This window comes from Pecten maximus, chromosome 2, assembly GCF_902652985.1.
Source record: "Pecten maximus chromosome 2, xPecMax1.1, whole genome shotgun sequence".
Taxonomy (NCBI): Eukaryota; Metazoa; Mollusca; class Bivalvia; order Pectinida; family Pectinidae; genus Pecten; species Pecten maximus.
Genome location: NC_047016.1, coordinates 12,345,242 through 12,414,334, shown reverse-complemented (window position 1 = coordinate 12,414,334; position 69,093 = coordinate 12,345,242). Strand labels below are relative to the sequence as shown.

At 35.6% G+C, this 69,093-nt stretch overlaps 2 protein-coding genes and 2 long non-coding RNA genes across 4 annotated transcripts; 3 read left to right on the top strand and 1 right to left on the bottom strand.

Moving 5' to 3' along the window:
- The first annotated feature begins 21,523 nt into the window (after positions 1 to 21,523).
- Positions 21,524 to 24,922, top strand: LOC117317868. The gene is made up of 4 exons (XR_004530265.1): positions 21,524 to 21,611; positions 22,364 to 22,479; positions 23,050 to 23,561; positions 24,805 to 24,922. It is a non-coding gene; the product is annotated as an uncharacterized LOC117317868 (long non-coding RNA).
- Positions 24,923 to 26,749: 1,827 nt separating this feature from the next.
- LOC117317858 (sulfhydryl oxidase 2-like) lies at positions 26,750 to 41,957 on the top strand. Its single transcript, XM_033872820.1, has 10 exons — positions 26,750 to 27,192; positions 29,577 to 29,677; positions 31,045 to 31,187; positions 33,143 to 33,233; positions 33,848 to 33,984; positions 34,602 to 34,757; positions 35,788 to 35,917; positions 36,350 to 36,466; positions 37,831 to 37,969; positions 38,207 to 41,957. The coding sequence occupies exons 1-10, from the start codon at positions 26,952 to 26,954 to the stop codon at positions 38,941 to 38,943; spliced, it is 1,992 nt and encodes a 663-aa protein (XP_033728711.1). The 5' UTR covers positions 26,750 to 26,951; the 3' UTR covers positions 38,944 to 41,957.
- A 525-nt stretch (positions 41,958 to 42,482) lies between these two features.
- LOC117317852 lies at positions 42,483 to 47,169 on the top strand. Its single transcript, XR_004530263.1, has 2 exons — positions 42,483 to 46,805; positions 46,884 to 47,169. It is a non-coding gene; the product is annotated as an uncharacterized LOC117317852 (long non-coding RNA).
- A 3,681-nt stretch (positions 47,170 to 50,850) lies between these two features.
- On the bottom strand, positions 50,851 to 63,734 carry LOC117317842 (nuclear receptor subfamily 2 group E member 1-like). The gene is made up of 7 exons (XM_033872803.1): positions 63,603 to 63,734; positions 55,684 to 55,926; positions 53,632 to 53,746; positions 53,060 to 53,418; positions 51,690 to 52,082; positions 51,313 to 51,483; positions 50,851 to 51,167 (listed from the first exon to the last, which is right to left on the bottom strand). Exons 1-7 carry the CDS (start codon positions 63,634 to 63,636, stop codon positions 50,926 to 50,928), a joined length of 1,557 nt encoding a protein of 518 aa, XP_033728694.1. The 5' UTR covers positions 63,637 to 63,734; the 3' UTR covers positions 50,851 to 50,925.
- Between the last annotated feature and the right edge of the window lie 5,359 nt (positions 63,735 to 69,093).

Here is a 69,093-nt window from a genome sequence, read left to right as displayed (position 1 = left end):
TGAATGTAAGACAGTTAGTAAACTGTGAAGGTGATTGTAAGACAGTTAGTAAACTGTGAAGGTGAATGTAAGACAGTTAGTAAACTGTGAAGGTGAATGTAAGACAGTTAGTAAACTGTGAAGGTGAATGTAAGACAGTAAGTAAACTGTGAAGGTGATTGTAAGGCAGTTAGTAAACTGTGAAGGTGAATGTAAGACAGTTAGTAAACTGTGAAGGTGAATGTAAGACAGTTAGTAAACTGTGAAGGTGAATGTAAGGCAGTTAGTAAACTGTGAAGATGAATGTAAGACAGTTAGTAAACTGTGGAGGTGAATGTAAGGCAGTTAGTAAACTGTGAAGGTGAATGTAAGACAGTTAGTAAACTGTGAAGATGAATGTAAGACAGTTAGTAAACTGTGGAGGTGAATGTAAGGCAGTTAGTAAACTGTGAAGGTGAATGTAAGACAGTTAGTAAACTGTGAAGGTGAATGTAAGACAGTTAGTAAACTGTGAAGGTGGATGTAAGACAGTTAGTAAACTGTGAAGGTGAATGTAAGACAGTTAGTAAACTGTGAAGGTGAATGTAAGACAGTTAGTAAACTGTGAAGGTGAATGTAAGACAGTTAGTAAACTGTGAATGTGAAGATGTGGTTTTTATTGCTTAATAAGTTTGCATTGAAATTGCTGGTTATATACGGTACTGCAGTGTTTAAAGTAAGTTCGACACAATGAGAAATGTGTTCCCGAGAAGAAACATGTTCATCAAGAGGCCTATAGAAAGTCCCACATAAGATTACTTTTCCAGATATTTTTGATATTGATAAAATCGTTCTTTTTTCCGACCTCACTGCTATCAAGTCGTACTTAAGAAATAGTCATACAGTAAACAAATCTGACATTTCACATGAATGACATTGGCAGTGTATATATAAGTACATATTTTGTTTTCCACACATCCAGGATTGCATCGTGAGTATGATCAATAATATATATATATATATATATATATATATATGCATGTATACTTATACAATATATATTGTTCGCGAAATATCCGGTTGCGTCTGATGAAAGATTTATACTGTTGACTCGACAGTAGTTCAAAAACTTAACATCAATACATCTTATAATCAATAAAGAAAGGAATACGGAGGGGACAAACAAACAACTAAATCTGTCGTGATCTGTGATATATATTCCGTATGCTTGGTTGTGTCCATATAGGGATGTTATCAGGGGGCGGTAAATCCATCGTTATTCCCGGGATTAACACAGACCTGGCCAGTGCGACCGGTTTTTCCCTCCATTTTTCTTCCTTGGTTTATTTTATCCCTAGGTTATCTGAGGTTAACGTTAAGACGATATTTTAAAATCAACTCGCTGTAGATTTATCAATTCCCCGATTTTATCGCCTACTTGGCGTGTAAGGTCGGAACAACCATATTCGGAAGTAAACAGACAATGGCGTGACAAACATCATACCTAAACGCATAATGCATTTTCCCGATCCAACCAACCACAAGAATGAAGGTATTGACACATAAACATTGTTACTACGCGTTTACGATATACTAACACGTGCTTAGTGTAATCTATGGAGAAACCCCTAGCAGGACGCGATTTTAAATAAGCGATCGAAGAGATCTGACATCAATACGAGTATCTGTTAAATATTGGCACATCCATGTTCTAAGCTATAAGCTTTTTTTCAACATCGCTTCTTTTCTCCATATCCTTCGCAGGCAGGGCGTAAGACTTGTATTATTGACGTCACATTAGATTTCTTACTGGTACGGCCAATAATAAACGCTTCAAGTTGCATTAAACTAGCAACATATAAAAAAAGTTAAAGGGAGTAATTCACTTGATAACAAGGCGATTTTGTGGTAAAAGCATACATTTTATTTCAAACTTATTGAAAATGGCATTGTCAAAATATTCACTATATATACATATATTTGTTTTAACTGATGTATTCATTTAAGCTGGTTGCGTCTAATGACAGATTTTAACAATTGCCTCGACAGTAGTTCAACAGTGAGTGAGTGAGTGAGTGAGTGAGTGAGTGAGTGAGTGAGTGAGTGAGTGAGTGAGTGAGTGAGTGAGTGAGTGAGTGAGTGAGTGAGTGAGTGAGTGAGTGAGTGAGTGAGTGAGTGAGTGAGTGAGTGAGTGAGTGAGTGAGTGAGTGAGTGAGTGAGTGAGTGAGTGAGTGAGTGAGTGAGTGAGTGAGTGAGTGAGTGGGTGGGTGGGTGGGTGGGTGAGTGAGTGAGTGAGTGAGTGAGTGAGTGAGTGAGTGAGTGAGTGAGTGAGTGCAACACAAAATGGGACAGTATTTGCTTATAATTTTTAAACCACATTGACAATAACGCAATGATCATTATTTGTTCAAACATTTTCTCACTTAAAACTAGCGAAAAAAAAGAAAACGCAATTTATTTTCGATTGTTATAATTATACATAATTGTTTGATGATGTGTTTATGATGTTGGTTTATTGTTAATTCATCATTACTGCATACATTTTGATGATTTTTGTTGTCCAATCACAGACGGATGCGTGAATACATATAAAATAAGGGTATCCTACACCATTTCCTGATCTTAATCGAAAGCGGGTGTCCATTCCTGACATCAGTCTTTGCTCTAACCCTCCTTAACATTGACCCCGTCAACATGTTTGTTGTCCTTTGAGAGATAGTATTCCACCCCTAAATAAGGTCCTGCGTGAGTTGAGCGACGTTATATGGGTCGTTGACGCGTTTTCTAATCCTCCTGTCTAGATCGTCCTACGAATGCTCGATTGAGAACATATCTAGACTACATGGAGGCCAATCAAGAGCTGGAACGTTGTTTTGAAAGTTACGACACACCCTAGCGTTGTCCTACTACAACATAAGGTTACGTTGATAGATAAAAGGAAGAACGTGTGGTCTGAAGACCAGATCCCGATGTCTTACTGCTGTTAAATTACCATAGGTAACCACGGGCGTAGTTTTTCTTATTCCTTGAGATATCCTGGCTAATACCATTACAAATCCGCCCCTAAATCTGTGTCGTTCCGTACGCAAGCCAATGGCCAAACAGAAAACGATTAGGTACAAGTACATGTGGAAGCAGTCGCTGCATGAAACATTGACGTCGCATCTGAGTAAGTGGCGGGCCAACATAGGGACGTTGTCGTGGCCTTTAATGAAACTTCTGCAACCGATTTCTAACTGTTTTTGACACACAATCCGACCACGAGTGCTAACAACTTGACGTCACATCTTTTATATAGGTTACGGAAATGCGGCAGAGGTATGCCCCTATCCTGACGTCGCGACGTCATCCAATCTCCCTGAGACCGCGGTGGCCGAGTGGTTAAGGTGTACCGACACTTTACCACTAGCCCTCCACCACTGGGTTGAAAGCTTGAAACCTACGTGGGGCAGTTGCCAGGTACTGACCGTAGGCCGGTGGTTTTTCTCCGGGTACTCCGGCTTTCCTCCACCTCCAAAACCTGGTAGTCATTAAATGACACTGCCTGATAATAGGACGTTAAACATAAAAAAAAAAACCTGTGGCTCTGAGACGTTCAACTTAACAGGTTATTGTTATCTAATGTATCTACACATTATTGCTGGGCAACATGACGTTGCGCATGCCCTGTATTATCAGCGCAATGCCCCTAACCCTATCGACCCTATCCCCTATTCAATTGTAGCATATTACTGCACAATTGCTTCAAAAGAAATGCTATATAACAAATTTGTATGGTTCAAATATTTGATTTGTAAATTTTTACAAGGACATTTGGTGCAAGAGAATAACCTGAATGCGCGCTTTGTTTATTGAACTTAGACCATATGTCTAAAGGTTATACATTGTATTGGAAACAATTGAACTTGCTTTTCTTTTTTTCGCTAGTATATAAAAGAACAAACTATAGAGAGGGAAATAGTTGTACATATTATAAAGAATATTCTTCTTTTTAATATTTAATCGACTGGAGTGTGCATTGACGACGTGACACAGATTTATCTCATCTAACGACATGATATAGTACTGTTACTGCAACTGATCATTCAACATTGCTCTGATTAATAACTGCCAGTTTAGGTAGTTAATGGTAAACTTTTTCATAAGATGACTATTCATACTGCTTGTAAGGTGTGCAGTCTTATAGATCTTTCATTACTTTTCCGACATCGTTGGTACCCACATGATCTGTTCTCGCATCCGTGGGGGCGACAATGGGTTTCCGAGAGAGCCAACTAACTGTTTGAAAATATCGTGTCTAGTTGTTAATGATATGAACCATCCTAGTCGTAAATGCGCTCTAATTTCCCTCATGTTTACGTCACTTTGGCTTAGGTTGTCAATGTTTATTATTTCAGTTGTTTTATCAGAGTTCCAGGCTGTCATGAATTCTAGTCGCATCCAAACTGACCGCTCTTTACAGTAATTTTCAGACAAAATGCATAAAAACGTCCTCGCTTGTTGTACCGCATTTTTGATCTCTTGTTCCCGAATTTGCCGACAGACATATCTCTACAGGGAACGTATGTTGTATAATTCTTCTTTCCCAATATTCTGAGAAGGTAGTCCATCACAAATCTTCGGGAATCCTCATCCGCGTCATCAAATGAAACAAACACATCATACTTATATTTACATAAATTATCTTTAATCATTTTTCTCTTCAATGTTCGCAACAGAAGCTTGATTTCAAAATCAAAAAAATCCGCAATAAAACGATTACTGCTAGTGCTATAAACACTAAACAAAGACATATCGACAAGCTTAAAATTATCATTGAGTGTTGTGTTTCATCACAATCCTCAAAAAGTGACTTAGAAAGTTCCACAAGCGTTTTGGTGCTTCCATTTTGAATGTTTTCACAGAACAAAGGATTTAAGGAATCTACAAAACCTCTCTCTCGCCATTCCCCTATCCACGTATTATCGCATGTACATATTATTCCTTTATTTCCAAAATATAAAATGTTTGGATGCAAGAATCGAAATGACTTCGGTAGATCGTTCAGATTATGATTTTCTAAATCTAATTTTAATAGCGATCCAAGAGATTCTGCTACGTTGTTGTCAATGGTATTTACGCCATTGTCCGATAAATCCAGAATACGAAGCCTGTTAAAATAGTCCCTTTTCTCTAAATGTTGTATTTTGTTGTTTGACACCAGCAGTTCGACTAAAAACATGCTAAACGGAAGTACCGTGGGCAACCGCTGCATCTGTGTAAAGGAACAATTAACAACGATCCGCCATCGTGTAGGCTTCTCAATACACGTACAATATCGTTGGCAATCGACATGGATATTACAAATCATTCGATCAAAAGTATTTGGATCGTTCATATCTAATGTTGAATTACCTTGATCAACACATGTCAATCCGTTCAAGTTTTTCTCTAATGTCAGGAGTCGCCAGTGATCAGCGATATAAAGTGCGACGGAACAATCACACTTAACAGACGCGTTTTCAAAGTTATAGTCACCTCTAAACATCAATGGAAAATGGGATATAAGAGAAGGATCATGTCGTAAGATTACAGAGAACATGTCCTGTCCCATTGAACATCCAGCGAATGACATATCTCCAGAATTATACAGTTTATCGGACTCCACTGTGATGTTGTGTACGTTAGTTAAATGTCCATGTATGGCGTTTTCAAAGTTCACTTTACAGAACAGATACTTTTCTCTGAGAACATTTGAAAGATCAACACTTTCGAAAATATTATTTGAAAAGTCAACGTAAAAAATATTAGTCATATTGCCAGCGAATGTATTAGCATCCAAAGTTTTGAGGAGATTGTATGACAAATCTAACACGCGTAAAGCAGGCATTTCCATAAATGTTGTATTGGAGATGTGATTTATTCTGTTTCCAGCTAAACTCAAAGTATCTAAAAGCTCTGGACAATTTATGACACCAATCGTCTCGATCATATTGTTGGCGAAATTGATTTTCACAAGGTTTTTGAAATCGCACGTGTTTCTGGGGAGTGAGCGCAGTCGTCCAAGTGTATGTATGGCTTGAAGATGACTATTCTCAATAAGGTTGGACACCAAGACAAGGTCAGCGGATATATTTCCTAAGCCGATGTACTCCACATATAGATTCCCTAACGGCTCTAGACCGAGTTCCCATTTAGGTTTGGAATAACAGCTACAACAGTTGTCATCTGTACAAAAGGTGCTACACATCAGATCCTTGGCCGGTACGATACCTGGAGTCCAGTCTTTGTATGGTAAACACATCACCATCGGTATTACAAGCAGAAGTACTATGCTGTTTCTACACATACTTGCACTGAGCGATATCCGTTAAATGATACTGTTACACTGACGAAGAGAAAGTCGATGAAATTGGTTCAGGTATACCAGTCATGCACTATTGTGCCTTATAGGATATCAATCACCCTGATGGCTAATACACTGTAAGTGAGAAGGTATATAGAAAGTGAAGAGACTTGTTGGGATATATCTCACTCTTGATTGTTTCAATGGTATGCTCTTATGTAGCAGTTGGTTATTTTGTTTTACTGTAATAAATGTATTATTGTATATGAATTGCCAAAGTGGCATATATATTAAAAGATGGTGTGAGTATTGTATGTGTGAATTTTAATTGTCATTTTAGATATTAGGTATACTTAATGTGCATCAGGTCTGGTTTGTAAAAGTTTTGTATTCCCGCGTCTTGTGCTTACATTTACGTAATGTTCAGTTTCCCGCGTCTTGTACATGTACCTTGTGTTGCCCGTGTATATCATGTATATGTTGTCACGTGACTGAGTGTACCCGACCTGTAGGACCGCGCCACCCGTGGACTATCACATCTACATGCACGGCTTGACTGTTGACTATCTGCCAGATTATTGTTAAAGGATAAAGTAAGTTTAAAGTATAAATTTCTAATTATAATAGAGAAGTTGTATAACTGTATTTCTATTTTCTATTATTGTTGAATATAAATATATATCTAGTGGGGTCCTCCGTTGTGCTTTTTACAACGAGAGGCCGTATTCTATCTTTAAAATAAAGTAAGTTCTGGTAATTTTAAATGGTTTTATTTATTATATTTAGTAAAATGGATAACGTTAACTTGAAGCGGGTTATGTATTTTTGGCTTTCTTTTCCTTAACAGAACGCTTGTGTGCTCGTAATTCATCATACTTTGTCTACTAGTCCCGTAATATTATCGGGAGAGGAACCCCTGTCCAAGGGATAGGGTATGTATGTTATTTCTAGTGTAGGGTAATTGTAATGTAATATGTAACATGTATAATATAGCCGTTATGGACTTTTACGTAGTTTAATTGTCTAGAATTGTATATTCTCTGAAAATATGTATAAATTGTAAAAAGAGGCTGTAAATATATCGTAATGTAAAGCGCATTAGGTATTGTGAATTGTAATTTTAAAATTGTGTATTTGTATGTTTTTACAGGGTTTTTACCTGGAGAATAAAGTGTAAACCAAACTATGGCTTTTTGGATTCTCTATAACCCGTGGCAGGCATGAGCACCCTGTTACACTTATACACAATAATACTGTGTTGAACGAGAGAAAGATTTACAATATATCACTTGAGTTTTTATGACACGGACGCGTTATATATAGGGGATACAGTCAAAGTTTATAGGGAAGTGCCATCACTGTGGCTTTAGGGAACAACCAACCAATTGAAAAAATAGATTTTTGAAAAACAGCCCCTGTGTATAGAAAGTTGAGCCAAGGATAAAATATCTGGCAGCCACTGATTGGCCAGTATGTTATGAAGCGAGAAAATAGATATGTAGGCTGATAGGTAACTATCAATTAGAAATGTTGATATTAATTTCGTAAGTCCGATTGATTTTTTTTCCCAAAAGTTCAGGTTATAAAAATTAACAGGTAAACATTTAAGATTTTTGAGAATTTTTACTGCTAAATTCACCCATTTTTAAAATGGCTACCCTGGAGAAAATTTGAGCTGAAGGACCCAACTCTTTTTTTTTTATCAGGTGTTATATCAGACCCTAAACTTTTGTTATTAACCATAATTGTCATATTGAATTCAAGAATTTGAATGACATACTCCAAACCGTTAACACTTAAGTCTATGGGAAAACAATTGGTTGGTTGGTCTCTATAATGATAGGGGATTACCCTGCTGTTTTGCGGTCTGCTGTGGTATATATCCTAATGAACGAAACACAGAAGCGTAGACGTCTTACAGTTAACTTCGGAATACTAGTTTTTGGTCGGATAGACCATAGCTGTCGTGCAGACATGGTCACATGGTTTCAGTGTTTCCGTTGGAGGGGTCACTACTCTTTGTCAAAAACTTCCGATCTAAGAAATAGTCCATGTAAAATGATATTCGAAATTTTGATACTTGCTTGTAACACGAATCATTGAAGATTAAGTAAATTGGCTATTGTTTGTTTGTTGTACTTACAATGAAACAAACGCGAATAAATACAAGCAAAACAAGCCAAATTTACATATTAATACACCATTCATGACTTCCGGCTGGTGCAGCTGTGTACCACTACGTGTGTGTCTTCTGCTACAAATTGTCCTGTTGTCTTTGTATATTATGCGTGTACTTGTGAGTTTGGTAGGAAGTTGATAATGTTGGTCATAAATGATCTGTGGTAAAGTTAGAATTAGATAATTTAGTTTAATAAGGTATATTGGTATTAATAATTAAGAGTTAGTAATCATGTCTGGGTCTGAAGTGAGAATCTGATGTGCTTACTTTTACATTGTATACACGTGTCACAGTATACGTATACGTATTAGGCTAGCTAGTGTAACACTGTGGGTTTGCTAGAGTGCGTGAACCTGCCTTATTACCTCGAAAAAAAAAACATTAATTTCTATTAGGAATACTGTCCCCGAATAGCATTCCAGGCTACTGGTGTCAGGATACATTAAATCAAAAATATGTACTATGTAACTAAATTGAATCAAGGCTACAATTGCACAGTGTATACGTATGAAACTTTTACTTCAGCGACATTAATAATATATATAATTATTGATAAACTATTTGTCAATTTACGAAATCGGTGAATTGCTAATATTGTATTTATTAAATTTTGTATTATTGATCAGTTAATAAGTAGAGTATAATGTAATAATACAACTACATATACACAACCTTGTACATGTATTTTGGTGAAGTTTGCTAGGTACATGTATTTGAACCGCATGAAAAGCATGTCCTCCAATTCAAATAAAGGTAACAATTTATGAAATTGACATGTGTTTATAAAGATTAATAACTCGGATATATATACCGCATTCTTGATTGTCAATTCAATGCAAAAAGGCATGGTGAAGCAAAGCATATTTGGAACTGGTTGAATATTATAAACATCTATATAGATTGTCAAGGCTGTATTGGATCTTTGAACTTTTAAGGATAATTACATTGTAGTATATGTATGTATAATAATCCGTTTTGAAGTATCTCTCTTTTAATCAATATATCAATAGATAATGTTGTTGAATCTAATGTCTTGATTATCTATATTTCTCTCATATCTCGCCATGTTGGATAGAGTTTGCCCATGTAAGATAGCTATGTAAGATAAATCTATCTTACATAGCATTTCACGCGCGCGGATTAATCTGCGTTCAAGGGGGACAACTCTCACAACGTCGTCTGCTTGTGTTCACATCCGACAGTCCTTATCGTCGGTGTCGGTTTTGAAACGTTGGACTTAACTATAAAAATACATACATTCTTAGATAAATATATATCATATCAGCAGTAAATCAATAGGGCTACACGGTTAAACGATTAGACATTTCATCTGAGCGAACATATAACTCCGTTACTGTAACAAACAGTTAGACTACGCCTACAGGCCTGTTGTAACAGTTACAGTACAATACAGACTTGCCTACCCGACAGATTTGTCATTTGTCATTAAAAACATGTAAACACACACAATCGCCTGGCAATGACAGGAAGTAAAATAAAAGCCATACATAAAAAAAATATAAAAAAGACAAGAGATCCCAGAGGGATCTTGGCGCCCACCATTGAATGATCTTTATAGGTTCCATGTCAGATTGATCTTTTCTCTACTTTTCCCTTCTTCTAAGTCTTACTAATCTGTGTAAATTCAGAAACAGCCCTCTAGATCTAGTACTTTTCAAACAAGGGGAACCTTTATATAAAATTTAAGATTTAGCGATAATGGCTGTCTGTCGGCCATGTTGTTTTCCTATTGGTCCCAAAATGCAATACCAGGGACCAAGGGGAACCTACATATGAAATTTGAGAAAAAATCCCTTCAGTACCTTCTGTACAATAGCGATAACAAACTTCAATTTTCAAAATACAAGATGGCTGCCTGTCAGCCAGGTTGTTTTCTGACTGGTCTCAAAATCCAATATGTATAACTAGGCACAGAGGGCAACCTACAAATGAAATTCAGAAAGATCCTTTCAGCAATTTCTGATAAATAGCGATAACAATCTTCAATTGTCAAAATCCAAGATGGCTGCCTGTCGGCCATGTTGTTTTTCGATTGGTCTCAAAATGCAATATGCATAACTACGTACTGAGGGAAACCTACATATGAAATTTGAGAAAGATCCCTTCAGTACTTTCTGAGAAATAGCGATAACAAACTTCAATTGTCAAAATCCAAGATGACTGCCTGTCGGCCATGTTGTTTTCCGAAAAGTCTCAAAATGCAACTTGAATAACTAGGCACAGAGGGGAACCTACATATGAAATTTCAGAAAGATCCCTTCAGTACTTTCTCAGAAATAGCGATAACAAACTTCAATTGTCAAAATCCAAGATGGCTGCCTGTCGGCCATGTTGTTTTCAGATTAGTCTCAAAATGCAATATGCATAACTAGAAACCGAGGGAAACCTACATATGAAATTTCAGAAAGATCCCTTCATAAGTATCTCAGGGATAGCGATAACAAACTTCAATTGTCAAGTCCAAGATGGCTGCCTGTCGGCCATGTTGTTTTCCAATTGGTCTCAAAACGCAATATGCATAACTAGGCACCAAGAGGAACCTTTATATGAAATTTCAGAAAGATCCCTTCATAAGTTTCTGAGAAATAGCGATAACAAACTTCAATTGTCAAAATCCAAGATGGCTGCCTGTCGGCCATGTTGTTTTCCGATTGGTCTCAAAATGCAATATGCATAACTAGGCACCAAGGGGAATCTACATATGAAATTTGAGAAAGATCCCTTCAGTACTTTCTCAGAAATAGCGATAACAAACTTCAATTGTCAAAATCCAAGATGGCTGCCTGTCGGCCATGTTGTTTTCCGATTGGTCTCAAAATGCTATATGCATAACTAGGCACCAAGGGAAACCTACATATGAAATTTGAGAAAGATCCCTTCAGTACTTTCTCAGAAATAGCGATAACAAACTTCAATTATCAAAATCCAAGATGGCTGCCTGTCGGCCATGTTGTTTTCCGATTGGTCTCAAAATGCAATATGCATAACTAGGCACCAAGGGGAGCCTACATATGAAATTTGAGAAAGATCCCTTCAGTACTTTCTCAGAAATAGTGATAACAAACTTCAATTATCAAAATCCAAGATGGCTGCCTGTCGGCCATGTTGTTTTTCGATTGGTCTCAAAATGCGATATGCATAACTAGGCACCAAGGGAAACCCACATATGAAATTTGGGAAAGATCCCTTCAGTACTTTCTGAGGATTAGCGATAACAAGAATTGTTTACGGACGGACGGACGGACGGACCACGGACCACGGACGCAGGGCGATTTGAATAGCCCACCATCTGATGATGGTGGGCTAAAAATGTCAAACGTCACAACCTATGAAATGGTTCCGTTTGCGTCAGCAGGGGCCCTGGAATTTGTTTACTCTACGGTACTGTCAGTAACTGTTAGGCCTACTCAGTAACCTGTGTATTTGGAAGTTGGGAATTGGCTCTTAAATGAACGAACATTCGGTAAAAATGACACCCCTCGATGTTCATATAAAAAATATTTATTTCAATTGTAACTCAGAGTCTATATTTGTGTAGAGTAACCATGAAAACTAACTGCCATCCTAGCCTTTCAATATGATCATCGTTAGCCTATCGACTGACCTACCTTCGTCATTCCATCAAGACAACCGGTTAAACACATATAATCCTATGTCACAGAAAAGATCGAATACTCGTATAGAGTCACTGTTCGCTGGTTCACACACGAAGTTGCCAAAATCACAGTGAATTTAAAATTACCAGCCACGAAACATCGCCGCGTCATGGCGATCGAGATCGACATCACTCTCATTGAACTATGAATGGAATTCCAATGACAGTCGTGACGTCATGCAGTGACGTAGTATTTTATAAAAAAAAATTTGACTTGACATTTAAAAGTACAGTGTGTTCTGTGAAATGATTAAATATGTCGAGGTGCAAATCAAATTATATGTGAAGTTGGGAAACTCATTTCAGCGTTGGCTTTCAGTATTGTTGATAGAACTTCTTTTTCTCGGATGTTGACAATTTGATCACGGCCACGTAAAAGTCGGTCAAGTTACGGTAATTTTTATCGGCGAATTGTTCATTCGTTCATCACTTAACCACAAAATGAATGAAATTTGTGTGCAAACATTGTTTGCCAAAAATAGGGTATGATCTTTCAGAATATCATAAGTATATTTAGTAAAAACGTCAAATAAAGAAATTAAAAAATTGAAGAAAATGGATGGCTGAGGGACACTTTCGCCAGAAATTCGGTAATGATATGAGAGAAAAAGACTCTTTCATTATGTGTGTATGTAGGATAGGGATATTCCACCCTCGGGATCACAAAATGTGGTAAAACCCTCGGCAAGCCTCGGGTTTCACCACATTTTGTGACCCCTCGGGTGGAATGTCCCTATCCTACATATACACATATGAAAGAGTCTTATAAACTTCCATTAAATAGAACAGCTAAATTGTCCATTCATTCCTTACAAGTCTGTCATTTCGGATTTTAATTGTGAATTTCTGTTAACATAATTCTGAGTGTTCTTGGAAAGTTTTATGATGTTATATTGACAGCATTATGTATCGGTATATCGTGTAGGATGAAAAGACTTAATATACAAATGTGTAAATATTTTACTGTAAATAAGGGGTTTTTTTTAAATGGTTTGACAAAATAAAAGGTAATTTGGCAGTTATTTGACAGTATATAGAAAAGAAAACTGTGTAGACACAATAACATCAGCATGTACGACAAGTGTATAATGATAATGATATGTCAACAACAACATATATACAACATATCACCAACAGATGCATATCACCAACAGGTAAACAACATGTCACCAACAGGTAAACAACATGTCACCAACCGATATACATGTCACCAACAACATATAAACAACATGTCACCCACAGATATACTGTACATGTCACCAACAGGTAAACAACATGTCACCAACAGGTAAGCAACATGTCACCAACCGATATACATGTCACCAACAACATATATACAACATGTCACCCACAGATATACATGTCACCAACAGGTAAACAACATGTCACCAACAGCATACTTTAACCTGAGTCATTTCTGCGTCTGAAAATATTTAATCTCGTCTTGGACTAATTTCGACCTCGAAAATAAAAACTTTACGTAGTTTTAGATATCTTGTAGCGGATTTATTTCCGTTTTGGCGGTATTACATATATCTGCACCAGAACATGGAGGTTTTACTTGTCTGATTGTCTACGCATATTATCACCGTAAAGACCTTCTTCAGAAGGCGCTCAAGATAATTACACCATATTTATAGCTGGGATGTGTAGTTTATGGCTGTTTCAAGAGTAGTAAATATATGGTCACTCCCGCAATAGAAGTGGCTGTGGCCAATGCGATGCAATCGAAGGATTTTATATCATAAATATGTATTTTACGATTTCCTGTTAGTTTAGGGAACCAATAGATACATAAATCACAGTTTGTCCCAAATAGTTTCCGTTATAAGGCCGATAGCACATGTATTTTACAGTTGTTATTATCATGGAAGGTAATTTGGTGGGTTGGTGGGTCAGTGAGGTCAATAATACAATTTGATACATAATAATTATCCAATACAATTCCTAATTACAATAGAGAATAATTCAATGTTTACATAAAGTATATCAAAAATCAAAAATGTCTTTTTGTGCAAAATCAATCTAGATATAATCGTAACAAAGGAATGCATATTTTGTGCAAATAACATTCCAGATATAATCGTTAGAAAAAGAAATAAATATTAGATTGGTATACATTCTAACATACTGAACTACAAACTTTGGAGTTTTATAGATTTTCATATATTACAGATATAGTTTTCATGATTCTGAAAGCTCTCGTTTCAGACCAATAATTTAAATTACAGTGTCAATACAGCAATAATAATCTCTAATCAGATATGCATTACACTCTTACAAATGTACCGTGACTCTTGTTACATCCGGAGAAGGAATAATTTGAACACGGGTATCTTCTTTCTCGTCCAGAATGTCAAAATAACTGTTTCTGTTAGTTTCCCCAAGTTTCTCTCCTTATCGACGAAAGTAGGCATTGACGCAGTGACTCATTTTTCACTATATTCTATAAATCAGATATTACCGTTACTGCAACATGTTATTAAATATTGATCAGTTCCATCAGTGATAATGATAAATATTTTACACTATTGTTATCTACAGTGTGTGTGAACACTACAGTCACATAGATGTTCAAATAATTTTCCGATATCGTCGGTAACCGCGTTAGTGGGTGCGATACTTGATTTCCGAGAGTCAATAAACTGTTTGAAAATGTATAGTGTCTTGTTGTTAATACGCTTTAATTTCCCTTATCCTTATGTCACTTGTGCTTCAGCTGTCAATGTATATTATTTTTATTGTTTTATGGGAGTTCCAGGCTGTCGTGAATTCAAGTCGCATTACAGAGAACTATCAAGTATAAATCTAGTCTATTACAAATCTTCGGAAATCCTCATTCGCGTCATCAAACGAGACAAACACAACATACTTATATTTGCATAAATCACCTTTTATCATTTGTCTATTCAATGTTCGCAACATCTATTCAATGTTCGCAACAGAAGCTTGAATTCATCGAGTGTCGTGTTTTATTACAATCCCCTAAAAGTGACTTAGCAAGATATCGAATTTTTTCACAGAACAACGGATTTAAAGAAACTACAAAACTTCTTTACCGCCATTCCCCTATCCAGATATAATCAGATGTACATGTTTTTTTTTGTTTTTTTTTTTTTGTTTTTTTTTCCTTTATTAAAAGAAAATTAAAATGTTTGGATCCTAGAATCGAAATGATTTCGGTGGATCGTTCAGGTTATGATTTTCTAAATCTAACTTCAGTAGCGACCCAAGAGATTCTGCTACGTTGTTGTCAATGGTGTTCTTATGACATATACAATGTATGTCAGATATGTAATAAAAATGTCCCTTAAGTCGCGTTCTCGTATACAATATGATATATATAATAGGGGATACAGTCAAAGTAAACAAGGAAGTAGTTGTAAAGTTGTAACAGAGTACTTAGTAGGGTACCGTACTGTGTTTAAGACTGCGGCTGTACATCCTGTACGATAAATCAAATATTGCACAGTTAATAGGCTTGCGTACTTTCTAATGCTTAAAACTCAAGAGAAAGAACCAACAATCGGTGATTTTTTTATATATATTGTTTTTACTTTATTCCATACAAAATATTCAGGTCAAAATTCAGTCCTCGTCCAATAACACCAGTACCTGTCTCATCATCAAGTCCGAAATATAACATCATCCGGACATAGTAACAGTGTGTAGAAATGAAAACTGGAGTAGTCGAAAACATACGAACTTAGGCGTGTATAATATTTAGAGGATATTGAATGGTTTCCCGTTTAATGTAATATATATTTAACGAGTATGACATAATATCGATATTTTCACGAAAAAACTGCCATACGAGTGACATGTTATATTAAACGAAAAAGCATTCAATTTTCTTTTTAATGCATTTCATAAACTTTAAAACTAAATTAAAAACGTCGAAAATTTAATAGCGTGAAAAAATGTGGGAATCAGTAACATAATTCATGACATCCTCTCTTTGTGACATTACTTCACGTCAACTTGACGGAGCCATTTTAAAAGGACTGATCAACGCAATTTAAGCGTAATCTGTTCATGGATAGCTAATGAAATATAGAGATTTATGAAACTAATAAAACTTATATTTTCACTGCAGCGATGAGCAATGAAAATATAAGATTTTGCAGTGAAAATATAAGATTCTGCAGTGAAAATATAAGATTTTGCAGTGAAAATATAAGTTTTGCAGTGAAAATGTAAGTTTTTCGTTTTTGACCAATGAGAGCGAACCTTTGTATTCACCTCGTTGAAACTTACCGATTTTTCCAATCGAAGCGGAGATAGATAAATTGGTTATTTTGCTGAATTTTTGAAATATTCTGACCAGTATTTGACTTAATACTCACTTGACGTTAGCTATTCATGCACAGATTCTCCGATAACAGCAGAAAACGCTTACATTGCGCTGAGCAGTCCTTTCAAAATGGCGCCGTCATGTTGACGTGGAGTAACGTCACAAAGAGATGACGTCATTACTGATTCCATCACTTTTTGACTATTAATTTTTCGATGTTTTTAATTTTGTTTTTAAGTTTCTGAAATGCAATAAAAAGAAAATTGAATGGTTTCCCGTTAAATATAACATATATTTCACTCGTATGACAGAATATTTCGATATTTTTCACTCGTACTTCGCACTCGTGAAAATATCGATATTCTGTCATACTCTTTATGCTATATTTAACGGGAAACCATTCAATATCCTCTATTTATTCTACTGGCAAAAATGCAATAAAGGAGTATATTGACAATTGTACCTCATTTATAAAAACAAAATCTTAGTGATAGGTAACTCATTTATAAAAACTGTAGAGATAGCAAACTCATTTATAAAAACTGTAGAGATAGCTAACTCATTTATAAAAACTGTAGAGATAGCAAACTCATTTATAAAAACTATAGAGGTAGGTAGCTCATTTATATAAAAAAAAAAAAATAGTAGAGATAGTTACCTCATTTTACAAATAAGATGTCTCGATGAATAACAGACCACATCGACCCACTGAAAATTTACAACGGAAGATAGGCAAACGCAGTTTTCTCCTCCAAAAGCATTCTGTGGCTCTGTAGGTGCCCAGTCCGTGTTTTCGACCCGACTGTCAGTGTTCGGCCAGACCCACTGTCCCTCCACCTCTACATCCGTGGAACTGATGTAGTAACACCCTAAGTAAAAAATCAACATATCTATGCCGGTATGCTTAAACTAGAATGCGTTTCCTTTTTAACCAAACATTGATACATTCTTAATACAACCGTGGCATTGTCAGAACGGATATATCAAATAGGCTAAGGATTTCATCAGGTGCATAAAAAGAAAAATTGTGGAAATCGTACGTCTCATTAATCATATAAAAATATAATATTCTGTGATTTTATTTCTCATTATTTATAGCTAGATCGAATGAAATATCTAGACATTTTAAAATCGCTTGGTACTAAACAAAACTAAGCAATAAAGTTGCGATTCAAGCATAATTTATATAGGTACAGCGTGCGCACTTGTGCATTTACCCAATACTTCATTTAAATACAGGATTCATTGAGCTTTCATTTTCCACGATTTCCTATATTTAGGCGTTTTAATTCTGTATTGGCAAGGACATTCCCACCAATTTCTATTTCCTATTTTGAAGCTGGCAAAAGCTATTTCAAAGGTCATTAGAGTTCTTAAAATATACAGAGCAGAAATTTTGCAACATGTGCGAATATTTTTTCAAGGGAGAAAGTATGCTGTTAATCGATCGTTAACTATATTATCAAAATAGTATAATTTTTCAGGATTATTTTTATATAGGATTATGTAAATGATCATGTTTAAAAGATAAGAAGTAATTATTTAATAGTTGCCTGATGCATGCATGTGTTGTAGTTATGATTGTATGAATGCATTCTCCTTCTCGTCCAGGATGTCCGCCAAATAACCATGGAGGGATTTACAATGAGACTGGAACATAATAATGTTTATTATTAATGTCAAACATGGTATTAAAACTCGTATTCAATATCAGGTATAGCACCAATTAATTCTGCTATGTGAGACGATTTCTTACGTAATTATCTTTCCTTTTACGTAATTACAGGAGTAGTCGTGTGACACATTTGGTGCCACAACACTTACTATTGCCTCAGTCCAAGTATCTTGCTCCCCGGTGACAAACAAATAACACGAGTCTTCGTAATATGACCAGCCGTTTCGACAGTGACTTGCTGTTGATGGTAAACCACCTAAAATGCATAAAGTCAAAGGTAGCAATTGTTTTTATAATCCACAAGACTTGGCATCCAGTATCTCGATGCAGTAAACAGGCATACAAATGTACTTCAGTGTCCGAACTAAGCAACTAATTCGTATCAATAACATATCAACCTTAATTGTAATCAATGTTGATGTTCGGAATTGAAACATTTCCTAATTATTAGTAATCTCTATAATACAAGATTAATGCCATCCTCAATCTGATCCTGGCTGTTACGAGGACGTTATACCCCTATAAAGCAAAAACACACAAACACAAAACTATTTGTGGTAGCTTAGGAGAAGCATTTCTTCCTGAAATGACCAGATGTATCAATTAACAATATATTGTTGATATCCTATTGATGAACTTATCAAATGACCAGATGGATTACGTCACAAAGCATCGATTTTAAAATTCATTCACTTAACACAAAAAGCAACGCTTATTGTATGATTATTTCGTCAACATGAGTTCTTTTGAAGATTTAACCAAAGCGATCCGTGTATAGTGTTTTGAAATGTTTACATTCAACAAAACCATGTATATCAGAATCATCCAGAACGTCACGTTATACATTAGATTCCAACACGATTACACAAACATTAGTTTCCCTAACTTATATCTGTGACCTCAATACATCACAACTACTCTCCCTTCAACTCTATATCTGTGACCTCAATACATCACAACTACTCTCCCTTCAACTCTATATCTGTGACCTCAATACATCACAACTACTGTCACTTAACCTCTATATCTGTGGCCTCAATACATCACAACTACTCTCCCTTCAACTCTATATCTGTGACCTCAATACTTCACAACTACTGTCACTTAACCTCTATATCTGTGGCCTCGATACATCACAACTACTCTCCCTTCAACTCTATATCTGTGACCTCAATACATCACAACTACTCTCCCTTCAACTCTATATCTGTGACCTCAATACATCACAACTACTCTCCCTTCAACTCTATATCTGTGACCTCAATACATCACAACTACTCTCCCTTCAACTCTATATCTGTGGCCTCGATACATCACAACTACTGTCACTTAACCTCTATATCTGTGGCCTCGATACATCACAACTACTGTCACTTAACCTCTATATCTGTGGCCTCGATACATCACAACTACTCTCCCTTCAACTCTATATCTGTGGCCTCTATACATCACAACTACTGTCACTTAACCTCTATATCTGTGACCTCAATACATCACAACTACTGTCACTTAACCTCTATATCTGTGACCTCAATACATCACAACTACTGTCACTTAACCTCTATATCTGTGACCTCAATACATCACAACTACTCTCCCTTCAACTCTATATCTGTGGCCTCAATACATCACAACTACTCTCCCTTCAACTCTATATCTGTGACCTCAATACATCACAACTACTGTCACTTAACCTCTATATCTGTGACCTCAATACATCACAACTACTGTCACTTAACCTCTATATCTGTGACCTCAATACATCACAACTACTGTCACTTAACCTCTATATCTGTGACCTCAATACATCACAACTACTGTCACTTAACCTCTATATCTGTGACCTCAATACATCACAACTACTCTCCCTTAACCTCTATATCTGTGGCCTCGATATATCACAACTACTGTCACTTAACCTCTATATATGTGACCTCAATACATCACAACTACTCTCCCTTCAACTCTATATCTGTGGCCTCAATACATCACAACTACTCTCCCGTCAACTCTATATCTGTGACCTCAATCCATCACAACTACTGTCACTTAACCTCTATATCTGTGGCCTCAATACATCACAACTACTCTCCCTTAACCTCTATATCTGTGACCTCAATACATCACACCTACTCTCCCGTCAACTCTATATCTGTGACCTCAATCCATCACAACTACTGTCACTTAACCTCTATATCTGTGACCTCAATACATCACAACTCTAGATATGGAAACTGATAATTGAAGTAAGCGGCTGCTGTTGAAGAGTTTTTAGTGTCCTTAATTTAAATTTAAATTTCAAATAAATCTTTTGTTATTTGAAGAAAAGGACATCATCAATAAGCCCTCAGGTCACATTGAACGACTTTTGCAAGGTCCATGTTGCCTGTTCTGATAAGTTCTTCAATATTATCGTGTGAAAACAAACACAATTCGGCCAACAGCGAGGCACAGTTTGGTCCCACGGTCATGTCAGAGGTCAGTAGGATGATCTGGTCACTAAACCCAATAAAGATGTTGTCAGTCAGAAATTCATTCATTCTCATAATTAATTTCTTCAGTGTAAAACATTTTCATCATTTCTTAAGTATTTTCTATGGTCCCTGGTTGTAGGTTTAATGAAAAGTGCTCCCGTATACAAGGACCCATTAGTGATGGTAAGGGCCTAAAGTGTTGATACCTAGGAAGCGACTAGTTTAACCTTTGGAATTAAACGTCCACGGGCAGTATTAAATCATTGGTATTTATTAGTGACAAAATGTATTATTGGCACGTCATCGGGGACTTCCGGGTCCCTGTGCTCAATACTAAGTAATGTATTGTTTTCATTACAGTTTTATATGAGCTCATTAACGTAGAATGGCGTATAACACCAGTAGGCCTCAATTTGACACTTATCAATTGCATAAATATCAACAGGCCTATATATCAGTATTTCCAAAACACTCCCTAATAATGCAAAGAGCAGGAGAACACATCGACATGATGTACCAATGGCCATGTAGATTTATGACATCAACGGATGGTACATATTATAGCTTGCTGCCTACACTATAGAAGAGATAAACATTCTCCCCAAAAATATGTTCTGACGACATCTCGTTAATTCACTATAGAGAATAATAATCTAAACGTGGTTTCGATCTCGGATTTGATCAATAAGTCAGGAATATGTATAGGACTTTGGAATTTCCCATACTAATACAACTTGGCTATTTATATTTTATGAAGTGTAGGTACAAATGTACAGTTATAAAATAGAGGTACGACATCTTTAAAGGACTTCGCTGTATATAATAGAATCTTTATAACAGTTGTAGAAATACAATAGTATGTAATGCCAACAGGCCACGGAATTCTTATCAGGAATCTAACACGTAATTTCAGACATAAGGTCAAGGTTATATGCTACACATCAAAGATAAACAATGGTCACCCTGTGTTGTTCAAATATGGAGCTCCTGTTCTTTTGTCTTGGAATTTTTACTCTAACTGGAATCGAAGGTATATCTTTGGCGCACCAACTCACATTTATTTATACAACTCAATGAAATGTATATTGTAAGTTATGGTGTCAGTAAGGATTTTGAATTTTGGTAATAAAGAAAAGTTTTGATTTCGTTATTTCAGCATAGTCGTTTTAAACCTATTTTCAAAGCGTAAGTCACCTAGTAAGAATTAGATGAAGTGTGGTTTCGATGAAAAGACAGCATCTATATTGAAATAAATACCGTTTCGTTGGTACGATTGGTTAATACATACACTAATTCAGAGTGAAACGAAATAGCAACATGCCTGCCTCCAGTTGTGTGACACAGCGCTGCTGTTTTAGGAAATAAAAGATAGGACACTAATGTTTACAGTAAACAGTTTGATGCAAAACGTTTTTGTTTTTGATTTTTGATTTTTCAGCTTTAAAGAAATACACCGTTTTATTTCTTCTTTTTTTTTACTTGATATTTCAGTGTGATATGATAATTTTTACAAGATATGTTCCTTTATTTTCCCTCAAAGTCGAAAGCTTTAGTTACCTGAGCTTGGTAATTGTTCATTTCTGTCGAAAATAAACGATATTCTCAAAATGCACAATAATGTCAACTTCGGCAGTTGTCTTTATTGAAGACATTTCTCGATAACATTACGTTTTAAATACATTTCTATTATCAAATCATGTTATCTGTTTTTTTTTTGTTTTTTTTTTTTTTCTTCTTTTAAGTCTAAATTCAGAAATATGGTTTTAATCTCGTGCATTTCAGGTAGTTTTCCAGCTAATACATCACAAGCTGGTCAATGTAGGAACGGCTGGTCACACTACGAGGGCTCGTGTTATTTGTTTGTCAACAACGAACATGATACCTGGATTGAGGCAACAGTAAGTGTTGACAAAATAGTAACGTTGGAAGCTGCCGGAAATTGAAAAAAAAAACATGGTTTCGAGAAATGCAGGTTAATAAGGATATCATCGAGTTAAGCGGTATGGCGTTAGATATATTTGAAGTTCGTTGATGTAACCTAATGGCTCTTTTGTCACCACCTGGTTGTCTTTTTCAGGACTTGACATTAACCGGATTTAATCTAGATTAACAGGACTTGACATTAACCGGATTTAATCTAGATTAACAGGACTTGACATTAACCGGATTTAATCTAGATTAACAGGACTTGACATTAACCGGATTTAACCTAGATTAACAGGACATGACATTAACCGGATTTAACCTAGATTAACAGGACATGACATTAACCGGATTTAACCTAGATTTACATGACTGGGAAGTCGATCAATCTTATTACGCTAATTTCCCTTATAAGTTTTCAATGGTATCTGTGAACATTTGTATTTGATTCCAATTTTGTCCTCGTTTTATAAATAATGTGCTTGAGTTTTGATTTCGTTAATATTACGTAATCCGCGGTATTTATTGAATATTCCATGTTTCAGTCTCATTGCAATATACTCCATGGGTATTTGGCGGACGTCTTAGACGAGAGGGAGAATACATTCTTAAAGTCAGAGCTACAGCACATGCGTGCAATAGGCATGTATAAATACAAAGTCATTCCATTGGCTATGATGACTAATACACTCTATCACTAAAAGAAATGTTGTAATAAATGTTACCCTTATCTCTTCAAAATTAACATAATCGCATCAATGATATATCTATGTAATATTAATTAAAAGAATAGTGCATTATAACTTCAACACACTATAAGCATTTAATATGTTTTAAACCATTTAGGGTGTTACTACATTAGTGCCACGGATGTAGAGATGGAGGGACGGTGGGTCTGGCCGAACACTGATACTCCAGTTGAATACTCGGACTGGGGATCGGGAGAGCCAGAGAAAAATGGAGGCGGAGAAAACTGTGCTTGTCTACGTGAAAGTAAACACTTCCAGTGGATAGATGTGCCCTGTCATTCACTACGACATTTTATTTGCAAAATGAGGTACTGATTTAACATTCTCTGGGAAATAAGCAACGCTCTGAATGTCATCTTTGTTCAGTGAAAAGATGCCATTTGACAGTCCTTCTCTTAATATATTGTAGTTAGCAAGCCACAATATGTACAAGTCCATTGATGTCATAAATCTACATGGCCATTGGTACATCATGTCGATGTGTTCTGTTCTTTGCATTATTAGGGAGTATTTTGCAAATACTGATATATACAGTTTGGAACTATATACTGTCTTTTAAACATTACTATGTCCTGGAAAAGGTTTTTTTCCCTTATCATCAGAATCAACAATGTCATAGTAGGTTGAATTACTGCTTTCTTTAACAAGCATGAAAATGAAAATCAGTCTCTGTAACGAATATCATAAGTATTCATGTGCAAAACTGGTTGCTATGGAACTCTGTACCCAAATTCTCAATTGTAATTTTTGGTCATGATGTAATTGATAGGTGATCAGTTACCAGAGAATGACCCATATGAAAGTCAAAATGCTCTCGTCTGCATAACGACAGTTGTTAGTGAGCATCGGAATCAGGTTTTATGTTATATCATTAAAGTTTACTGGCGTGTCCCCGAGATCAGCTGTTACTTCCTCGGTATCAGGGTATGCGTAGTTTGATATTGTTTATATTATTAAAGTTTATTGGCGAGTCACGAGATCGACTGATAGTGACCACCATCCACGGTATCAGGGTATGTGTAGTTTGATGTGTAGGTCATATCTTAAAAGTTTACTGGCGAGTCACGAGATCGGCTGTTACTGCGTACCGCGTTTATATTTCTATGAATGGTGACATCGGTTCCAAATGAACCCGTACAAATGTACATTATGTTCTTTAAAAAGATATCCAATATATAGGGTTCATGCTGCCCCTCTGCTATACTTTACCATTTGTTCAGGCCCAGTTCCCCGACTTTCCTTCCTGATTTCCGTAGTTTTGGCGCTGATAATCTCCGACCTTTGACGAGTTCTAGAACTCTCTACTAAATTCATTAAGGTGTTTTTCACTTGTTTTTTTTTTTTTTTGTGAATTTTGATATCGTGTCATTTGACACCCAGCATGCGTGTGCATGTCTATATTTACAGTAATCGTTCGTATAGCACGAAAAAAAATACAATTTTGGACACATGTATTTAATCAATCAGTAAGGTATGTAAAATTCAGTTTGGATTTTAACACACTGTTTTCATATCGAAATATGCGCTAATTCAAAACAATTTGTGTTTCAGGTTAGGTGATGATGGGATGCATGAGATCATTGGATGAAAAGTGAAATCTAATTCGATTATTTGTATTCGGTTAATTGTTGATTGAGTTACAAATAATCAAGCATGTTTTATTTAGTTATTGTTTTTGTTTTTGTTATTATTAATATTTATTTTTTAAAGATGTTTGTAGGATCTCGAAAAGATATATAAAGCATAGCACCTTTCAATACAAATTAGAGTTTATACATTATGAATACCTGGGATAAAGAAGATGCCGCATACATGTTTTATTCTCATGCTTATAGGAGGAATGTGTGCGGAGATAGTTAATTAGTCCGATACTTCGTGAATGAATTTGAAATTGAACAAGGCACGTGTTTGTGTATAGAAGATACGTGGTAACAAGGCACGTGTTTGTGTATAGTAGATACGTGGTAACAAGGCACGTGTTTGTGTATAGTAAATATGTGGTAACAAGGCACGTGTTTATGTATAGTAGATACGTGGTAACAAGGCACGTGTTTGTGTATAGTAGATACGTGGTAACAAGGCACGTGTTTGTGTATAGTACATACGTGGTAACAAGGCACGTGTTTATGTATAGTACATACGTGGTAACAAGGCACGTGTTTGTGTATAGTAGATACGTGGTAACAAGGCACGTGTTTGTGTATAGTGCATACGTGGTAACAAGGCACGTGTTTGTGTATGGTAAATACCTGGTAACAAGACACGTGTTTGTGTATAGTACATACGTAGTAACAAGGCACGTGTTTGTGTATAGTACATACGTAGTAACAAGGCACGTGTTTGTGTATAGTAGATACGTGGTAATACGGTACGCGAGTCTATACTACAATGTGATTGTCTGTTTGCTTCCAAAGATAATGATTTTTTTCTGACTTGACACACAGAGTACAAATATATAAAGGCGGGTATAAAGGCGGTATCTATCAAATCCAAGAAACAGACTGTGAGTCGTTTTACTGATTTGAAACCGGAATTGGTTTGGGCCAGAGGATTGAGACCAAAACGAGTAACCAGATTCTTCCGTCACATGTTTATTTATTTACCACTTAAAACCCACTATTAATGTGACAAAGGCTGTATGTTAAGTTTGAGCAAACTGTGATATTGAGGTGAACTCTGGTGTTTGTGGAGCTATCACCCAGTTGGCAGCTCTGTCGCAGCTCATACATTTATACCATGGACAGGCAAATCGCATGCATTACCACAGACACAGTAAATATGAAATGACTTTAAAAGGATAAATCACAGGTCACAAGACAAGACAACCCATGTACATGGCAGAATACAATAACAACTGGACAATAACACAAACTAGACAGTACACCACAATGCTACAATTGTACGCCATCTTTCTACATATTTTTAAAATACTTAAAGAAATCCGGTAGACTGTCTTTGCCACATATTTGGTATTATCTGAAATATGAAATTAATCTCATCATTTCAAGTCTATTTCCACCAAAACTCGCTCCCATTTTTTATTAATGTAAAAGTTAAATTTCACGCCTGACTGCTGCACGTGCAAATCACAGATCATCACGCCACTGCACAACACAGAAAAATATAATTATTTTCACCATCAAACGATTGAAAATATATTTAGAGACGTTTCTATGGAAGAGGAAAGACAACTCGTACATATACAGTGTTCTTCGTGCGTACAAACTGATTCGTCTGCATATAAATGGTTATTCCTGGATGGTTACAGATGATGTAGGCTAACTGAGTTTTAAAGTCTGGCACTAAGATATATCGATATTATATGCATCAATGTAATAAACTTATAATTAGGTAATTATGTAAATTCAAAATTGATTCATTTTATGTTTATATTCATCTCCTCTATGCAAGTAACATCCCTGCAATATGTTATTTTTAGGTGGGTTCATGAATTGCTCTGGTGTAATATACTGGCTGATTTTAATGAAATACGTCCATAAAACTTATCCGTTAGCCGGAATCCATCATTACCGGAGGTCTGTGTCAAAATTTATCATGCGTTCTAAGCGCCTAAATGACACTGATGATGTGAACGTGTTGACGTTTCACTTGTTGCACCTGCTCCCCTTGTTGTTTATCATCCCGTTTATATATGATCCCTGCTTTGAACTGTGACATCGGCATCAACGACATGTAGAATGTCGGACGAAGATATGATTTTGCGACATTTGGTGGTTTTTATTTTTGTTTCCTTGTTCTCATCAGTCAGCGGCGGTTTGTATTCCCCCACCGATGATGTTGTGATCCTCACGGATGAGAATTTCGCTCAAAATGTATATTCTGTACAAAATGCATGGATAATTGAGTTCTACAACAGCTGGTGCGGACACTGTAAAAGATTCGCTCCTATATGGAAGTCTGTAGCTACGGATGTAAAAGGTAATAGTAAACAGACCAGCACTTTTAGATATTAATGTAGCTGACCGGTATTGTGAATTACAATTTACAGTCATTTTGTACCATAACCATATCTTTAGGACCTACCATTGTCAATGCGGACCAAATTTACCATTTCATACCATGTTTTTACCAGTTCATATATCGTACCATCTGTAAAAACCATACTTCGCCATATGTTACCACCTTTTACCTTTACTTGTATACAAACATGCATTTGTTTATTGTAATCAAACGTTACCAGGTTATGCGCGTGATATCGCCAATGTGCTGAAAGTAGAAAGCTGGCATGATGAGTGCAGTCAAGTGTGAGCTTCAGAACGCTCTTCCCTTGAACTCAGGATTGACAAACACATGAAGCAGGGGATGCTGTCTGTCTGGTAGTTGTACATGTTTCCCGATCGATGACATGTTGGTTTTACCTGTCCGCTTTCCTCCAACATCCAAAACAAGATCTGTTTCCTTAACAGCATCATCTCTACAGAGCCTGTGATAATTGTTGACCTTGTAAAAAGCATTAAAAAATGGATCATTGTTGTCTACGGTCATTTCATTATTTTGTGTAGGACTTAAAGTGATTGACAGGTGATAATTAAAGGACTCCTATCTTTTAAAGACACCTTAGCTGACATGTCACAATGAACCCGCTTCATCACATATTTTTTTTTTATAAAAACACTTAAACAACCATTGCAGTTTTAAAATTGCAAATGAACAAATCTTGAAATAACTTTAAAACAATCTCTATGAAGTTGACATGTGTCATACTTGCTCAAACTGTGATTTCTTTCAACTAGTTTTACTTTTGAAATATAGATTGACACAAGTTATGGTAAAGTTATTCATTTTAATCAGTCCTTAGTCATATTTTTTAACATTGTCACAATACTAGTTCTTCTTGTGATAGAAAATGGATTTTCATGGTACAAAATGGTACGTACACAAAGACTGATTACTGTTGTACATGTGTAGAAAGAGTATATGTACAAGCTAGTACATTTAGTCTGCATATAACTGCAAAAAATTAATCAGGATGGGGGACTCATGTTAGTTTAGATGACATAGCTATCCCAATGAAATTCGTAGAAAATTTACCAAAAGGTACTCAATATGTGCTTTTTAAAAGCATGCTGCAGTTATTGAACCATCAGGCCACAATGCAACTTGCCAAACTATGCATACATATTGTGATTACAAAATAGATTGATCACCTGGGCATAGTTTTACTGTGCCCATTGAACAGCTGCCATTATATAACATTGTGTTGGATTAAGGATCATGCTTTAATTTTGTAGCTATCGGTTTGTTGGGTTTATTGCCTCATGAAAATTAAAGCCATGGTCATTTTGAGGCAGAGTCTTCTTTTCATAGCTGGTACCTACCTGACGGGCCCTGCAGGTAGGGCGTAAGAATTGTACCAGCTGCCCCCATTGCATGATCGTAAGAGGCGACTACATTTGGGATCTTATCTTTTCTCTTTCTTTGACAACTTTCTTCTTCCTAACATCTCCCTTGACACTGCCTCACTTTTGGCCTTTAGTTGAGCGTTCGCCCCTGTGAGGAAGGCTTTGGGTTCTGTCCCCTGGCCGAGACATACCAGAGTCTTTAAAAATGGTAGTTGCTGCTTCTGCTTAGCGCTCAGCATACAAGGAGTGGGACGACTGGTGCACCCGTTGTCAGTATAATGTAACCGGGTGGGGTGTGCTGCTGGGTGTCTTCGGCAGTATGCTTCAGTGAGGTAGCACTATATAAATCGGCAAAAGTTCCGGCCTATCACAAGGAGACTTAACACGAACATACCGCAGCCTCCCAAAACACACTTACGCACTCGCCACACGCATGCATGTCGAAAGCACGGGAGGCCATCCTTAAATGACCTTAGATGTTAATAGGACGTTAAACAAAATAAACCAAACCAAACCAAAACCTACCTGACTGAACAACATGAGAGGTCAATTACATGCCATCAAGAGAAATCTGGGTAAATTATGCATGTGTTGCACATACCCAAGGACTTAACTACAATGGCAGTCCAGTCTGTGATTCATCTACCATGAGAAACACAAACTTCATGGAGGAGGATCAGACAACCAATCTGCACCCTAGTCAAAAGCCACTGATGTTGTTCAATAGATGTATTATTGCACGAATTCATCCTATAATTGTACAAAATAGAGGTCTATGTGAATAACTGCTCTCTATTTTGATATTCAGATAGTACTGTACTGATATATATTAGTATAATGAGTTACAGGTACACTGTAATATAGCATATATCTCACATTCTGTATGAATTTTTTTTTTTTTTTTTTTGTGTTTATTTGAAGTGAAAAGACCAATATATATTTTAATATTTCTATTTACAGGATGGCAAAGTGTAATCAAATTGGGTGCAATTGACTGTTCTACAACAGAAAACCTACTGATATGTAGGAACTACAACATAAAAGGCTATCCAACAATGCGGGTAATTACACTTCCTACTGTATATTTGGTAATAATCGCAAGGAATTTAATTTTGCTTTATCATTCACAGTAATTGGATACAGAGGGGAAATATTTAAATACCAAGGTAATATTCATATATTCAAACAAATATAAAGAAGTGTTTATTTTGACAAGACCTGGTATTGCGCAAAATTGAATTTAATATCCATGGATTACATGATTGTAGGCCCCCACAATAGCAACATATTACCTCTGTGAAATTTTATAATTATACAGTATTCATAAAGGGAATGGCAAGATAATTAAGATATGTTGTATATTCATTAGAATTCAACTGTTAAAAGTTCAGAGGTATAGCTAATTCGCTGTCATATAAGACACTTCAGTACACAGTAACTATACATCAAGAATTCAGATATGGATTTAAGATTTTACTGCTCTACATGTATGGACCAGAAATACACTGTATAGAATTATTTGTGGTAATATACATTTGTCATTGTTGGTAACCATCACCCCATGTCAGTATAACACAAGTCCAGATCACATTATTTTACCTCAATTACATGCAGTTACAAAAGGAGTTACAATACCTCATTTTGATCATTTTCGTTGATCTGGATGGAAGCCTTCAAAGATTCTTATTATGGTTAAAACCAGAAAACCTATAGGTACTGACCGTAGGCCGGTGGTTTTTCTCCGGGTACTCCGGCTTTCCTCCACCTCCAAAACCTGGCACGTCCTTAAATGACCCTGGCTGTTAATAGGACGTTAATTTGGTTTGTTTGTTTTTGTTTAACGTCCTTTTAACATCCAGGGTCATTTAAGGACGTGCCAGGTTTTAGAGGTGGAGGAAAGCCGGAGTACCCGGAGAAAAACCACCGGCCTATGGTCAGTACCTGGCAACTGCCCCACGTAGGTTTCGAACTCGCAACCCAGTGGTGGAGGGCTAGTGATAAAGTGTTGGTACACCTTAACCACTCGGCCACCGCGGCCCCGTAATAGGACGTTAAACAAAAACAAACCAAACCTATAGGAAAGCCATATGGTCTGGCATTTGATTGTTTACCTTTTCATATCGGAAAGGAGAACAAAATCCAGGGGGTGTTGATGAAAGGCAAGTGTGTTAATTATCCTCAGCAACATCAACCTATCTGACATGCTCCTAAAGTAGCCAAATGTTGTATACAACTTCATAGTTACTGTACCTTCCAAAAGGATGGGCTGTTGCATTATATATATAATCTAGTATTTTGAACATTTTTGAAAACAGAATTTGTATAGAAGTAGGGACTCTTCCAAATAATTTGGCTTTTTGAAGCCGTTTAAAGAAATGTGATGTGAGCACAAGTAGAATAGAATATGTTATTATTTCTAAATCCATAGCTGTTGCCTCCATTCTCCAAGAATGAATCAGGGGTGGAATTCCATGAACAAGACCCAAAAATGCTGACTGAAAAAATGGTGGATTTTGTCACTGAAATCAGTGGGTTGGCAACAGGGATTTGGCCAAACCTTCAACCACTAGAGTAAGTATACTTTCTCCTATTGCTGCCCATCAGTATTTTGGTTTATATACTTGACCCACATTTAATGTCACATGTTGATGTACTGACCCATATTTAATGTCACATGTTGATGTACTGATCCACATTTAATGTCACTTGTTGATGTACTGATCCACATTTAATGTCACTTGTTGATGTACTTATCCACATTTAATGTCACTTGTTGATGTACTGGTCCACATTTAATGTCAGTTGCCAATGTACTGATCCACATTTAATGTCACTTGTCGATGTACTGATCCACATTTAATGTAACTTGTTGATGTACTGATCCACATTTAATGTCACTTGCTGATGTACTGACCCACATTTAATGTCCGTTGTTGATGTTCTGATCCACATTTAATGTCAGTTGTTGATGTACTTATCCACATTTAATGTCATATGTTGATGTACTGATCCACATTTAATGTTATATGTTGATGTACTGATCCACATCTTATGTCATATGTTGATGTACTGACCCACATTTATTGTCATATGTTGATGTACTGACCTACATTTAATGTCAGTTGTTGATGTACTGACCCACATTTAATGTCACTTGTTGATGTACTGACCTACATTTAATGTCAGTTGTTGATGTACTGACCCACATTTAATGTCAGTTGTTGATGTACTGACCTACATTTAATGTCAGTTGTTGATGTACTGATCCACACTTAATGTCACATGTTGATGTACTGATCCACATTTAATGTCACTTGTCAATGTACATGTACTGACCTACATTTAATGTCATATGTTGATGAACTGATCCACATTTAATGTCACTTGTTGATGTACTGATCCACACTTAATGTCACATGTTGATGTACTGACCTACATTTAATGTCAGTTGTTGATGTACTGACCCACATTTAATGTCAGTTGTTGATGTACTGACCTACATTTAATGTCAGTTGTTGATGTACTGACCCACATTTAATGTCAGTTGTTGATGTACTGACCTACATTTAATGTCAGTTGTTGATGTACTGATCCACACTTAATGTCACATGTTGATGTACTGATCCACATTTAATGTCACTTGTCAATGTACATGTACTGACACACATTTAATGTCATATGTTGATGTACTGACCTACATTTAATGTTATATATGTTGATGTACTGACCTACATTTATTGATATATATATTGATGTACTGATCCACATTTATTGTTATATATGTTGATGTACTGATCCACATTTAATGTCAGTTGTTGATGTACTGACCAACATTTATGTCACTTGTTGATGTACTGACCCACATTTAATGTCATATGTTGATGTACTGACCTACATTTATGTCACTTGTTGATGTACTGACCCACATTTAATGTCACTTGTTGATGTACTGATCCACATTTAATGTCACTTGTTGATGTACTGACCCACATTTAATGTCACATGTTGATGTACTGATCCACATTTGATGTCACATGTTGATGTACTGATCCATATTTAATGTCACATGTTGATGTACTGATCCACATTTAATGTCACATGTTGATGTACTGATACACATTTGATGTCACTTGTCGATGTACTGATCCACATTTAATGTCACTTGTTGATGTACTGACCCATATTTAATGTCCGTTGTTGATGTACTGATCCACATTTAATGTCACATGTTGATGTACTGATCCATATTTAATGTCACATGTTGATGTACTGATCCATATTTAATGTCACATGTTGATGTTCTGATCCACATTTAATGTCACATGTTGATGTACTGATCCACATTTGATGTCACTTGTTGATGTACTGATCCACATTTGATGTCACATGTTGATGTGCTGACCCACATTTAAGGTCTGATGATTATATATTTAACGCACATCTAAAGTCACATGCCCAACCTTGACCCACACTCAAGTCTGTCAGTAATACTACATCAGACTTTAACAAACACCACTATGTTACAGGTCACTAGAACACATTTGGGGTGAAGCCAAAGATCATCACAAACATGTGGCCCTTGTTTTTGAGGATGAAGATTCCTACACAGGGAGAGAGGTAGGATAACTACTCAATGTATTTTGTAGATTTCCAGGAATTTTATTGTTTCTTATTTCAAAATTTTGTTTCTTACATGATTACGAAAATGTACCATACGTTAGCAACAAAGTAAGGTAGTTAGAGGATACACTTAAGCCATGGCCAGTTGTCTGGATGTTCATTGGACGGATTGTTGATAAAATTTTGTCTGGACCAATCCTAAATGTCCTAATATACCAGTGGGTGAGGTGATATACTGGTACAGTCTATGTTGTTTATACTGTGTAGGTGATATACAATGTATCTGTATGTATGTAGATGATCATGATATACAATGTGTTTTGATGTACACATAGTTAATATACGATGTGATTTAATATAGGTATTATACAATGTATTTTAATGTAGGTAAGTTATACAATGTATTTGATGCAGGTAAGTTACACAATGTATTTAATGTAGGTAAGTTATACGGTGTGTTTCGATGTAGGTATTATACAATGTATTGTAATGTAGGTATTATACAATCTGTTTTAATGTACTAGGTAATATACAATGTATTTTAATGTAGGTAAGTTGTACAATGCATTTTAATGTAGGTACCTGGTAACATATAATTTATTTGTGTTAAGATAATACTGGACATGAGTGGTTACAAGGATATGCTGGTAAGACGGGCCCTGAAGCCGCTCATGATCAAGTTTGGAATAAACTATTTCCCATCTCTGTACCTACTTGATTCCAATGGAATGTACAAACAGCTGGCTGAGTAAGTATATAAATGAGGTCAGATGTCACAATTTCTTACTCAATTAGTAGATAGATAGAGGAGATTTGATTAATGGCCTCATGTTTTGAATATCAAATATTTCACAAACACCTTAGTGACAGAATACTGGAATATCCTGTCATTGAAGTTAGCTATAAGGGTATTGAACACAAAAACATGGCATCATGATATTTATGGAATTTTTAAACTTCACGTCAACGATAGAAAGTCACTTCATCAAAAAAGCACAAGAATTCGTAGCACATCATTTATTTCACACCACATTGCAATAACATTAGCTTGCCATCATTATTTAATTGCGCTGTTCAACACAATTTCTGGGTTTTTTCTGTTGTTACCTAGTAACTGTTAGGTCTAGAGAAGCTTTAAGTTTCTCAGACATCATTGGTAAGGTTAACACACATTATAATAATGTAATGTATTTAAGATAGAATAATATCCAGTGTGTATTGAAGCCATTCTAGACTACCCAGATTTACATATTAAATTGTTGATGGACTGTAAAACCAATCAACATAAAATTCCGGACAATGGTTGAGAGAAAACACATTGATTTTGAATGATAAATGATGGTGAATTCTTTTCTCTATCAACAGGAAGGGAACCAATAGGGGACACTTCAGGGAAGCTCTGCTTAGTATTCGCGGTGGACAAGACCCAGAAGAGTATGTTGACAAGGGAGACGAGTCCGACCATTTGATGGAGGATCTGCTGGACAAAGATGACGGTGAACAGTTACAAGTCACCACCAGGTACATTGTCTTCCTTATATATATGCTGTAAATATGTTTCAATACAACAGTTGAAGTATGTTTCAGAAAGACTGTAATAAACAAACAAACTCAGATTGGATATTTTGTTATGATATGTTGTAGACTGGGTGTATATATGTTGTAGACTGGGTGTATATATGTTGTAGACTGGGTGTATATATGTTGTAGACTGGGTGTATATATGTTGTAGACTGGGTGTATATATGTTGTAGACTGGGTGTATATATATTGTAGACTGGGTGTATATATGTTGTAGACTGGGTGTATATATATTGTAGACTGGGTGTACACTGTATATATGTTGTAGACTGGGTGTATATATGTTGTAGACTGGGTGTATATATGTTGTAGACTGGGTGTATATATATTGTAGACTGGGTGTATATATGTTGTAGACTGGGTGTATATATATGTTGTAGACTGGGTGTGTATATGTTGTAGACTGGGTGTATATGTTGTAGACTGGGTGTGTATATGTTGTAGACTGGGTGTATATACATGTATGTTGTAGACTGGGTGTATATATAGTGTAGACTGGGTGTATATATGTTGTAGACTGGGTATATATATGTTGTAGACTGGGTGTATATATGTTGTAGACTGGGTGTATATATGTTGTAGACTGGGTGTGTATATGTTGTAGACTGGGTATATATATGTTGTAGACTGGGTGTATATATGTTGTAGACTGGGTGTATATATGTTGTAGACTGGTGTATATATGTTGTAGACTGGGTGTATATATGTTGTAGACTGGGTGTATATATGTTGTAGACTGGGTGTATATATGTTGTAGACTGGGTGTATATATGTTGTAGACTGGGTGTATATATGTTGTAGACTGGGTGTATATATGTTGTAGACTGGGTGTGTACATGGTGTAGACTGGTGTATATATGTTGTAGACTGGGTGTATATATGTATGGTAGATTCTATGACTCCATTGTTATGTTGTAGACTGGGTGTATATATGTATGGTAGATTCTATGACTCCATTGTTATGTTGTAGACTGGGTGTATATATGCAAGACCTGGAGTCAACATTAACATACCTTCTCAGACAGGAAGTAGCTATTCAACGTACTATGAAACTAGAAAGTGTGAATGCATTGAAGAATTTTCTGCTAGTGTTAGCAAAGGTAAACTTTATCATGGAAACATAGATGATCTGAAAATATGTTTAAATTGTAAAATAGAAATGATTATTGATATATTATGTATTAATAAAAGACACATTTCTACATACCTGGTAATTTACATATTTACAAGTCACCACCATCATTTACATATGAAAATACAGATGAAAATACAAGTACGGGTAATGAAACATTTGGAGAATTTTTGAATTATCAGAAAGTATTTAGACTATACATGCGAAGAAAGAAAATTAAAAAAAAAAAAAAAAAAGGAAAAAGTCATTGAAATCTAACTGTTGTACAATACAGTATGTATAATTTACAGAAGTTAAGGTTAAATACCCTGGAGATAACACTAACTACTTAAACATTAACCACTTCCTGTATTCAGTTTTACAATTTGAAAGTTTTACTGATGAAGACTTGTTGTTTCAGTATTTCCCTGGGAGAGAGCAGGTGAAGGGTTACCTGTGGCGTATACATACGTGGCTGGTAAACGTTGGTGATGAGATCTCTGGTCAGGACTGGCTCCAACGGATTGACAGCTTTCAGGTGAGAAATTGACAAGTTCTATTCATGTATATGATACAAATCGGTGTTTTGGATAACAAAAGAAACAAATAATTTATTTTCTTTGGAACTTTAATTGAATAAAGACTTAATGTGTTTGTATGGTATGTAAAATATTTAGCAGAAGCTCATGTAAAGAGCACAGAATTAAACATCTAAATTTCAGTGCTGATCGTTGAAGGCTATTGTACACATCAAGAGAATCTATAGTTTTACCATCAGAGGGGTAGTTGTATAACACATTAATTCACCAATCTATTATCCTGTTTAATCCTGGTTTGTAGACATTAATTCACCAATCTATTATCCTGTTTAATCCTGGTTTGTAGACATTAATTCACCAATCTATTATCCTGTTTAATCCTGGTTTGTAGACATTAATTCACCAATCTATTATCCCGTTTAATCCTGGTTTGTAGACATTAATTCACCAATCTATTATCCCGTTTAATCCTGGTTTGTAGACATTAATTCACCAATCTATTATCCTGTTTAATCCTGGTTTGTAGACATTAATTCACCAATCTATTATCCTGTTTAATCCTGGTTTGTAGACATTAATTCACCAATCTATTATCCCGTTTAATCCTAGTTTGTAGACATTAATTCACCAATCTGTTATCCCGTTTAATCCTGGTTTGTAGACATTAATTCACCAATCTGTTATCCCGTTTAATCCTGGTTTGTAGACATTAATTCACCAATCTGTTATCCTGTTTAATCCTGGTTTGTAGACATTAATTCACCAATCTATTATCCTGTTTAATCCTGGTTTGTAGACATTAATTCACCAATCTATTATCCTGTTTAATCCTGGTTTGTAGACATTAATTCACCAATCTATTATCCCATTTAATCCTGGTTTGTAGACATTAATTCACCAATCTATTATCCCGTTTAATCCTGGTTTGTAGACATTAATTCACCAATCTATTATCCCGTTTAAGCCTGGTTTGTAGACATTAATTCACCAATCTATTATCCCGTTTAATCCTGGTTTGTAGACATTAATTCACCAATCTATTATCCCATTTAATCCTGGTTTGTAGACATTAATTCACCAATCTATTATCCCGTTTAACCCTGGTTTGTAGACATTAATTCACCAATCTATTATCATGTTTAATCCTGGTTTGTAGACATTAATTCACCAATCTATTATCCTGTTTAATCCTGGTTTGTAGACATTAATTCACCAATCTATTATCCTGTTTAATCCTGGTTTGTAGACATTAATCCACCAATCTATTATCCTGTTTAATCCTGGTTTGTAGACATTATTTTACCAATCTATTATCCTGTTTAATCCTGGTTTGTAGACTTATGGATATGTTGTTTTGTTACAGACACCAGAGACATACCTCCCAGAAAGAATTAATTGGATTGGGTGTGCTGGTAGCCAGCCCCAATACCGCGGCTACCCTTGTGGTTTGTGGACACTATTCCATACCCTCACTGTAAATGCTTATAGGATTGAAGGCAGCAGTAAGTATCTGAATCCTTATCAAACAAGATTGTTAACAACAAAAATTTTTTCTTTTGTAATTTGAGAAGTTTCCTCAGAAGTATTTTGTATTCTGGTAATTATTGGAACATGAAAAAAATGTAAAAAGGGATACATTGTATATAAAAAAACCTTGTTAGAGAAATATGTATGTAACATTTTATCTGTTCTATACAAAATAATTGCTTTCCAATCATAAACACTCAATCTAATTTCAGATACAAATTTTAACAAAGCAAGTGTGCTTCATGCCATCGCAGGATACATAAAGCATTTCTTTGGCTGTTCGGATTGTACTAAACATTTTCTTAAAATGGCACAGAATATTGATAGTGAGGTGAAAAATTCCAATGATTCTGTGCTGTGGTTATGGGAAAAACATAACCTTGCTAATGAGAGACTTAAAACAGACTTTTCTACAGATCCTCGTCACCCGAAAGTTCAGTTTCCCTCAGAAGAGACTTGTAGGCAGTGTCACAAAGTGACGTCTGCCCAACAAATTGTAGGTTGGAATATGCCTGAACTTTTAAAATTTTTAATTGGTTTTTATTCAAAAAGTAATATAATCAACATTGAAGATGATAATAACAGAGACAACTCGGAAGGTTTGATGTCCAGTAAAAATAAAAATAACATGGACTGGTGGGAAAGACAACAAAGAAAAAAAGATATCGAAAAAATATGGGATTTACGAGAGTCAAAAAAGAAAACAAAACAGCAAAATATAGAATCTTCCTTTGCACTCAATAATAGAAAGAACGTTAAAGCGTATGAAAAGTTTGAATTAAATGAGTCAATGGTGAGCGAGAAGAATATAAAATCTTCATTTGGATTTAGCCATTTAGACCTGGGTATGTGTGTAGTGTTTTATGTCATGTGTACAGTAATAGTCTTCATCCTCTACTATCACTTTGCTGTCAAGAGATGTAGATTTTGTTCAAAGCTTGCACGTTAAAAATACAATGCCATTCTGTTTTGAGGATGGAGGCTACCGGTACTTGTATGCAATTCTATAAGGTGATTTCAACTTGACCACAGCAAGTTGTCTACTCTCTACCAAAGATAAATATTTCAAGGCTTTCATAAATTGGTGCAGTATAATTTTGAATTTAAATTATCCTATAATAACCTTTGAATCATTATGGATTTTTAAAAATGAAGTTAGAGAAAAAATAATTTAGTGCTTTTAAGAGCTTTAATTAGTTTTACATTCTATTGATTTTTATTGAGTTTTTCATTTAGATTAACTTTAATAGGTAATTTCTGATTGCTTTTACCAAACATTACTTTTAGTGACTTTCAGATATTTTACTGGTGAAAATATAGAATCTTAGTAAGTTCAATAAAATTAATTAATTGTTAATTTTGTATGCATAATAACTATTCATAAAGCAATAGGTAAAGTATGCCTTCGTGCTACATCAGCAATAACAATTCTATACAGCAGTGGATTGTTGATATGATATATTTAATGACAGTGGTACAGCAGGTGTTTATAATGAGGTACCAATCTTTGTGTTACACATACAATCACTATTTGTTCTCATGTAGGACACAATAGACAACAAACAGAAACAATAAGTTACATAATATACAAAAAGTAGAAGCAATAGATTGCATAATAGACAACAAACAAACAATAAGTTACACAATAGACAACAAGTAGAATCAATATATCGCATAATAGACAACAAACAGTAACAATAGGTCTCACAATAGACAGCAAACAGAAACATCAGGTTATACAATAGACAACAAACAGAAACATCAGGTTATACAATAGACAACAAACAGAAACATCAGGTTATACAATAGACAACAAACAGAAACAACAGGTTACACAATAGACAACAAACAGAAACAATAGGTTACACAATAGACAACAAACAGAAACAACAGGTTACACAATAGACAACAAACAGAAACAATAGGTTACACAATAGACAACAAAAAGAAACAATAGGTATCATAATAAACAACAAACAAACAATAGGTTACACAATAGACAACAAATGGAAACAATAGTTTACATGCACAATAGACAACAAATGGAAACAATAGTTTACACAATAGACAACAAACAGAAGCAATACGTTACACAATAGACAGCATATAGAAACAATAGGTTAATAAAGGATTTGATTCATTAGGGACCAGCTGCTTATCTAGTCCAGGTAATAAGATATAACGGCTATATTGACCTTTTAACCATTCCAGCATCTGTACTATAATGTTACCTCAAACACTCCTGCATTATTATGTAATAATTACATCATTTTACTGTTATATGATTGTTACTTAGTCATGAAAATCAAAACAATATTAGCCTGCTGTCAGTTTATCACAGAATATTGTATGGCAGTAATCTCATTGTAATAAGTCATCTGGATTTCACCTCAACATTCCGATTTTCATTTCACAGTTCAATTTTTGATGCTTTTTGTTTTTCCGATTCTCATTTCACAATTTAATATTTGACGCTTTTTGTTTTAACATATTTGAAGCCCTACGCGTTTTATCAGCTGTGGTACTTAGTGTTTTATTTGTGCCATTAATTGTCTATGTGATATTCACTCTATAGTGTTGATAAGGATATTTTTGCTCCTTTCTTTTAAAACAAGCTTGTCCATTGTTGATTTCTGCATGTATACTACTCCAAAGTCTTGTAGATTATTTCTGATACCGAACCTATCAAATTGGCATCTTTAAAGAAGAAACAGACAGGAGAGGAGCAAAAATATCTTATCAGACAGATAGAATTGATTTTAATCGTTAATTTTGCTATTATGGATACTTTTACTGATGAAAGTGAATTGTCATGGTTGTGAAAGAGAGGAAAGCATATCTAATTTTGTGTGTAAAGATAACCACTATTTTTCTTGTTGACCAGTGCAGTCTTGAGTGTTGTTAAAGTGTGAATGTGAATGATCAAGTTTGTTTTGTTATGTATTTTTCATGTTAATAACATACACTGTATTTGTTCCCGAGTATGTTGCTGATTGGCTCTCCCAAGTCATGTGATATAAAGATATATGACTTGTTGATTGGCTCCCCTTAGTCATGTGACATACAATTCTGTGACTTCAATATTTTATGGTTTTCATTGGTGTATAATGATTACATACCAAGTTAAGAATATTGGTCAACTTTTGGAAACTTTTACTATGTAATATTTCCCACTGATAAAGTAGAATTATTGTTTTCCTTGAATTTTTCTGTAAAACAGTAATCTTAATTTGATGTAATAGACCAGGAGGCTGATTAGTTTCAGGCTAGACACGCATGCTCATTCACTATCAAAAGTACATAACACCAGTCCAACTAGACCAGTAACCTGTTAAGAACAGTATACTTACAACAACACCAGTCCAACCATGTATAAACCTAAAATTACCTACTTTATATTTGCATATTAATAACACATGCACAATCAAAACATCTGACAGCTCTAAACAAGGTCAGACCGTGGCCTTTGGAGAGACATTCACTTCCTAAAAAAAATATTTAGGGTTAATATTGATAAAAATAATCAACAAATAACTGCTGATAAAACCTAGACATTACTGCTGACAGAAATGTTTATAAATATTTATAAAGGTGAGAATACAATCAATTACTACATTAAAGTCCATTTCTCCAATATTGACTTGTAGGACATGTCCGGTACCATCTATTATGTGAAGTTGTTTGAAATACTGAAGTCACGCATGACAAAGCCACAGTATGTAAGACATTTCTACTGGATATTTGAATTTTGAGACTTTATTGATCCTCACATAAAGATATTTAGTTATTTAATAGAAACCCTCAATTGACCACAGTGATTGAATTCAATTTAATTCAATAATTTGTCATCCAGCATTGCATAAGATATACCAGAGACATATATACAGAGAGATTGGCAGCTCTCTATTTGCCCTTGTGTTTACATAGTGGCCCCTGACCTTCCCACAATCCTTTGCGGTCACTCGGTTCAGTCTTCACTAGACGCCATATTGGAGAAAACTTGAAAACCAGACACATAATTATCGATAATTTCTATTTGAAATCATCACCAAGATCCAATTATGTGCTTTAATTTTATTAATATCAAAGTGCAGAAGTGTCATCAATATGAAATATATCACAATTTGCTGTCCAAGTGTTTGTATTTTGAGTATGAAAGTCAAGCACAACGCAGGAAAGATCGGCGGGAATCTCCAATTTTCGAAAAGTCCCTATGGGGTTTTCGAGAATACGGATAAATGACAACAATGTGCATGATAATCAAGACCACATTCCATAAGTATGATAGTTTTTGGTTAATGTGGTAACTTTTGTAGTGGCCAAAATAAAACGATGTGCTTTCTGTGTGTATTTAAAATGACGATGTTTTGGTCTGACGTAATGGCGGATTAACCAGAACATGTCGAATAAGTTCCAATACTACGATACACACATGCGCATAGCCCGATTTACCTGCGCTCGCGTGTGTTTGATAGGCGACAGGACGCTCTCGATAAGGGATATGCTTGAGTGGTCACGAATAAAGGGAGCCACTATGTGAACGGGGAAATAGCGATGTTACTAATCTCTCTGTATATATGTCTCTGGATATACATCAAAGGATTTTCATAAAATGTGCATTGTTTTGTCGATTTTTATTGCTGAATTTTATTTCTGGTTGCTTTAATATGAAATGAATATATGTATATATTTGAAATTGATTGCTTGTCTTATCAATATCTTATGTATGGGTAAGTTTTTGAATTCTTATAAATACATGTATTTAATAAATGTCAGATACATGCTCAATAACCAAAGGTTTAGAAGTGTCCTTTGAGTGTATTTTTACTCCAATTAAAATTGAATTGTATTATTTTGATAGTAAGCAATGCATATCATATTGGACCTAATAAGCACACCTGTTAAAACTAGTCCACTTTTTGGATTATGGGCACGTTTAAATAAAGTCATTACAAATAATGCTGACCTCACTGATACAATATACAGCCAGTTGAATGTTTGTCTAACTGCTCTTTGCCTCTATACAGCCAATGATTGATGCCAGTAAATTTTGCTATATTCATTTCTAAGAATGGTTCCCTAGCTTGTCCCTAGTGAAACCTGTTTTAATGTCTTTTGTCCAATTAAGAGTTTCTGAATGCACTTTGTACAGTGACATGGTCTGCATTAAATTGTCTTCTAATCAGAAAATTCATAAGGGAAAACAGCATAAATCATATGTTATGTGACTGCCAGACCTTCTTGTCTGTATATTCTGCTTCTTGATACACATCTGCTGTATGTTGCAGCATGCTTTCGTCTGAAAAGTCACACAAGGGAAATTATGTGATTTCTGCTACATTTTTCCTAAACAACCTCTTTTTCGGTATGAGAGAGTGGGCCCAATCACCTGATGATTTGTTCTTTAGTGTATATTCTTAAGTCTAACAGTGTACTGCATTCTGGTAACATAGGTAAATAGTCTTTTAGTCTTCTCTAGACCTGACAGATTGTGATACCTTTTGTTGATTAGAGATGCATTGTTTACATAGAACCCAATCAAGGTGAAACTTTCAAAACCCTGCCTAACTGTTGTCCGGGAATACATATAAAGGAGTGATTACAACTGGATACAGCTATTACAGTTTACCAACACCAGTGCACAATTCATATTTACAATCGGCCTTATTAAAGATTCGCCAATCAAACATTTGGTGATGGGTAAATAAAATTCACCAACTTATGGTTAATATCTTTTGACTAGTCCCTGAAACCATCGGGTTCTTTCGCTGCAAGTGATTGTGCTCTGAAGATTACCTATTGAAGTTTAAATATGTCTTCAGTATACATTTATTACTGAGTACAAGTCTATGTGCCCATGTTTCCCACTGTACATGGCATCTTTGATAGCTTGCTTCAAGAGGTTGCACATAGAAACGGTTCGCTGTAAATGGCTTTGTTAAGCACACACCGTTGTGTTTTTTTTGTAAGCCCACATTACTTGTGTGAGATATGAAAATATACAAAAAACAGTACTTCAGTTGTTTTAGTACTGACCTCAATATTATACACACGTACATCAGGACACGTTCTAGTACTGACCTCAATATCATACACACGTACATCAGGACACGTTCTAGTACTGACCTCAATATCATACACATGTACATCAGGACACGTTCTAGTATTGACCTCAATATCATACACACGTACATCAGGACACGTTCTAGTACTGACCTCAATATTATACACACGTACATCAGGATATGTTTTAGTACTGACCTCAATATCACACACACACGTACATTTGGATATGTTCTTGTATTGAAGTCTTATCTACAAATGTTAGTATTGCGATCTTGTACTTAATTGCCGAAATCAAACTTTTGTTGCTAATTCTTGTTTTCTCGTTTGATCTTAAGTGTCACAAATGACATCGATCAAAATCTCATTATGATGTTTATATTTGTCTACATGTTAATGATTGTTATAAAACAGGAATGTATTTTTGTCTGAAATTAATTATACTATCATGTTTATCTCACCTGGTCCGAAGAACAGGTGAGCTTATGCCGTTGGGCAGCGTCCATCGTACGTCATCTTTACACTACTAGTCATGAACGACTCAGCAGATTTCCAACCAGGGGAAATATTGCACCAAATTGGTGAAAAGTTTTTATTCTTGTGGTTTTCCGATATTTGCTGTCATATCCAGGTGAGCGATACAAGCCCCCTGGGCCTCTTGTTACTATATCATATTGTGTACCATACAATCTGTTAAAATCATATATCTCGTTGCATTTTGCTACAGCTGGGTCTCCCTAGATGAACAATGTACATATAAACCAAATTCAAAGAATATGCTGATTATAACGAGTTTGTGTTCTGATATACCTTCAACCCACCTTAGTCATCTCTTACTTCCGGATCCCGCTTTCCGGATAAATCAATTGTTTATTATAAACTATCTAACACTGAAAAAACTTACTTCCAGCAAGACTATTTTATACTTAATCATCTTAAGCACATAGCCTATAATGCATGTACACCACTTTTCTGAAGGAAAGAATGGCTATTTTGTTGTGCATTCCATTGGATTTGATTTCGTGTCATGGCATAAAGTGTGACCACGAGATTGTTGGATATTCTTCCGATATACGTGTTTATACCCCACTCTTACACAGACAAATATTCTTCATGTCAATTCAGGTCAACTTCATGAGCTAGTGTTTCACTTTTAGTTGTAATATTTAGTACAGAGTAGCCTTGAGATGAACTCTAACCTCAGTAAACTAAAAGATACCGATAAAATTTACCATTGGTGGAGGACTATTTCCTTACATATTCTTGCTTTGGCTGAGTTCATCCTAATTTCCTCGTGTACGGTGCCGGGCTTCTGCATCATATTAAAAGGTAATATACTGCTGGGGATTTTTCTTTCATGTTTGATTTTCCTGATTAATCAACATGTACATTTGTCATTTTTTTCTGACGAGAGGTTTCAGTTTCAAAATATGTTATTGTTAAACAACAAAGATAGTTACAGTAGTATAGATGAGATGTAACAGTACGTGTATTATGTAAAGTTACACTTATCTTCAGGTTTTATTGTCCTGTTTAATTGACAGGTACCATTTAAGTATGTTGATGTTTGGTTACATTTCAATCAAACATGCTGTAAGTACAGGTGCTACAGTCATTTTCCTTCTGTCCCATTTAAAACTCATGACATTAGCAAGACTACTTATGGTTTCTCTGGAATCAAATCACCACCGGTTTTAGTTTTAAAATAGATTTCGGTAATGACATCAAAGGTATGCTAAGGTAAAATAATTAATGATTATTAAAATAGAATATTCAGTAATTAACAGTGTTATACTGTAAGTGAGGAATGCCATAACGTTTGTACAAAACTATCTTTGTCTACGTTATCAAGTAGTTTCCCTTTTATATAATCGTGTACAACTTGAGGATATGTTTTTACAAATCTTACTTCAAAAACCAATATGAGTTAATACCAAAGATAAATACAGTTAGGACATAATTTACCTTTTATAGTCATACCAATGATCACGTGTCTTTTGTTTGACCTGATGCCTTCCTTGTATGTAATATTCTTTCAAGTTCTTATTCTGACGCCTTCCTTGGAAGAATTGATACTGAATCATGCCACTATTGCATACTCTGTGTGTTCTTATAGTAACGTTGAAAACTGAAATCAAGAAGCGAACCATTATAGTAGGAATCGTAAAATGTTCACATAAACGTATGCTGGAGTCTATCTCAAGGTTAGGGCTCGTTCGATTTGTTCATAGCGGCAACCTTACCAACACTCGCCTGGCGACCAGTCGGACACGTTACGTGGTGACGTGCCTGTCGGTGCTTGGTTGGATACCCACTACGAAAGCCCTTCTGTAAGATATTACTGGAAAAATGCTTCAGTTTTTAAGGTTTTCCAGCTTCTAAATTCGTGAAGTATTAAGGAACTATGTGCATTAGGTAAATATATTTTCGAATCAAATAAGTTAAGAACAGCGTGAATATGTTTTGATCTGATATATAATTGTATATTGTATGTAATAAGGGATTCATTCTCTATTCATTAGTCTGTATTGAATCTCTACTGTAGTTTTTCTCTGTCATACGTATGGGCCAATGACCTAAAGTTTTAAATAAAACTTATTTGCAATATGACTGCCTGTGGCACTTTTCTAAGATCTACGAACTAAATATTCCTGAAAGTTGTATTGACAACAGAAGGGTTTTTTCATATTTTGAAAAAGCAAGTGTGAGATTTATAATACAATTTCAGTTTCCGTTCAGTAATGTGAGGTATGTTAAAAAATTTCAGTTTCCGTTCAGTAATGTGAGGTATGTTATAAAATTTCAGTTCCCGTTCAGTGATGTGAGGTATGTTATAAAATTTCAGTTTCCGTTCAGTAATGTGAGGTATGTTTTAAAATTTCAGTTTCCGTTCAAAATAAGAGTGAGGTATGTATGTAATACAATTTCAGTTCCCGTTCAGTGATGTGAGGTATGTAATACAATTTCAGTTCCCGTTCAGTGATGTGAGGTATGTTTATAAAATTTCAGTTTCCGTTCAGCAACAAGAGTGTGATAACACTCAATGCATGTTCATTTTATTGGCTCTGAATCGCAAGCCAAGCAAAAGCAATAAAGTCAATTTTACTCTAAACTTTGTTGTTTTTATTTTCAAAAGGGAAATGTGGTATGTTTCCGTACCATTCAGTAGCACGTGATGGGAACATGCCATGCGCAATAACAATTAACATGTTAATGGTTTGAGGTTAAGCGATAACTCATTAGTTAAAAATTGGTTGCGTTCATTAGCACATATGTCCATCCTCATTTTACGGGTGTCTAATTGAATTTTTGGTAATTTGACGACAAAACAGTTATGGCTAACAACTAATCTACATCAATCTTGATACCATAGTTAACATAGTACTAACGCAAGTTTGGCCACATAATTCATAACTTTTCATTCCGAGTTCTGGATTTCGACTCGTCGGTCGACATCATGACCTCATTGAGAAATATTCTATTTCCTTGTACGATATAAAGTCCGTCGTATTCGATACTTGTTGGTAGACATGGTGGTTCTGTTTTCACCTCTCTGGTTCTCTTTTTGAGAAAGTGGAGACATAACATAGGGATCCTAAGTGAAACGCGTGTCCGGGGATATTAAATTGGGTCCCGTCCGTCCATATTCATCCATTCATTGAGTCAAAATATCTTCCTACTGCTACTACAATGACAAGGATTTTATTCCCACTTTATAGTGTGTCTACTACTAGATATTTTACTTTAAATATAGTAAAGTCGATTGCTCATTTGCTTAATGAATTTCACAAGTGGAACCAATTTTTCATCTATTACAAAATTAGAAAGGGCACTTGATTTAAAAGCACTGGGTCTTTTATAACAGTATCGAGATATAAAAAAAAAATGCTGCCCATAGATATCTGTCGGTCACTTTGCCGAAGCGTAACTCCAAAACCGTTTAAGATAACTTCACGAACCCTGGTACACACATTTTTGGTCTGGTGGTGCTTTTTAGTATGGAGTGTTTTGTATTTTCTATAACTTTCCTGTTGCCATGGAAACAATTAGTAAAAATTTCCGGTAAATACCACACTTTGTGCAAACAACCAAATTCATACATGTATGGGCAGTTTCCACTTCTTTAGCCGGGTGCGGGGGATATTGACTACTACGTCTTCTTGTCTAATGTAGATTTGCATGGTGGGTGTCGTCGACGAAACAGAGGACACTTATCCTTCTGGTCGTATATGCCTTACAATTTTATAAAAGTCTCAATGATGATGTTTCCTCGTTTGTTTTATTCATGTCAAGTAAATATTCAGTGTCTTTGGTAGTCTTTTCAATGGCTGCAGAAAAAACGCATTTGATTATAAATTTACCAATATGCCGCATAATAAACAATACTTGGCCATACAGCTCCTTCTAGAATTCGATAGTAGATTGTGTTGTTTTCATTTTCACATTTCTATCAACACATGTAAGATGCATGACAAGCCTTGTCATATCGTCATACCATCCAAGTCAAAGTGTTCAATACAACGTCGTATGTTTTCACAGTATTTGAAAGCAATACACTTATGCATTTTTGCATGAAGTTCTTGACGTCGACGACAAAACTACTGATTTCTTAAAGTAGTGTTACAGATGTGTTGATACCAGACCATCTAATTCAATCAGAAAGATGAAATTTGAACCCTATCTGTTGACATGATGACGCCATTCTTGGATTACAAGCCCATCACTTTGTAGAGTAAGTTTCGGTCACTTATGTACCCTACAACCAAAGGACTTCTAAACAAAACTCACTAAAATTTGGTGATTCTATTTACACGAAGGTCTTATAGCAACTAGGTCATTGCCGTCCATACACAGACATAAGTATTTTGCTGATAGATATATACTTTAGTATTAGATAGTACATCCAGTTCAATTATTAACTGTTCAGAATAAAAAGGAACATTGCAACTTAGGCAAATATTTAAAACTTAGTTTCACATTACGCTCCACGCATCGTGTTAAAGTAATTTTCAAAAGTATTATTAAGTCACTTCCTGCTATTGTAAAAACCGTCTTCTCTCTGCTACAGGACTTTCCTTTTCTTTTTTTTCTACCTTATAAGACATCATAATTAACTACATCTCCATGTCTTTTCTTTACAATTCTGGTCATTTTGCCGTTATTCGGTACAGCAGAAATCAACTGTCCGTCAACTAATAATAATGTACAAGCTTGATAAATAACCTGTATAATTTCTTAGATTTACAATTGCCGTAATGAGTTGTACATAAGTGTGTTTTGTATATATATCTTATGAATGTAATACCTATGAGCCGCAAGCTTAAGGTTAATAAACATTGAGCATTGAAGATATAGCTTTGTAAGATTTTTAATGTTATTATGAACTCAAAATAGTGAATATAAACTTTAAAATGTTATGAATCCGTTTCAATCTTCCCAGTAGTTTGTGATGAGATTTAAAGCATATTTGGCCAGAATGCCTTCCTTTTGTCTAGTTCAAACGTCTCTGTAATCAACTCATTTGTACTGTTCTGGGAGAAAACACACGGTTTTAAAGAAAACTCAAAAGCCTGTGCCAGATTGGTGTAAATTGTATTTATTGCACTAGAATTGTGTATATATTGTATCTGACAAAACTTCATTCACATTTCAACAAATAATATAAAAAATACTAAATAAAGTAATGTGTTTGGCACTGGCATACTGAAACAATTCACAAGACGAGAGACAGACCTGATTGGCCAAGAGTGAGATGACGTCATGCGTCGACAGGTGACAGACAGATAGGGAAGGAAGTAAAGATTCGACAGGTGACAGACAGATAGGGAAGGAAGTAAAGATTCGAAAGGTGACAGAAAGATAGGGTAGGGAGTAAAGCGTGTCGGAAACAAAGATAGCTCAAACATATTGTTTTTGATAAAAGCATAAAGAGCTGGACACAATTTATAACAACTTACAATGGTAAGATGCAACATTCGGTAAATATTGATACTCAAAATAACAGAATTCTACATATACACAGTATTAATATGTTGAAATAAAATTAAAAACACCCATTTGATTAGCCAGATCCTATTTACGTATCTGGATTAACGATGTCTATCAAAAGATAGTATGAGAAGACAACCAGGTGACAGTCGAGTCAAACAACAGTTCCTAGTTACATAAACAACGAGTGTCATGGAGAAAATAACCTTTTATGATAAATAAAGCAGGAAGTCCCTGCTCCAGGTGCTTCATATAACACAGACAGGGATTTGGCGACTCTGCTGTAAATAGTTCATCGTCTATTTGCCAGACAAACAATCCCTCCCAGAATGCATTGTGGCTAAGCTTAGCGCTAGGAACCATGGGAAATATTTTCAGGTAGTTCTTTCCTTCATTGTGTGTTCCCTATGGAGGAACAAAATGTCTCTAACAAGGTCCACACAAAACAGTGAGAATAACCCGAGGGTCCGTGAAGGACAAGGAACAAACATGTAAGCTGCATTCGTGCGAGATTCTATCCATCGTCAAATAATAATCCACACATGAACATTTTTCAAAAACAATCTATCGCTGCAAAATCGAATATCTTATAAAATACAAAATTAAACTGTATTTACAAAAACGCTCACAAACACACACTATTTTTTTCTATTTCAATCATCAAACCCCAAGCTCACATGTACTTTAATAGTCAGAGATCGCCAATTCATTTGTAAAGCAACGCCTCTGTAATACATTTATATAATGCTTGGTACAAACAATGAAAAATGGGAAATGTTCGAATTACAGTAGAATATTTAACAGCATTTGGCTTAGCCAATATCATCTTCCCCGATCATGTTTCCACAGTTCACATTAAATGTGAATCATCAATCCTACATTAGCTTGACTTGAACATGTCGCATAGAAGCCGCTCTATTGGCACGTTACCGATAGTCCTGCGGAAGAAAACGTCCTCAAGTGCGCGCGCATTGACTGTGCGCAGCGCCGGAAGCATAAGAAGGAGCTTTCCAAAACGGACTTTGTTGTTTGGTTGGTGTGTGGCGGTGTACTCGTGAAGCATGAGTTGAGCCTGGTCCTGTAAAGTCTCAACATGAATGTAATCTCGCAAACCACGTGACTCTGAAACAGCCAATCATACAGAGTTGATATAAAAATACATGTGTATGTTTTTAAAAATGGGCGAATATAGTTGAAATATTTTCCTTAGTATCGTTTGAAGAAGAAGAAGAAGAAGAAGAAGAAGAAGAAGTCGTTGAGCACTCACCTGATTTGAAGAGAACTAATGCTTTGAGACATGCGTATTCAGTTGAATCGACCCTCAGTGAATTCAGTCGAGCAATGACGTCATTAAGTATCCGGAGGTTAGCGGCCATAATGGCGTGTTTCTCTCCGATCTGTGGGTCGAGGTGTAACGAGCCGGGTGCGAGCAGGGTTGCTGAAAGTAAACAATACAGATGTAAGCCTGTTTTAAACATAAATAACATGCTAAATTCAATTTTGTCGCACACGTAAGCACAATACGGCATCAAAATAATTATTGTGTAACTGTATCATTATAAACATTCTAGTTTGAATTACACATTATCATACCACGCACAATTCAAAAATATATATTGTTCTTGACCGAAACAGTTGTCTTACCAATGTCAATTGGAAGTGACCATTGAGCAGCGCTCAGAACAAACAGTTCGCTCCATGATTCCTCCAATAAAATAGCTTGGTCTCTGAACGGAAGTTGAAGGAATGATGGGATGTTTCTTGCCCATTTCACAGACATAAAAAGTAACCTAGCCGCCGTTTCGAACAAATTTTCTGTGTTTGAGTTGATGTTCGTGGTTGAAACATTTAAATCAGGAAAACGAGGGATAAATGGAGGTTGGTTCGAAGCATGAAATCGTGATCCTTCCGAGATTATACTGTTCCCATGGATACCAGGTATAACAATAGGATGAACTTTGGTCGTTTGTGGTGGTGACGTCATAACTGTAGACGACACTCTTGGACTTTCGCACCTTTTGTTGGTCAATGAATCATCTGCAGTATGAAAAAGGGAAATAAAAGTTTGTGGGCAAACAAGTTTTTGCCGAGACTGCAAAAAAATTCATTATAAATGTGAGTGACGTTATGTATTGGTATATAAATATAAACCTGGCAAGCACCGCCCATTTCCATAGAAGGAAACTTTACATCCGGGTCATATACGAGAGGTCAAATGTCATTGGTCAATAGGAAAAGGTTTGGCCCCTGTTCAGCCTCCGGGTACCCCATAGCTTACCCCTTCTTTGAAACACGTCGCCATACCGGATTAGGGGAAAAAAAGACATTATGGAAAACAGAAAATTCATAAAAATCTTGGACAATATCTTTTGAAAACGATTCATCAGAAGCGAAAGTGGAGTCAATAGAACTTTAGCACGTGTATCAACATCAAGGAAAAATTCCCATACCCCTTCCTACCTTTAACGACATTTGATCTACAATTCTTTGTTTTTGGATGTATTAAATATTCCTGTATTGATACCATTGTGAACTTTATGTACATTTAGTTTATTGATTAGTCCACGGTTTTCCAGAGTTTTTAATGTATACATTACTACTACATGTATATTAATTTTTCTCCCTCTGGTTTTTAGCCCAGGACTGGGTCTTTATTTTATACTGAATCTGTGCCCTCACCTTTGCGGTTTACATATATTTACATTCCTTTATCTAATCTGGAATTATAAAAGAATTCATTCTCATGCAAAATAAACTACAAAGGCCACTTTAACAAGAAAGTGTGCCATTTTCCGTCATATATATTTGTGTTTGAGCAAACTGAGCTTCACAGCATTGAAGTGGATTAGGCCAGTGGTTTTTAAATAAACACCAATGTTCGTTAGTATTTCTTATCACAATGCAGGCAAGGCAAAACACATATCTTAAACCAATCCACAAAACGTGGTATAAATGTTAGGGAAACATTCTTATTATTGTCATTATTATATATGTGTATATTTAATTCAAATCACCTTTCTCGCCTTTGATAATGGCGCACTGGGGAGTAATGCGTCCGTTACTCTCTGGAGATATTCGGTCATTGCCGTTTTGCAATGGGGATGGCGAACGACTGCAGTTCCGGTTGAATTCCTCATTTGACAGTGGCGAATTGCTTGATGACGCACTACTTCCGCCGTCACTTGTTCCACAGCTATAGCGGATCGTGAGGTTGGCATTAGGAACCAAGTTTGGAACGAACATTCCTGGCAATCTATGATCAGTGACGTGTAAAGGAAGAGGAGTGAAACCATGGCTGGGCGCGTGAGGGTGGCTGTAATCAGCTGCCATGGCAACCGGAGTATGTGGATACTGGTGAAAGGGGGTATATTGTCTACAACAAAAAACAAGTTATGTGAATTTAGGCTCGGCTATTTCATGACTGAATTACCAAACACCCAGTAAACAAGTAGAGAGAACAGTGTCAAAATAAAATTAGATAATAAAGAGATGAGGAGTAATATATAGCGAGTTAGCTATCAAAGAGCATCACTGGCGGTTGGTATGAGTAGTATACGGTGTGAAAAAGCATTACATGTACACGTACTTTGGTCTTTCAAAGAACTCTCCGAGGCGATGGAACATGTGTGGTTTGTTATCCTCCACTTCATCTGTGTCTCTTTTATACTGGTAACACCGAGGCGCCCTCTCGTGTTGGACAGCTGGAGCAGAATACATAACGTTTATATAAACCTAGACTTCCATAAAACAAATTAAAAGAGAAAGAAATGATAAACTTAAAGCCTGTTTTCCTTAATACATCATGTTTCCATTATGAGATGTATCATATAGTGAAATTGTGTTATATGGATTCAAATGTAAATCAAGTACACCAATGGCGTCATGTTTCACTGTCAAAGTGAGCCGTTTACGTTACCCATTTCAATCTTACGGCGTTCATTCCATGATAAACGCAAATCAGTTACCTCCATTACATGTAACCGATTTTACTCTCGTACTATTAAGATTGTTTAACATAACCTGTTTTGAAATAATTTGTTTGAATGCTTATGTTTGCATAAATACATTTGTAGGTTTTAGTGTTCTAAATAGATGTTTTCCATGACGCGTGAGGTAAAAGAGTTTTTGCGTCGCCAATGACGTCATTCCCGCCTCATTCTCGCCTAGTCTCGCCTCATACATGCAATTGCTTACGTGTTGTCTAGCTGCGTCCACAACTTAGTGATGTAGGAACTATATATCGATATCCTTGGTTTTATATAAAAGAACTTTAAATGAAAATGTATATAATGGCCAATTATGGTTTGATTTTATAACCCCGCCGATCCGTATACATTATGTATGTGTGAATCTGTACCGTCGATGATACATGTCAGAAAGAGTTAGTTGTGGGTAAACAAAATAGTACTGTCGACGTCAAGTCCTAAAGTCAATGTTGAACAGAATACTGTGTTATTGTATGTATACCGTAGAGATTAATTATGTTGCTAAGACCGCGATCACTGTATAGCATGTAAATATTTCGCTCATCCTTCACGTCCTAATCTGTGTACCTTCGTCATCGACTTGAAGCCAGTACTCGCGACAGGCACGCGACAACGAAAATTGATATGGCAAAATAGCAGGTGGGCTGGGGGTCGATACTCGTGATAGGTATGAAGTACCCGGGGAGATTGATGGATTACCTCATTAGGCTTCGTTAACTACCACAAACGGTGGGCGGAGGGGTAGGGATCGAACACGACCACTTATACGTCGTTTGGAGGAGGTGTCACGTGGCCTGGCTCCTCGAAGTTAATCCGCCTAGTTATAGTGATATAGTTCATCAAGCTTCACGTGACAATTTACAACTACATCAGCTCAGTCGACATATACACAATGTAATTTTGAATCTACAAAAATAAAATGATTTTGGATAAAAAAAACACATGCCACGTAATCTGCTACGCCTATGACTCGAATCTGAAGTATGATCCCCTGAGCGCTTTATTGACCACGGAGGTAAGACGATCCAACACGCGCCACGTCCGTAACTATTTTCGAGAAGTCTGTAAATTTGCTCACTGGTGCCTCATTAGAAGGCAGTCCGAGATGATATGTTTATACAGTAAACTGACTCGTCGACTGGCCTTTTTATACTGCTAGTCCTGTCTCATGTCGACTGGGAAGTCCCAGGTGCTGTACACAGGTATACCGCTAACTTCGAGTGCAACTTTCGTTAATTTGTATGTGTTAATTGTTAGCTTTGGACTCGAGAAATCAGCATCAGATTTGGTCTCCGACAGTTTTTGCACGCACAGTCACATAATCCATTGTCCGCTGTTTCCGAATTCAATTAAAACTTTTTTTGTTTTCGTGCTAGAAGTCAACACAGTCAGACGAGTATACATGATCGTAAAATCCCATCTTCAATTTCGTATGTTATCCATACCCTGCTGGTTGGAGTGAGGTTTTATAGTTACTGGTACATTTCCATCATTTAGATTAGCAACTGATTTCTTAAAATAAATTTTTAAAAGTAGGGAAAACTACGGAATTATACTTTAAAATGTTCCCAAAATCGGCAAATATGGTTCACATGCAGCGACGATAGCATGATGTCATTTGAAATTGGGCTTAATGCTAACATCGTACTCACCATCCTTGTTCATCTTTACGTCCAGACACTTTTTGAATCGACACGCTTGGCACTGGTTCCGCCTGGCTACGTCTACCACACAGTTTCCGTTTTCCTTACACACATATTCCAGATTTCGGCGGATGCTGCGCTTAAAGAATCCCCGGCATCCATCACAACTCTGGACGCCATAATGCTTCCCGGAAGCCTTGTCGCCACACACCAGACACATCACTTCCGGTTTACGGCTAGTGGTACTGTGGTCTGTGAACAGATAGAGACATTAGACAATTAATTAAAACACCTATGAATCAAACATGTAGATAGCATATTTGGTTTAGGTCAATAAAAGAGAACACAATTTAATGCAAGCGAAATCGGCGGAAATAAAGGTGAACACAACATATTCCTACGGCTGTCAAACAGTTCAACATTACTACACGGAAACTGGTAGCGTTGCATGCGTAGCTGTAACGTCGATCTTCATAACGAGATTCTAAGTACATATTATAACAGATTATTTTAATACAATTAATATGTTTATAAAAAGATAATCTATTCATAACTGAATTGGCATAATGAACCAACTCACACTTTTCCAGGATAAGGTCGATCATGGTTGCGTTCCCGCTGGTACAAACAAATGAGAGACGTTGTCATTATGTACGGGTACACCACGTGATGTACATGTCTGTTACCACTGAAGTGTTCCGACCTTGATCGCAATGATAATGGTGACCAGACAGTTTAGTGATACAGATACCACACATTTGGACTGATAACTGTCAAATGTCATTGTTGTTGTTTGTTTGTTGTTGTTTTCACCCTTGACAAGGTTGGCGGTAATTGTACGTTTGTATGAACAGGTAAATAGCTTTGGTTTTAAATCATTTTAAATCAGATTTTGAGGCTCTTTTACCAAGAATGAATTTTCATCAAAAAAATCTCAAACCGTTCAGAATATTCGATATTCTAGGTTTCTGATTAAAAGTATCGAGTAGAAACAAGTGGGATCTTTGCACCGACCATTGCATGATGATTTCTCTTCCTTCTGCCCCTCGTTATTATTTGGAATCTCTGGAAATCAACATGAGAAATCCGAGAAATCGAAATCGATACCTTTCTGAGAAATAGAATCCGATATAATTGGAAGGATAGGTAGGTAGGAGTTAACGATTCCAACAAGAGGTACTGTTAACTGTGTGTTGTCGGAGCTGTGCTTACATAAAGTGTTCTCCGATACCCTGGACCTTTAGATGACAATCGTACCTTTATACAACAGGAAATTTACCATTATGGTGCTGAAGTTGTTGTTTTAAAGCATAAACTTCCTAATAAATACATACATACCAAATGTATAGCAATTGTCACAACGAACGCCTTTTGACATATCGTAATGTCACAGAAATAAAAACAACCAAATATGACGTATTTAATGAATTTCAACATCATATGTAAAAAAAAAATAGTATTAGTTGGGATACGGGTTTTTTTTTTTTTTTTTTTTAAAGAAATGACGATATGGCAAGATACCGCCCGGTAACCCTTAATGCTAAACTCCATCAATTACTGTAGGTAAAATACTAAATACCATGTAATTTTCTTTCAGGGCCAAACAAGTATTTTGTGATATACATTGATCAGCTGATACACAGCAGAATTAATGAACCGAATATTTTAATAACTCTCTCAAATATGTTCATTCTGTAAAAGATTTCGAAAAATGTATGGTAATTCCGGGTGAGACTTTGATAAACATACATTCGACCTATTAATCAAACCAGTCTGTATGGAGATGTTCCCAAACAATAACGAAAAAGTAGTCACATTTTATATAATAAAAAAAATATACCGGTGATGAACCCTACTTTGTAATTACATGTATGTGTTTTATAATGTCTTTCATATATATTTGACATATATATATGAAAAGTAGAGGTACAAAGGCATTAAAAAGTACTTTAAAGGATAGACGTGTTATAATCTTTGGACTGTAGTTTATCAGTGAAGTGTATACCTGCGATCAGAGATCAGCGAGATACAGCGCCAGACAGGTGTAGAGGTCGGTCTGGGAATTAATCAACCCCTGATATCAGGATAACCGACTTCCCGTCACTGACACGTGATCCGATGTTGTGAATGAATTGTACTTGCAATACAGACAAATTGTTATAGGTTATTATATCATCTTTTTTATTGCTTTTATCGTCTGTGTTATATTTATATAATCAACGTTAGTATGTGAAAATAACAATAAAAACCTATCAAAACATAATACGCTCTCTGATTGGTGCATTTAAAAGTTAATGCAGAAGTAGGAATTGTGCAATACATATTTCTTTTTCTTTAAATGTTTCATGTTATATTCCCATATATTTGTTCTATTCGACAATGAACAAATTTCAGACGAAAAACGATTACAGCAATCTTTTTATACCGTAATATTTAGGTTCGGTTTTTATTTCTTTTATCTAATGTGTTTAATTTTGCAAAACATTTTTAATATCTAATACCATTGCAGGCTGCATGTTTTAGTTAAATATTTAAAATATCATTACACTTCAGCAGAAATATCTTAAACAATTGATAAAACTGTACGTTATGTTTTAACGACGACTATCATCTCATTAAATCCAGACTTTTGTGACCATGATTAAAATTGTGATGATATTTATCATAAAATGAGAAGACTGTACAAAAGACTGTACAAATTGCATCTATTTTAGCAGTAAAAATAGTTATCATTACAGGTTGTATTTTAGGGGTAAATATAGTTATCATTATAGGTTGTATTTTAGTGGTAAATACAGTTATCATTACATGTTGTATTTTAGTGGTAAATATAGTTATCAATACATATTGTATTTTAGTGGTAAAAATAGTTATCATTACATGTTGTATTTTAGTGGTAAATACAGTTATCATTACATGTTATATTTTAGTGGTAAATGTAGTTATCATTACATGTTGTATTTTAGTGGTAAATATAGTTATCATTACATGTTGTATTTTAGCAGTAAAAATAGTTATCATTACAGGTTGTATTTTAGGGGTAAATGTAGTTATCATTACAGGTTGTATTTTAGTGGTAAATGTAGTTATCATTACATGTTGTATTTTAGGGGTAAATATAGTTAGCAATACATATTGTATTTTAGTGGTAAATGTAGTTATCATTACAGGTTGTATTTTAGGGGTAAATATAGTTATCATTACAGGTTGTATTTTAGTGGTAAATATAATTATCATTACAGGTTGTATTTTAGGGGTAAATGTAGTTATCATTACAGGTTGTATTTTAGTGGTAAATATAGTTATCATGACATGTTGTATTTTAGGGGTAAATATAGTTAGCAATACATGTTGTATTTTAGTGGTAAATGTAGTTATCGTTACATGTTGTATTTTAGTGGTAAATACAGTTATCATTACAGGTTGTATTTTAGTGGTAAATGTAGTTATCATTACAGGTTGTATTTTAGTGGTAAATGTAGTTAACATTACATGTTGTATTTTTGTGGTAAATACAGTTATCATTACATGTTGTATTTTAGTGGTAAATACAGTTATCATTACAGGTTGTATTTTAGTGGTAAATGTAGTTATCATTACAGGTTGTATTTTAGGGGTAAAATAGTTATCATTACAGGTTGTATTTTAGTGGTAAATACAGTTATCATTACATGTTGTATTTTAGGGGTAAATACAGTTACATGTTGTATTTTAGGGGTAAATGTAGTTATCATTACATGTTGTATTTTAGTGGTAAATACAGTTATCATTACAGGTTGTATTTTTGTGGTAAATATAGTTAGCAATACATGTTGTATTTTAGTGGTACAGTAAATATAGTTATCATTACATATTGTATTTTAGCGGTACATATCTTTATATCTGTTTACAACATATGTGCTAACGTAGGGGTTGATTATAATCTATATTTTTTAGTATAAATTCAAAGATTTTGTACACGGCATTTTGAAATTTGTTTAAATACAAACATTTTGCAACTGCTGAGTTTATTTACTGAAGAGCGTCGTCATCAATGTTGTCGTTGCAACAATTTCGGGAAACAAGTTTAAAGAGTCGAGCGTTCAATATGAAAACAGAAGTATTTCCAACAACGAGGACACTTGGTACATGAAGGGCGTGGCCTCGATCCACGAGCCGTATTAAGGGTGATTTTACTTGTTTGTAGATTTTACAACAGGATCAGTAAAACAATACCTATCTGTACATAATACTTATTGTTACATGTATGTAATCTCTAGTCTTTATTTTTTACACAGTCAATATATACCGTACGTGTTTGTACAGGTGTCCTCTGGTGTAAGTGTACTAATACTTCAGCTGTAATATGTAATATTGCACAGAAACTTGGCCATAACTCTATGTCATCAGGACGATAAACCCTGCTGACCACACCAGTACATGAACCAAATCGAGAGGTCAGCGGATTTTAACTTAAGGACGCCAACGGGTTAAAAGGGGGATAATTTAACTGATCTCGCTTTTCTACACTAATGAAGCGTATTGATATTCATTCGATCTTGTAAACAAATAAGTCCACGCCGCGTGTCCATGTTTGGTGAGCATGCGGACAGGTAAACAATGGGAGACATTGTCGAGGTATTATTACCTGTAGATTATCAATGATAATCCAACTGAACAAAGTTACGTATGGTTACTGGTAGTGACAACTTGAGTGAATTTTCGGAGTTAATGTACATGTACCAATAGTTCTTATAAACTAAGATCGATCTAAGTTCGTGATGTCATAAGTAAGGAACAATAGGTACATGTGTTGATCTATTTATAGTGAAAGGGATTAAACTTATTGATGCAATTATCTGCAAAGTCGACAAACAAATGTGGAAGTAAACAAAAATATTGTTTTATTGAAATACTTACAAAATATAAACAGCGGACATACATACATATATATAGTAATAATAATAATAAACACAAACCAGAAAATCACAAGCGCTTTCACATGCTTTGAGAGCAAGCTCTTCGGGTGTAATGAAAGGGTTTATAACAAATAAACCCTTTCATTACACCTGAAGAGCTTGCTCTCAAAGCATGCGAAAGCGCTTGTGATTTTCTGGTTTGTGTTTTTTATTATTATTACTATGTATATCCATCACAAGGACATTATTCACTTTTAATTACATATATATATATACCTTAGTCTTTTTGTTTGTTTATGATTTTTGGGGGATGATTTGTTTTCTATGAAAAGTAGTCGATAATACATTTACTGAGCATCTTAAACTATTTGTAATCTATTTTAAATATCATGCCTGTTATTACAAAATAGTCAACCCACATCAGAGACGCGTATATCAGATATACACGTCTCTGCCCACATCACTGAATTATATCTTTAAAGTTCCTATTAGTTAAATAGGTCAATGAACAATTGAATGTCATTTAAATACTGATACAGAATTAGTGTTTTGCTAAAATATATCAGGAAGTCCGCAAATTAATTCGATATTTTTTCTACTAATTTTTTTTAATCATAATGGGCAAATTCTTATTATTACATATTAACTAACAATAGCGAAAACTGTCTCACTTTGTAAAAGTCCAAATATTATCAAGGGAAAAAATAAACAGAAAAGCAAAAGCCGGTAATAACGTGATGGGAGTATACGTATTCAATGTCGGTACAACAACAAAGCAGACCGTTATTATGTACACGTTTAATGAAAACGAAAATCAGAACTAAGAGAAAATTTTCAATTCTGTACGTCAGAGCGCATTGTTCACTTTTTATAAGACGGTAAAAATGTCACAACAGACATTTGTTTGTATAATGACATAAAAGTAAAAACTTGTCCCTATCTAAGGTAGGCAGCGTCATACAGGTGAGTGGAATGTTATCATAGCGATCAGGTGTGTCATTAACATGTAATATACAGGTGTCATAGCTCTCTGATCCTCATCAACAGCTAATCCCTTTTTAGGGGCCAAAATATCACTACAACTACATGCCCCTTTTGTACACAATCCAAGGGAGATAATCCGGGTCAGGTAGCAGAGACAAACAATTGGTAACCTGTGGTAACGTGAAGTGTTGGTCGAGTGAAAGCCGCCAGCTGACATTGGACCCACCTGCCTTTCTCCTACCACTTATAACTTTCACATTACAAACCCTACATCAACCTTTGTACTTCTGAAAAAGAAGTGCCAAAAATATCGGAGAATTTCAAATATATATTTTGGTCATATAGTGTAATATCTGTGTGTTATGTTGCGGGATTATTAATTAAATAAAGAGGAGATATGGGGCCTCCTGCGATATCTTGTAAGAGGGCCGTGAATCTAGAGGTCCTCAACCATATCATCTGTGAAATTTGCTGGGGAATAATACATTTTTTGTTTGTTAAAAAGAAAACAAAATACGCAACCCAGATGATACGAAGATTTGACCTATACCTAGATGGACGCTACATGTCCGTGTTCAGAACTTAACTTGTATAATTTTCAACAAACTTACATATAAAAGCATTTTTTGTTAAACGAAGCATTTTTTATTAATGAAAGATTTTTTTACAAAATAAACTAGTAAATATAGCCCTGTTTTGTTTGATTTTATAAGGGGAGAAATGTGATTCGATTCTAAATACCCGAATGTAACGGTTATATCCAGACAATCACATTTCATTTATCACAACAGACAAAAATAACAATTAATGACCAACAGCATTGTATTGGCCTTATTATTACGAATATAGAGATTAATCATTATACTAGATTTATAGGATTCTGATTACACGTACCTCGATATATCTTCAAATATACCTTTTATAGATAGTGTAAGGACATGATACATACCTATTACATCATGTATCAGAAACTGTTTATCATTTACATGTATGATGTTTAAGACTGATTATATCAAACAAATCGATAACAACACATATATACTTGTAAGTACCAATTATAAAGATATATTTTAGAACTTGACACACACTTTTCTTTATATTTTAATCACTAGATTACGAGTGTAAATCTAGAATAGTTTAAGTATTATATTTGAATTCTGGACACGTATCATAACTGACCACTGTTCATAACAAATCCCGTAGCTCATGTAATTTCACGTGCATTCATGTATTTGTATGTGAACGTTTTCCGTCTTAATACGCGTGCGGTCATTCCTTATATAGAGCGCGATCTTCGATCTTTGCACGTGCCGTTCCATACCACAGGGTCAGAGTGAGACCAGATCAAGTAAACTCACGCCAATTCGCTAAAGCTCGTACCCGTTTTGGGGAAGCTTCTGAACATTGGAAACACGAGTGATTTTTCACTTATATGTTGTTTTTTGTTTTTATTTATTTTTTAATGTTGGGCACTAGATATCAAAATAGCACATTAATTTGAAACGCACGTGTACGTCTGAATGCATTCTCTGATGTATGTATCAATTTCTTATGATTATGTAGGTTAAATAGCTTTATATGTTTGCATTTTACATCAATGTAATTGTGATTTATGATCAGTTTTGACATAAATAAACAAACAAAAATCTGGTGATCTATATTCTTCTTCATCACAGAATAATAATAGCTATAAGTCCGTGGTAATATCAATTTCATAAGATCACTTGATTTCTGGTGAAAATGATAGAAAGCTATGACAGATAACGCCAAGTGTATTTTTTTTTTTTTTTTACGTTTTATCAGCTGTTTATGGTACTTAACTTTGAACGATATCAAGCTAGAAATCAATTTTTAACCTTAAGAAAATCTGTTGGAGTTAAACTAGATGACAATTTCATATCAGATTAAATGCATACATGTATTTTTCATATAAATGAGGATGGGTTTAATAAATGCGTTTTAACGTATTTCATCAAACATGTGAAATAAGTGTAATTGAAAGAGATTAATTACTGTAATTGATATGTAGGTAATTAATTTACTTACCGTGGAGCATCTGTGGTGCGATAGTCGCGCTCATCACTCGTTTCGTTGACGTCGATGATAATGATGATGATTTTCTGACAATGTTGTAAGTAGACCTTCCTCGTAGACGTTTGACTCCTCGCCAGTGCCTGTCAAAATACTCTCACCTTCCATATCGCGTGCGTATTGAGCAACCCATGACAATGATGAAAGCTGGCGTCTGATTGGTCAGTCAATTACCGTGGTGGAATTACAGTACAAATCCATTGGGCGGAGTTTAACCCCTGACCCTCTCTCCATGCATTATAATAATTACCAATTATTGAATGAACTAGATGGGCGGGATTAGCGTTAATATCATTCACAATGTATTTGTATTGTATAATTAAGGTATCGCTCCGGGAATCTTACAGACGGTCAATAGACCGCGGACACTTTAGATTTCTGGTCACCTTGGTCAAATCGATAGCGATATCTGCTACATATTGTCAGAATAAGTGTAAAAACTTTGTTATTTTCGTATCTATATGGTATTATTGTTACTATTAGACACGACCACGAGAGGAAAGCGTGCTTGTTAGATGTATTTACTCCATTTTTTTTTTTATCCCCACCGTTTTATTTAAATATGATGTTTTCAAATCTACCAGTACGTATAAGGCATTTTACTAGCCCGAATTATCCTGACGATATATCGACATTTTTTGTTTATATCTATCTGTTGTCGGACCGACATTAGATATCGATGGGCCGTTAGAATGTATACGAGTTATGTTTGTTGTGGTGTTTTGTTATTATACGATTGAAATCGCACGTGCTTTATAGGACTACACAAATATATTGGTTAGAAAGCCAGTTCGTAACAAATAAACCATTTAGAAGGATGTTTCTGAACGTCGAAATCGGAATAAGGAACCTCTTGGATTGTTGATTTGATATTTCTAACCAGTTTGATTATATGATCGTGTATTTGTTGCCTGAGAACGAATACAAAAACATCTTATTCTCAACACAAGACGCGCCCGTTTATAATTCTCTGGTTTCAGGACTTATGGTTCTATGTTGAAAGAAAAAACAAACCTGTTACAGGTACTCATCTAACCGTGTGTTACAGGAGCCAGGAACGTTGATTCAATTCATAGCGACACGAACAACATAGTTTACAAAAAAATAAAATAAAATGATTCCATGAGGTGTCAATAATTTTGCATTTTATGAATATGTATGAATGTGCAGTGCAGCGCTATTCCTAAAATGAAGTTAAAATATTCGGAAAACACTCGCGGTATACTCGCGCCCTTGGTGCAAAAAAATGTACTCGAGTTCTGTGCTTAGTTTCAGTCGGAAAAAAATAGAAATTGTTGGCTAACAATTTGACGGGCTTTTCACATCTATGACAAACTTAAGGCAGAATAACCTTGGTGACCTTGAAAAAAGGTCATTCATAGCAACATACTTTGTAGCCCTACATCCCAGCATGCTACTGACCAAATATCAGGTTTTTTTAACATGTTTGACCCCTGTGACCTTGAATGAGCGTTAAGGTCATCCATCGTAATTATGCTTTGTTGCGCTTTATCCCGGCATGCTACAGATCTAATAAAAGGGGTCTAGTCGAGGCCTCTTGGTTCTTGAGATGATGCCACTAAAGGCTTTTTTCACCTATTTGAGCCTTGTGGCCTTGAATGAAGGTCAAACTCATTTCTGTTCGCATTCTTTGTAGCCCTTCATCCAAGCTTGACTCACACCCAATATCAGGAATCAGGGCTCTTGGTTATTGAGAAGATGAAGATTAAATGTTTTAACGTATTTGACCCCTGTGACCTTGAATGAGGGCCAAAGTCATTTCCTGTTACCTTGAGGTTAAGTTTCTCTGAAAATTAATCCCATAATGCATCGGCGGGTTTTACAGTCAATACAAAATGGCGGGAAAAAAGACACAAAAGTGTGTGGAATCGGTAAAACCCGAGTATGTCCTTAGGAAAAGAAATGATTCGTTGGAACTTAACGAGAGAAGAAAAAAGGAATAGACTCGTATTCCGATTTTTCCAGACGTCTATTGGATTGCTTTTTAGCTTTTGAACATTGTCAACTTCACCGATCTAAGATTGTATCGATGTTTTGTTGTATGCATATTGCTACATTTTAAAATGAAGTATTTAAATGTAAACTATGTTTGTTTATTTTGTTCAGTTACCTAGGTATTACGCGAATATTCTGTTAATATGTTCAAATGAAAGCATTATTAGGCAAAGTTCACGTATGCTCGATATGTAAACTACTGCCATGTGTGTAGTTTATGTGCAGTGCACGTTGTTATAGCCTCGTTCTCGGCTCCGTGACAAATCTCGCTATAAATATAAATGCGGAGAGTTATTTTTATAAACTAATGTCCCAAGGACTCATCCGGTCAAGCGTCCAGGGCCACTGGTCATTTTCATGTTGGGAGAGCGTGAATGAGCATCTTGGATGGCCATTAATACATGTGTACAACTAGAATTTTAGGTTGTTCGGGATTATGTGGCTTTAAAGATTCAGCAATGATTGCGCAATCCTAGATTTTTTTTTCAAAAAATATGGTGACATGTGACACCATAGCGAGCTTTTTTTAAAAAAAAAAAAAATTTTTTCTCTAACCTTAAAACTTCTCGAAATAAAAAGTTAGCCCAGGCATTATCTACCAAAATATAATTACATGATTTCTGTATGATAAACAGTTTTTGAGTTAGACCCGAAAACAAGACTTGGTCAGGACCCCCCTGTCATTTTGTAAAAGTTTGTGCTGAATCCATTCGGTGGAAATTGAGAAGACGTTTAAAATGTGAATTGTCGGCATACCCAAAAGATCACAGAAAATATTCAAAATGACGTACCACGTTAACGGCAAATGTAACTGAAAAATTAAAGACATCAAAATCAATTTTTATTAAAAAAAAAGGTTGAAAAATAATCATTTTCTAAAATAGGTAAATTTGACCCTTCAGTGAGCTTTTTAATTGGACATATTTTGTATTAATATAGCATGGGGAAAAGTTAGCCCGAAAATATTCTACAAATTATATAATTGCATGAACCTTGTCATTCAACGGTTTTCGAGTTATACCCTTTTGATATTACGTCTTAGCGGCCATATTGACTTTTTGACATGCTTGATTTCGTTGCTGTCACAAATTTGACTCACGCAATACTATAGATAAGTATAACATAAATAAAAATAAAATGACATACCTCTTACCATTTTGGAGCAATTTTTCGGACAAAGAAGAAGAATAGTTTTGACGACGGAACCATTGGACATGTCAACAAGCATCGGACACGTCTGACTTCATATCACATCAGGACATAGACACTATTTTGAAATGAGATCATGATGCCAACCCTAACACTACCCCATGGTCTTCAACAACTTATACTCTGTAAGTAGTCGTCTGTCATGGATATGTGAACAACCCCTTGGATATCGAAATACAAATGGGAAACGTTAACAGGTAGCTAACGGTAGCTAGGGGAAGCAGAGATAATGCTATCAAGAAATGGAAAATAAACTATAGGGAAATTGATATCACACTTCTTGTTAGGAATACATTCCTCTCCACGAGCACGTTCCTAATTTAATTGCGGGAAAACACAATACATTGTATTAGTTACAAAGAATGTATACTTTACACACAGCAAAACATTTATATGACTAGCTGAATTAACAAAACAACAAAACATACCTGACGAAGAGCGTAATTTATTATCACTTTATTTATCTAAAATCTATTTACTTAAATGCAACAATGGGTGACGATATTGCTTATCCATGGTACCAGTGATGTCGTACAGAAGTGAAGCTCTGACTATCTGGACACTAATGAACCTAATCCCGCCATGTAGGGGGCGCTCAGTTATTGATTTCCTGTTTGTTCTTTCGACTTTACGCGTGTCGAAATAGAATGTATCACTTGAAGGACCAAAAAGTTCTTTTTCCACAAAGATTGAAATAATAACTGATAAAACACAAGTAGGTTCTATTCGGCGACTATTGTGACGGAGTGGTTGAGGGAGAGAGGACACACCAGGCGATAACAAGCTGTTTATCTTACACAACAACACCCAAAACTACGCCACGCATTGCTAACACACTTTCCAGGACGGCGAAATATTTGTTCAATTACGAGAGCAGGTTTTTGATTGGTTGGAGTGCCTTCATCTGCGGATAAGTGGTAGACCAATATATTACCGTTTAATAGACTAAACGAAGCGGATGCTGAAGTGCCCTTAGTTTGTGTTTAGTTATGTGTTTGGACGGACGAGGACACTGTTTTCGCGATACAATGGCGGCCCTATAATGATCCATCGACACACTCCGACACACTAGATCATCTGACTACAGTCGTTACAAGGGAATTCAAAAGTCAGGGCGTATTACTTGTAAGCTTAATTATCTTGGTTTTTGATGCCGAGTTTTGAGTATGGTGCTGATAGCTTCGATCGATTCCGAAATACCGAACCTAAAAAATACACCAGAATGTTTTCTCTTCTTTTCACAATTTAGAAAACATTTATCATGTTTTATGAAATGTAAATATAAACTTATATGACATCGCTCATTATATTTAACAAGCGTCTAAAACACCTCGAGCTACGCCATTAATGCGCTGTTTTGAAACAGCAATACACAACTCGAGTCATGGTTACCAGGCGATGTGGTAGCTCAAACAGCATTCACCAGTCACGTTCTACGAGTTCTTATTCCCGCGGGGATCCCGGGCCCTTTTTCGAGGACTGGCCGCAAGGTGGTTGTGTCGACCCTTGATGGTGCATACTATAATCGAGCCCTGCCCCTGATACACAAGATCATGCTCCAAAGGCTGGCGATGAATGAATCGGCAAAACTCAGGAATTCAGTAGGGAAATGATGAGATTTCGTTCATGGATAAGTAGGAATTTGATACTATAGTATAGAGACAGTACCCTTTGGATACATATTAATTTGCCTGGATTTAGATGTCGAGATGGAGGATTGGTCGGCATGTGTTGTTCGGTTTGTCATTGTTGATGTCACGTGCCTTCTAACACTTTGGTTTCTTACTTATTATACCCAAACATTGAGTGTGGTCAGGCGAATACTTCCCATGCTATAATACTGTCAGAAAAGCTAATTATAAACATAGATATGGTCAAAGACCAGTCACCACTGTTTGACTTTGAATAAACGATATAGGGGGCAGCAACCAGGGAAACGACGGTTTACAAGACAAGGTACAAATATAGTTTGTAATGAGCTTCTTTGGCATATAAACAATAAAGTTGAATACAAAGCATTTTTTAAAGAAATTGATATTGTGTCTCTAAGGGGAATACAATGACAGAAATTGTACGCAGAATCTTTTGTAACCGTACAAATCCTTAATCGGACCACGCTATGAGTATGCTAGTAGGATTTGAAATTCAATATATAAAAGACATTATCACTTTGGATAGTGCCCAAAGGAGAACAGCCAAGTCACCGTCGGGACAATGTACC

Bases quoted from the DNA above. Each gene is read 5' to 3' on its own strand.
- LOC117317858 (XM_033872820.1), top strand. From the start codon at position 26,952: ATGTCGGACGAAGATATGATTTTGCGACATTTGGTGGTTTTTATTTTT. The intron at 35,918-36,349 runs GTAAACTTTATC...TTGTTGTTTCAG, and splicing joins TTCTGCTAGTGTTAGCAAAG to TATTTCCCTGGGAGAGAGCA. The intron at 37,970-38,206 runs GTAAGTATCTGA...ATCTAATTTCAG, and splicing joins TTATAGGATTGAAGGCAGCA to ATACAAATTTTAACAAAGCA.
- LOC117317842 (XM_033872803.1), bottom strand. From the start codon at position 63,636: ATGAGCGCGACTATCGCACCACAGATGCTCCACG. The intron at 55,927-63,602 runs GTAAGTAAATTA...ATCTGTTCACAG, and splicing joins CGCACCACAGATGCTCCACG to ACCACAGTACCACTAGCCGT. The intron at 51,168-51,312 runs GTGAGTGCTCAA...TGGCTGTTTCAG, and splicing joins ATTAGTTCTCTTCAAATCAG to AGTCACGTGGTTTGCGAGAT.